The sequence below is a fragment of the Bufo bufo genome, chromosome 6 (assembly GCF_905171765.1).
Source record: "Bufo bufo chromosome 6, aBufBuf1.1, whole genome shotgun sequence".
Classification (NCBI taxonomy): Eukaryota; Metazoa; Chordata; class Amphibia; order Anura; family Bufonidae; genus Bufo; species Bufo bufo.
In genome coordinates this window covers 299,923,280-299,995,368 of record NC_053394.1, presented here as the reverse complement: position 1 = coordinate 299,995,368, position 72,089 = coordinate 299,923,280, and the positions used below count along the sequence as shown (strand labels likewise).

The 72,089-nt window shown below is 46.5% G+C and overlaps 2 protein-coding genes across 2 annotated transcripts in view; one reads left to right on the top strand and one right to left on the bottom strand.

Moving 5' to 3' along the window:
• The window catches only part of NR1D1 (nuclear receptor subfamily 1 group D member 1), an 8,833-nt gene extending 5,579 nt beyond the window's left edge, over nt 1–3,254 (bottom strand). The window contains exon 1 of the mRNA XM_040434584.1: nt 3,224–3,254. Coding sequence (XP_040290518.1) covers nt 3,224–3,254 — 31 coding nt within the window. The remainder of the gene's footprint in view (nt 1–3,223) is intronic.
• A 30,254-nt stretch (nt 3,255–33,508) lies between these two features.
• Nucleotides 33,509–52,074, top strand: MSL1 (MSL complex subunit 1). The gene is made up of 8 exons (XM_040434583.1): nt 33,509–34,106; nt 37,751–37,980; nt 39,677–40,059; nt 49,036–49,100; nt 49,981–50,048; nt 50,127–50,251; nt 50,936–51,008; nt 51,406–52,074. The coding sequence occupies exons 1-8, from the start codon at nt 33,657–33,659 to the stop codon at nt 51,494–51,496; spliced, it is 1,485 nt and encodes a 494-aa protein (XP_040290517.1). The 5' UTR covers nt 33,509–33,656; the 3' UTR covers nt 51,497–52,074.
• Nucleotides 52,075–72,089: the final 20,015 nt, after the last annotated feature.

The window sequence follows — 72,089 nt, the reverse complement described above, 5'->3', positions numbered from 1 at the left end:
GGATCACCAAAACCTCATGTTCTCATACGACAGAAGTAAAAGTACCCAGAAATTAATAACAGAAGCTGTCATGTTTCCAGCCGTTTTCTATAGCGGTCTATGAAGGCTCTCATTAAACCACTGCTGTTACAAAATATTGGCGCACAAAGTCACAAAAAGGGGTCTTGCGAAAAAAGGTTTGCAAATGACCCCCATTCTGTTTTAGAAATGCTACAACGCATCACTATTTACATAGAAGAATGTTATTCCGCAGAGGAACACTGGCTAGGGATTGACACTTCTCAACCCCATAGGGTAATATGGGGGCAGTCTTTAATGCTGCGTATATTCTGGCTTAACGCCGTTTATTTTCTATAGGATTACCAGCACCATGGCTAACAAAGAGTTAAAGTCTGGCACGAGGCGGAGCGTCTGAGACTCTGCACTGCAGGCACCGCTTAGCATTTTGGGTAATGCATGCAGAGAGGAAAACATATGAGAGGAACTCCCTTCTACACCCACTCTCCAAGAACTGGGGCGATGGCGGACATCTCTAAACAGACAATGGTGTCCTCCAGGTTCCTGCACAAGATTACGTCACTTTCCGGTCAATCGTTGGCTCTGGTTATTTTTATTATATTTAGAAATACCTCAAATAAATCACTGATTACCGCTCTGTGGTATAGTCCGCAGGATTTTCTAAATTCAGGACAATTATCCACCCACTTCGAGCCTCATCTATGTAACCTGTGGTCTCTAACTTGTGGCTCTCCAGCTGTTATCAAACTATAACTCCCTTCAGCTGTCAGGGCGTCCTGGGAGTTGTAGTCTCACAACAGACGGAGAGCTGTAAGAAACAGTTCCTGGGGGAGTTCACACGGTGCAGATTTTGCCGCAGTTTGGATAAACTCTTAGCTTTAGCCCTATTTTGTGGGGCTAATCTGTGAGCAGACGGCATCTTCCTTTCTCAGCGTGATCTGGAAATCCGAACTGAAATAAACCGTGGCTGCATGAACTTTGGAAGAAATAAAAATCCAAAGACAAAAAAAATTGAGGCTTAAAGGTTGAAGGGAAACTCTAAAAAAAGCAGGAGTTACAGGCTGAATATGTTTAAGCTGCTGCTTAGCAACAGACACAACAACGAATGGGTGACACAGCCAAGTCTGTTCCCTTGTGTGGACAGCTGGGTCACATGTATTAGTATCAAAGGGCCGTTGGCTGATACTGATCACCACCAGTATTTCCACTCCAGTCCCACCGAGACAGGAATCTCCCACCGCCATGTTGCGTGCACCAGTAAAATATGGAGAACACCTTTTCTGTTACTGAACTTGTTCCCATGGTAACACTGTATGCCATTGTCTATACATAGTTGTCACACGATACTACTGTATTATGTCCTTCAATCTACCACCGTTCATGGGATGGGCATCTCAAGAGCAAGAACTTCCATCCACTTGACAATTGGCACTGAAGAACAGTATGGAGCTCTTCTTGACACCCATTTCTCTGAGGGATTAGCACTACAGTTGCTGTGCTATTGACTGCATTACTGACTTCTACATAACTTCAATGAAGAACACCCTGGTAGATCGCTCCTGACATCTCAGTTCCTATTACTGTCATGTTTTTTTTTTTTATATGTCCTCGAAACATGCCTAGGAATTCTATATGATCTATAGGATATCTACAGGTGTCAGGTGAGAACGAGTGGAACAGTAATGGGATCCTCCACCACGCTGAATGGGAAGACTTTCCATTCTGGAGGATATTGTCAATGTGTACTGATGTACAGGATGAAGCCTTTACAGGAGCACCGGGTATTCGTGGAGGTCATTTTATCAGCTTGCCTCCCGCTCATATTACCCCTATATTTAGCATATCTGTCTGACCTCCCCGAGACACAAAATAGTCCCAAAACTTATATAAACATGTCCTCATTTCTTCTGTCTTCTGATTTTTGTCCCTTCATCGATCACCTGTCCCATCCCGACTCTGCTGCTCCCTAATCCATTACCCCCCCCCCCGCTCTTCTTTCTGCACTTTGTATAAAGTATCGCCCAGCCATATGTAATGAACACTCAGTCACTGACCTTAGGTTACTCATCTGCTCCAGCCTCACGCACACACTCCACGTGTTTCCAATGCACATGGACCCCAGAGTCACGCCCACAAACGTGCCAGCGGCCAATCAGAGCCTCATTAAGTCAACTCCTCCTACACAAAGCATGCCGCCCCACCTCGATTTAACCTATTCACTGCCTGGCCTCACAAGAACGTGAACAGCACACTAGTAATTAACGCTACACGTGCAAGCGTGAGCAATTAGTTTGCGCAACAGTTTGGTTATTGGCCCTTATAATTAGTGAAAGCAGATACAGTAATCTAGGTAAATACATTTAAAACAATGTGGGCAAATACTGGACTCCCGTGTCTATACCACAGCTAGCGCGGCAGGGGATATCCTCCCTTGTCCTGACTTATGGCGCAGATGCTGGGAACCGTCATCTGGCAAAAGCTAAAAACGTACAATCAATGAGATCTCTAACTTTTTCAACTCTACTGATTGCCTTCTGTCAGTCATATTGTTGAGGCTCACTACATATCAACGGTTGGCAGGGCGACAGCTTTCAATGTATCGGGGATAAACTTCCAGGAGCCCAGGATTTAGTCCCAATAGTGGGCGTGCCATGGGAACCTGTTCTGGGGTGGAAAGGCGTGCCCACAGCCGTCCAATCACAGGGCAGGCAGGGGAAGCAGGAATGAAAACACTGTGCACATGGCTAGGGCGGGAGAACACGTGAAGCCACTGGGAGGCTCTGGCTCACACACAGCACGGGTGACCTACTTTACCCATTCCATGTGACTGCAAGCTCTGCAGGCCAGGGTCTCTCCCATTCATGCAGTCTCTAGCAGAAGTACATCTACACAATCAGGAAAATAGCTGACTTTTAATACATTACATTTGTCATTTTATAGGAAAGGCGCAAACAACATCCCAGACCTAATCCAAACATTATATATATATTATTTTTTTAATCCTGTATATTATTTAGATTACACATCATATAAAATGACAACATACTGTACTGATATGGAACAGTAACTTGTGAAAAATACCCCCCCCCCCTCCAATTATTAACTGAAATCATTGGAAAAATCCTCACTTGCCGAAATAGCACATTCTCTAATGAAATCAATCAGTGGACAAGCGGGTGAGGTGGCACAGGGGTGCCAGGCATACCTGTGCTGTTGCTGCATTCCGGGGTGGTCATGGTGGCGGTCCCAGCACTCTACTATGATTACACTGCAGTCCTGTGTCCTTTATATACCCCCTGGCTGCAGAGATCCACTGTAGTAATTCCTTTTACATGGAGAAATGGTAGCCAATGATGCCAGCAGCTGCTGCATTGGTGACAGGAGGCAGCCTCCACTGTGTGTAGAAGATAGGAGTGATGCCCTCTGCAAATTCCTCTGGAGAAGGCTGGTGAGGGGACTGGCACCCTGCAGTGCTGGAGGCAGAATGCCACCAAAGTAAAATGCCAGTGAGCCTGAAAGCTGGCACTGCCCCTTAAAAAAAAAAAAAAAAAAAAATGTCCAATGATGTGCGAAAAATGGAGCTCCTGCTGCCGCACTGTAGCGGAAGGTCTCCTGTCACAGCAGGCAATACAGCTGCAGCCTAAACGTGTGTCTGTAGAAGCGACGGGGATCTGCTCAGAGCACGTCCTACCTCTCTGCCCTACTGCTCCGCACTGCTCTCCCTCACTGCTCCCGCTCTGCTTTACCATAGACCGGTACTGCAGTACTGCGCCTGCGCACTAGAGCTTGTCCTCCCCAGGCCCGGCACGTTGCACTGAAGCAAGAACCACGTGACCTCTGGGAGAGCCTCGTGCCCCAGTGACACACTTTCTTCAGCAGGCTGGTAGTGCGCAGACGCGGTCAGCTCTGCGGTCTGGGGGGGAGGAGGAGGAGGGGTGCGATTAGGGACTGCTGTGTTTTTTTCTTGTTTTTTTCTTCTTTCTTTTTGAAACAGGAAAACTTTCTTAATTTATACAGAAAAGAGGCAGAGTGCGCTGTCATTAGTAATAGGGCCCAGAGTCAGGCTGGAGCTGCATGTACTGTACAGGGACACACCTCTGCTGACTGCTGTAAACACATGACGTAAGCCCGGCCTCAGGGAAATGACTCCATTGTACACATGGTGCATGTACTCTGCATACACAGTTATCTTCAGGGGGGACTCCCCATGATTGTCTAATAACCAGGCATACCAGGATACACATCACTTTGGACTGATGATTTAAAGGGATTTTTATTTTATTTTTTTAAGCCCCAGGAGCGTGCTTTCTACACCCGTGCAACAACATCATGCAACGTGCCACACAAAAAAAGTGCACTAGGCTACGGTCTATCGCAGGCCCTCTCCATAAACCTATCCTAGTTCCTCCGGGCCTATGGCTCCTGTCAAGGGACCGAGGCAAAACAGGCTACTTCCAGCCAAAGCCGGGTTCGCCCAGGCAACACCAAGTCTATGCTCCGGCTTCCACCTAGGCTGCCACCCAAGGTGTCGGCGCGGAGCTTCAACAACAAGGCTGGGCTATCCCCGGAGGGACAGCCCAAGGGGTTTTGCAGAGGGGTGCGGAACCAGGATGGTCACCCCCCCCCCCTACCCCAGACCTCTAGGGGGGTACCCATAAGGGCGCCGTAACCTAAGAAATCCTAGTGTACACACAAACGTGGAAAGTGAACACACAGTGAACAAAAATTAAATAAAGTGAATGTGCGCCATTACGGCCCGGACATTCGGAGGGAATTATAAAAATTCCTCATCTTGTCAAGGGCGAAGCCGAACAAAGAGAGGTGATGATTTAAAGGGATTGTACGGCCATTGTATATATAGGGCCACTATCAGTTTCCAGTCCGCCCCTGCCTTTAGGTCCACCCAGGTGGGCTTTCATGTGTCTTTACCTGAGGAGAGACTTCTTTCAGGCCACTCCAGGGTGGCCAACCGTTCAGAAATTTCTGGACAGGCCGTAAAAATAGACTACTTTTTTCCTGTGTCCGTGAAAAAAAATATATATATAGATGTGTCCGTGATTTTTTTGAGGCGGGTGGTACTTGGCTAGATTATTTTGGTGGTAATTATCATCATTTTACAACACAGAGTAAATACTGGTAATGAGTTCTTATCAGTACATTGAGCTATAGACATGGATTACTTATAATCTTTATCATTCATTATGGTTTTCCAATTTGTGGCCTTCTGGAAGTTTCTCCAGTCTACATACAGGATCTTTGGAGCTCCGTCAGAATGACCATTGGGTTCATGGCCACCACTCCTACCAAGGCCCTTCTCCCACGGTTACGTAGTTTGGTGGGGCGGCCAGCTCTAGGTAAGAATCCTGGTTCTTCAATTTAAGACTTATGGAGGCCACTGTGCTCTTGGGAACTTTCAGTGTAAGGCCTCATGCACACGACCGTATTTTTTTGCGGTCCGCAAAACGGGGTTCCGTTTTCCCGTGATCCGTGACCGTTTTTTCGTCCGTGGGTCTTCCTTGATTTTTGGAGGATCCACGGACATGAAAAAAAAGTCGTTTTGGTGTCCGCCTGGCCGTGCGGAGCCAAACGGATCCGTCCTGAATTACAATGCAAGTCAATGGGGACGGATCCGTTTGACGTTGACACAATATGGTGCCATTTCAAACGGATCCGTCCCCATTGACTTTCAATGTAAAGTCTGGAGTCCCTTTTATACCATCAGATCGGAGTTTTCTCCAATCCGATGGTATATTTTAACTTGAAGCGTCCCCATCACCATGGGAACGCCTCTATGTTAGAATATACTGTCGGATATGAGTGAGATCGTGAAACCTCATTTCCGACAGTATATTCTAACACAGAGGCGTTCCCATGGTGATGGGGACGCTTCTAGTTAGAATATACTACAAACTGTGTACAAGACTGCCCCCTGCTGCCTAGCAGCATCCGATCTCTTACAGGGGGCCGTGATCAGCACAATTAACCCCTTAGGTGCCGCACCTGAAGGGGTTAATTGTACTATCATATCCCCCTGTAAGAGATCAGGGCTGCCAGGCAGCAGGGGGCAGACCCCCCCCCTCCCCAGTTTGAATATCATTGGTGGCCAGTGCGGCCCCCCCCCCCTCCTCCCTCTATTGTAATAATTCGTTGGTGGCACAGTGTGCCCCCCCCCCTTCCTCCCTCTATTGTAATAATTCGTTGGTGGCACAGTGTGCCCCCCTCCCCTTCCTCCCTCTATTGTAATAAATCGTTGGTGGCACAGTGTGCGCCCCCCATTGGCCCCCCCCTCCCTCTATAGCATTAACAACATTGGTGGCCAGTGTGCGGCCTCCCATCTCCCCCCCCCCCCCCCCCCCCGATCATTGGTGGCAGCGGGTTACTAGCAATAGTACAATAGTAAAAGATTCATACTTTACCTGGGAGCTTGGGAGCTGCGAGGTTCGTGTCCGGCCGGGAGCTCCTCCTACTAGTAAGTGACAGTTCATTTAGCAATGCGCCGCACCGACCTGTCACTTACCAGTAGGTGGAGCTCCCGGCCGGACACGAACATCGCAGCAGCAGCCTGGAGCAGGTAAGTATGAATCTACTACTATTGTACTATTGCTAAGTAACCATGGCAACCAGGACTGTAGTAGCGTCCCGGTTGCCATGGTTACCGATCGGAGCCCCAGCGATTAAACTGGGACTCCGATCGGAACTCCGCTGCCACCAATGATGGGGGGGGGGGGGAGATGGGAGGCCGCACACTGGCCACCAATGTTGTTAATGCTATAGAGGGAGGGGGGGCCGATGGGGGGCGCACACTGTGCCACCAACGAATTATTACAATAGCGGGAGGGAGGGGGGGGGGGGCGCACACTGTGCCACCAACGAATTATTACAATAGAGGGAGGGGGGGGGGCCGCACTGGCCACCAATGATATTCAAACTGGGGAGGGGGGGGGAGGGTCTGCCCCCTGCTGCCTGGCAGCCCTGATCTCTTACAGGGGGCTGTGATCTGCACAATTAACCCCTTCAGGTGCCGCACCTGAAGGGGTTAATTGTGCTGATCACGGCCCCCTGTAAGAGATCGGGTGCTGCCAGGCAGCAGGGGGCAGTCTTGTACACAGTTTGTAGTGTATTCTAACTAGAAGCGTCCCCATCACCATGGGAACGCTTCTGTGTTAGAATATACTGTCGGTTCTGAGTTTTCACGAAGTGAAAACTCAGCTTTGAAAAAGCTTATATGCAGACGGATCTTCGGATCCGTCTGTATAAAAACTAACCTACGGCCACGGATCACGGACACGGATGCCAATCTTGTGTGCATCCGTGTTCTTTCACGGACCCATTGACTTGAATGGGTCCGTGAACCGTTGGCCGTGAAAAAAATAGGACAGGTCATATTTTTTTCACGGCCAGGAAACACGGCTCACGGATGCGGCTGCCAAACGGTGCATTTTCCGTTTTTTCCACGGACCCATTGAAAGTCAATGGGTCCGCGAAAAAAAACGGAAAACGGCACAACGGCCACGGATGCACACAACGGTCGTGTGCATGAGGCCTAACAGAAAGTTTTTGAACCCTTCTCCAGATCTGTGCCTCCACACAATCATGTCTGTGGGCTCTACAGGCAGTTCTTTCCTCCTCATGGCTTAATTATTTCAGTAGGAACTGTGTAATGCTCCATGTCTGCTGAGATGGCGCTGCCTGGGAATTTAAAAGTTGCTGCTGGGTTCCCCCACAAATGACAACTGATCCCAACACTGGTCCAGCCAATCAGTGACTTATTGTGAAGGAACCCTTCTAATACAAATGCGTTGTTGAAAGTGAATCACCCACTCATTAATATTCTGAAGGATTTAAGTTGTATTATTCATGAGTTCCATACTGCACGCTACATCCTCAGGATCCTGACTTCTACATATATTCTCCCCCCCCTTCTCTTTTTTTTTGTCAGAACTGGATATCTAGGGATTGTGCCCCAAATTTCAGCCTGTGCTCCTCAAACTATGACAGTGGTTGGTGTATTCATTGTTTCCCCAGTCACTGTCATTACAACAATGGTAGCAGAGACCAGAGTAGGAGAGACGCCCTGCTGGACTCAAAACTAATGGCAGGGGGCATGGTGCTTGTACTGTTATGGGGCAAGAGGCTGACACTGGTATTGGACATTGTCTGCGATGTGGTGCGGAGCAAGACGGATCCGTCATGGCACACAATGTAAGTCAATGGTGGCGGATCCGTTTTGTTTTGGGGGCGGATCCCCCATTGACTTACAATAGTTTTAGAGACAGATACGTCTTGGCTATTTTAGAGATGATACAATCGGATCTGTTCAGAACGGATGCAGGAGGTTGTATTATTATGACGGATCCAGCAAAAACGCATATGTCAAAGTAGCCTTACCTATGCCCCAGGATTCTACATGTATTCCTCATCCATGAATACTCTGCATGGGAGCAAATATATGTGTGGCCACGGATGCCCACTCCTGGGCGCATATTAAGATGAATTATACCGTAGTTCCAGAGAATCCTGCTATCTAGGCTTTGTACTGCAGTGCCAGCATTATACGCCAGGAGCAGTTACCTCATTCCAGCTTGGTAATGCGGCACCTTGTGATGATTTGGGTAGATGGCGAGCTGTATTACAGTCTGAGGCTTCTTGTCAAAAAGAAAGCTCACACATTTTATTTCTCTCCATATTACACAGTGACACAGTGTTCCCAAAGGGGCTGAGTGCAGCTGTCCTAATTTGTATGTGAGGCAGACAGCCCTTGTCTGAGAACATCCTCTGCACGTTTCTGTCTGCGCCAACCCTCATCATTGCTGTACCCACGGTGTGCCCTCCCGTCCTGATTACATCATTTACTGCTTCTCAGCATTCAGTATCTATCTATGTATTATTATCTATCTATATCTCTATCTATCTATCTATCTATCTATATATTTATCTATCTCTTATCTATCTATCTATCTATCTATCTATCTATCTATTTCCTATCTATCTATCTATCTATTTCCTATCTATCTATCTATCTATCTATCTATCTATCTATCTATCTATCTATCTATTTCCTATCTATCTATTATCTATCTCATATCTATCTATTATCTATCTATCTATCTATCTATCTATCTCATATCTATCTATCTATTTATCTATCTCCTATCTATCTATCTATTATCTATCTCATATCTATCTATCTATCTCCTATCTATCTATCTATCTATCTATTTCCTATCTATATATCTATGTCCTATCTATCTATCTATATATGTATGTCCTATCTATCTATCTATCTATCTATCTATCTATCTATCTATCTATCTATCTATCTATCTCCTATCTATCTGTTTCATATCTATATATCTATCTATCTCCTATCTATCTATCTATCTATCTATCTATCTATCATCTATCTATCTATCTATCTATCTATCTATCTATCATCTATCTATCTCATATCTATCTACACAGTCCAGTCACATTATTACGACCACTTCCTACTGTCAAAGTCTACAGCATGTAACTCATGAAGGCAGTCATGCGTCGTGATCTGGCCCGGTGGGTATATAAGGTGTGTGATAGACTGCACACATATCCCTTGTTGTCATGGGTAAAAGGGGCGATTTATCAGAGTTGCAAAAAGAGATGATTATTGGCATTTGGGCCCGGGGTGGCGATATTTCTGAAAATGCAGTTTACCTCCGAAATGAACAAGGGGGCTACCTGAACTGTGTCTAAAACAATAGTTCAGCGAACCCTACTGCGTATGGGTCTCCAAAGCAGATGGGTGGTCACTGCACCTCTATTAATGAAGTTGCATCGGCAGAAAAGGCTCCAATTTTCGCAGCAGTATCGGAATTGAACCTCCGCTGATTGGCAAAGCGTTGTCTTCTCTCATGAGTCACGTTTTCTCCTTCATCGAAAGGTTGGACATTGGCGCGTCAGGCAAGAAACATTAGAGGAAAAACACCCTGCAACCATCGATGGAAGAACACAAGCTGGTGGTGGCAGCGGTCTGGTCTGGGGAATGTTTTCGTGGCATTCTCTGGGCCTATTCATCCACGTGGAAGGCACTCTTAAACTATTTGGGTATGACTCCATTCTTGCAGATCATGTACACTCATACATGCTGATTGTCCTCCCTGGGGCGAATGGGATCTTGCAGCAAGACAATGCAGCGTGTCATAGAATAGGCTAGAAATGTCCAACACTGGATGGAAGAGTATGATCAAGATTTCCAAGTACTACCCTGACCCCCTAATTTCCCAGATTTGAACCCAATTGAGCATCTGTGGGACCATCTCGATCTTCGTGTTCGCTCTATAGATCTCCCCCCACGCAGCTGTGGGATGCACCGCAGTCTGCATGGCTCCAGACACCTGTGACAACCTACCAGGACCTTACTGAGTCACCCCCAGCCCGTCTAGCTGCTGTCCATGCTGCCCATGGTCTTTTACCTTCTATTTATTTTCTATCTATCTAATCGGTGTCACAGTTATACACGTGCATGGCACAGGACAGCAGCTCACTAATCTGTCGCAGTGCCTTACTGATATAGGATGGGTTAAGCCTCCATATAAGAGCTTTGCTGTATGTCCTGCTATTTGACTGCAGCATGGCTCAGCCGGGATTAGCAGAGACAGTCACGCGTGTATTGTGACCGGCAGGCGGCGGGTGTCCTCGGCCATGTAACTGATTCACTGACAGTTCAGCACGTGTTCCCTGCAGTGTTAACGCTTTAGGCACAGCCCTCACATGTACAAATACACAGCTTCATGTGCGCAGAGAAATCTAATGGGCAGATTAAGACTTGTTAAAATCAGAGCATATAGGTGGTAGGAACACACGGTATAGATCACACACATAAAATGGGTGTTATGCACAGACTGCAGTGATGAAGCCTCACACAGGACATAAACAATCCAGTCACGCAGCGGCTCTTCCTCTCCCATGTGCGAGCTGGTTAATCTGTGCCACAGAATCAGACCATGGCTGCATTGCTAATCTCTGGGTAACCAGAGCAGGCAGGATGCCAGTACGGTGCGGTCGGTAGCTGTCTTAGCAGCAGCTGCCTGTACCGCTGCACTCTGCCATGTGACACAAGGCCGTAGAGTATTACCAAATGTTTGCTTGAATGGGTAGGGGTGCATCTAGCCTTTATGCTGCCTGAGGTAAAAACATACAGCGCTACGAAACGTACAGGTGAATATAGCGCTACATACCTCTTATATCATGTATAGTAATTTTGTACAGTCAGGTCCATAAATATTGGGACAGCGACGCAATTCTAACATTTTTGGCTCTATACACCACCACAATAGATTTGAAATTAAACAAACAAGATGTGCTTTACCTGCAGACTGTCAGCTTTAATTTGAGGGTATTTACATCCAAATCAGGTGAACGGTGTAGGAATTACAACAGTTTGCATATGTGTCTCCCACTTGTTCAGGGACCAAAAGTAATGGGACAAATTAATAATCATAAATCAAACTTTCACTTTTTAATACTTGGTTGCAAATCCTTTGCAGTCAATTACAGCCTGAAGTATGGAACGCATAGACATCACCAGACGCTAGGTTTCATCCCTGGTGATGCTCTGCCAGGCCTCTACTGCAACTGTCTTCAGTTCCTGCTTGTTCTTGGGGCATTTTCCCTTCAGTTTTGTCTTCAGCAAGTGAAATGCATGCTCAATCGGATTCAGGTCAGGTGATTAACTTGGCCATTGCATAACATTCCACTTATTTCCCTTTAAAAAACTGTTTGGTAGCTTTTACAGTATGCTTTGGGTCATTGTCCATATGCACTGTGAAGCACCGTCCAATGAGTTCTGAAGCATTTGGCTGAATATGAGCAGATAATATTGCCCGAAACACTTCAGAATTCATCCTGCTTTGTCAGCAGTCACATCATCAATAAATACAAGAGAACTAGTTCCATTGGCAGCCATACATGCCCCACGCCACGACACTACTACCACCATGCTTCAATGATGAGGTGGTATGCTTAGGATCATGAGCAGTTTCTTTCCCTCTCCATATTCTTCTCTTCCCATCACTCTGGTACAAGTTGATCTTGGTCTCATCTGTCCATAGGATGTTGTTCCAGAACTGTGAAGGCTTTTTTAGATGTCGTTTGGCAAACTCTAATCTGGCCTTCCTGTTTTTGAGGCTCACCAATGGTTTACATCTTGTGGTGAACCCTCTGTATTCACTCTGGTAAAGTCTTCTCTTGATTGTTATCTTTGACACACATACACCTACCTCCTGGAGAGTGTTCTTGATCTGGCCAACTGTTGTGAAGGGTGTTTTCTTCACCAGGGTAAGAATTCTTCGGTCATCCACCACAGTTGTTTTCCGTGGTCTTCCGGGTCTTTTGGTGTTACTGAGCTCACCGGTGTGTTCCTTCTTTTTAAGAATGTTCCAAACAGTTGTTTTGGCCACGCCTAATGTTTTTGCTATCTCTCTGATGGGTTTGTTTTATTTTTTCAGCCTAATGATGGCTTTCTTCACTGATAGTGACAGCTCTTTGGATCTCATCTTGAGAGTTGACAGCAACAGATTAAAAATGCAAATAGCACACTTGAAATGAACTCTGGACCTTTTATCTGCTCATTGTATTTGGGATAATGAGAGTATAACACACACCTGGCCATGGAACAGTTGAGAAGCCAATTGTCCCATTACTTTTGGACTCTTAACAAGTGGGAGGCACATATGCAAACTGTTGTAATTCCTACACCGTTCAGCTAATTTGGATGTAAATACCCTCAAATTAAAGCTGACAGTCTGCAGTTAAAGCACATCTTGTTCGTTTAATTTCAAATCTATTGTGGTGGTGTATAGAGCCAAAAATGTTAGAATTGTGTCGATGTCCCAATATTTATGGACCTGACTGTATATAGTGATGTCTCCTCTGATGTAGACGGTCTCTTTTCTCATCTTCTCCATATGGACCAGACCGCCTTGACAACTTCTTTCAGCCGCGTCTTGTCTCTGCAGATTTTGCCATACAGACAATTTAGGTTCCTCACTTTAACATCATCCTCCCCCTCTTGGTACCCCAACATTGTCACCCTGCTGCTACCCCAATACTGTGTTCCCCAATGCCCTAAAAAAACAATACTGCAGGAATAACAGTGCCATACAAGACTCCCTATAGTGTTCACAGTAGTCACAATAACCCCCTATAGTGAGTGGCCCAAGTATTTTTAATGTCCCTTGTAGTAGGCCCAGTATTTATAAAGCCCTGTTGCAGTGCCCCTGTAGTTATAATGACCCTCTGTAGTACCCCCGGTATTATAATGCCCCCTGTACTGCAGGTATGAGTAGTGTCCCTCTGTAGTATAATGCCCCCATGTAGTGTTAGTGTACATAATGCACTCACCCCCCCCCCCCAGTGGTAGTATAAATAATTCTCTCTTTGCCTGTAGTATGATGCCTATAATGCATCCTTGTAATGGTAGTATACCGTATATAATGCTCTCCCTGTAGTGGTAGTATATGTAATAAACCCCGCCAACCCTCATAGCCACCTTAGTGTCCCCCAGTACTGCCAACAGATATACAGTGGATATAAAAGTCTACACACCCCTGAAATAGGTTTCTGTGATGTACAAAAATGAGACAACGATAAATAATTTCAGAACTTTTTCCACCTTTAATGTGACCTATAAACTGTACCACTAAATTGAAAAACAAACTGAAATCTTTTAGGTGAAGGGAAGAAAAAATATAAAAATAAAATAATGTGGTTGCATAAGTGTGCACACCCTTAAACTAATACTTTGTTGAAGCACATTTTGATTTTATTACAACACTCGGTCTTTTTGGGTATGAGTCTATCAGCATGGCACATTTTGACTTGGCAAGATTTGCCCACTCTTCTTTGCAAAAACACTCAAACTGTCAGATTGCGAGGGCATCTCCTGTGCACAGCCCTCTTCAGATCACCCCACAGATTTTCAATGGGATTCAGGTCTGGGCTCTGGCTGGGCCATTCCAAAACTTTAAAGGGGTTGTCCAAGTTATATTTATTGATGACCTATTCTCAAGATAGGTCATTAATATCAGATCGGCTGGGGTCCGACACCTGGCACCCCCGCCGATCAGCTGTTTGAAGAGAAGGCGCGCGCCGTGCCAGCGCTGCCTCCGCTTCATTGTTTACCTGCTCGTCGTTGCATCTGCAGTGGTGAGCAGGTGTAATTACACCCAAGCCATCCAATTGATTTCAATGGTACGGATCGCTCCTATACACTTGTATAGGAGCGATGGGATGGCTCGGGTGTAATTACACCTGCTCACCGCTGCAGATGCAACGGAGAGCAGGTAAACAATGAAGCGGAGGCAGCGCTGGCACGCTTCATTCCTTTGTTGATTTGGATGTATGCTTTGGGTCGTTGTCATGCTGAAAGATGAAGTTCCTCTTCATGTTCAGCTTTCTAGCAGAAGCCTGAAGGTTTTGTGCCAATATTGACTGGTATTTGGAACTGTTCATAATTCCCTCCAGCTTAACTAAGGCCCCAGTTCCAGCTGAAGAAAAACAGCCCCTTGGCATGATGCTGCCACCACCATGCTTCACTGTGGGTATGGTGTTCTTCTGGTAATGTGCAGTGTTGTTTTGGGGCCAAACATATCTTTTGGAATTATGGCCAAAAAGTTCAACCTTGGTTTCATCAGACCATAACACCTTTTCCCACATGCTTTTGGGAGACTTCAGATGTGTTTTTGCAAAATGTAGCCTGGCTTGGATGTTTTTCTTCGTAAGAAAATGCTTTTGCCACTCTACCCCATAGCCCAGACATATGAAGAATCTGGGAGATTGATGTCACATGTACCACACAGCCAGTACTTGCCAGATATTCCTGCAGATCCTTTAATGTTGCTGTAGGCCTCTTGGTAGCCTCCCAGACCAGTTTTCTTCTCGTCTTTTCATCAATTTTGGAGGGACGTCCAGTTCTTGGTAATGTCACTGTTGTGCCATATTTTCTCAACTTAATGATGTTTTCACTGTGTTCCATGGTATATCTAATGCCTTGGAAATTCTTTTGTACCCTTCTCCTGACTGATACCTTTTAACAATGAGATCCCTCTGATGCTTTGGAAGCTCTCTGTGGACCATGGCTTTTGCTGTGGGATGCAACTAAGAAAATCTCAGGAAAGACCAACTAGAGCAGCTGAACTTTATTTGGGGTTAATCAGAGGCACTTTAAATGATGGCAGGTGTATGCTGACTCCTATTTAACATGATTTTGAATGTGATTGCTTTATTCTGGACACAGCTACATCCCCAGTTATAAGAGAGTGTACACACTTATGCAACCATGTTATTTTGTTTTCTTCCCTCCACCTAAAAGATTTCAGTTTGTTTTTCAATTGAGTGGTACAGTTTATAGGTCACATTAAAGGTGGAAAAAGTTCTGAAATGATTTATCTTTGTCTAATTTTTTTTACAGCACAGAAACCTGACATTTTAACAGGGGTGGGTAGACTTTTTATATCCACTCACTGTATATATATATTTTTTAAACTGTCTCGCTCCATGCTACCATCTGCAGTGCAGGCCACACCTTTTCCAGCTGGCAGCCTGAGCCTGTGTATGGAACAAGAATGAGGACCTTCCATTTCTAACCCTGTAAAAGCAAATATAGAGAGTGACTAAAAGCAATCAATACATGACTGCAAAGTCTGCTAGATAAGCTTTTCTGAACATTTTAAGCCATGTACCTCTTACTCAAATAACCCACCCACCAGTGTGAGTACCCCAGGGCACATGGAGCACAGGTTGAGAACCCACCAGTGTGAGTACCCCCAGGGCACATGGAGCACAGGTTGAGAACCCACCAGTGTGAGTACCCCCAGGGCACATGGAGCACAGGTTGAGAATCCGCCAGTGTGAGTACCCCCAGGGCACATGGAGCACAGGTTGAGAATCCGCCAGTGTGAGTACCCCCAGGGCACATGTACTACAGGCTAAGAACCAACCAGTGTGAGTACCCCCAGGGAACATGTACCACAGGCTGAGAACCAACCAGTGTGAGTACCCCCAGGGCACATGGAGCACAGGTTCAGAACCCACCAGTGTGAGTACCAGCAGGGCACATGGAGCACAGGTTGAGAACCCACCAGTGTGAGTACCCCAGGGAACATGTACCACAGGTTGAGAACCCGCCAGTGTGAGCACCCCCAGGGTACATGTACCACAGGTTGAGAACCCACCAGTGTGAGTACCCTCGGGGCACACGGAGCACAGGTTGAAAACCCGCCAGTGTGAGTAGCCCCAGGGCACATGGAGCACAGGTGGAGAACCTAGGTTCTAGATAAATAGACAGTGCTGGAGCTAAGCTTACCTCTTACTCAAATAACCCACCCATCAGGGAACACGGAGCACAGGTTGAGAACTTAGGTTGTAGATAAATAGACAGTGCTGGAGCTAAGCTTACCTCTTACTCAAAACACCCACCCACCAGTGTGAGTACGCCCAAGGCACATGGAGCACAGGTTGAGAACCCACCAGTGTGAGCACACCCAGGGCACATGTACCACAGGTTGAGAACACACAGGTGTGAGTACCCCCAGGGCTCATGGAGCACAGGTTGAGAACCCACTAGTTTGAGTACCCCCAGGGCACATGGAGCACAGGTTGAGAACCTAGGTTCTAGATAAATAGAGAGTTCTGGAGCTCTAGCTTAGCTAGCAGTATAGCACTCAATTGCAAATCTCTATCAAACCCCCAACTAGTAGGAAAACCATAATAAATTATAAACATTATAAGTGATACATGTCGACAGCTCAATTTACTGATAACAACTCATTACCAGCATTTACCGTGAGTTGTAAAATGATAATAATTACCACAAAAATAATTTTCACGGACACAGAAAAAAAGTTGGCTATTTTTAAAGAGGACCTTTCACCTGGAAAAACATTGTGAATGAAGTATGCTGCCATGGAGAGCGACGCCCAGGGATCTCACTGCACTTACTATTATCCCTGGGCGCTGCTCCATTCTCCCGTTATGCCCTCCGGTATCTTCGATCTGTAAGTTATAGTAGGCGGTGTCTTCCCTTGTCCTGTGGGCGTCTCCTTCTCCTAGGCTGCAGCGCTGGCCAATCGCAGCCCACAGCTCACAGCCTGGGAGGTTATTTTCTCCCAGGCTGTGAGCTGTGGGCTGCGATTGGCCAGCGCTGCAGCCTAGGAGAAGGAGACGCCCACAGGACAAGGGAAGACACCGCCTACTATAACTTAGTGAGTAAAGATACCGGAGGGGATAACGGGAGAACGGAGCGGCGCCCAGGGATAATAGTAAGTGCAGTGAGATCCCTGGGCGCCGCTCTCCATGGCAGCATACTTCATTCACAATGTTTTTCCAGGTGAAATTCCTCTTTAAACTGTCCAGAAACTTCTAGGCGGTTGGTAGCCAGTTGCAAGCCTAGAGTGTGTAAGGTGCCTCACTGGCCATAACATATTTGTCAGTGTATCCTGTGAATTTTGATGGGATCAGCCGACAGTGAAATGTGTATATGGGCAGCCTGACTGTACCTGTCAGCAGCTGGCTTTGAACATGCCTGATCTGTTTGTTTACTGAGCAGTCCAGCTCATTAGACCTGCGGTGTATTACCGTCTTTGTTTACTATATCTCATTACTTATAATTGCTGTGTGGAATGATAGGATAATACTATAATTACACCATTGCTAGAAGTACAGTTGGCTCTGTCATAGGAAATGAGTGAATGTACAGTAAATTAGCCATCGGATTCCCTCTGAATCAGCACGATGCAGCCAATACGGCCTCCACATGAGCGCATTTCACCCTTCTTCAGACTGCATAGCAAACCTATCTAGATTTGCAGCCATATAGGTGTATCCAGGCTCGGACTGGCACTACACTACACTACATACATATATTCAATGTACAGCACCTCAACCAGCCGATGTTCATATAAAACTTGTTAAATTATTTATTATATTTGAATGTATCTATACGGTGGGCCCCCAAAATAAATTTACTGGTGGGCCCTAGGTACCCCAGTCCGACACTGGGTGTATCAGTGTATTACCAGGGATATTTGCCATGAAGAGCTGGTTAGTAATCCTAGTGGGTGCTTTGATGGATTGTCACCCAGTTTACTCAAAAACAGTCATCTAATGGTGTCCACGGCAACAGATGCCACCATAATGTCAGAGTATTTCGGCCCTCTACTGGACAGAGGGGGAAGCAATGGTCTGAAGCTACCCCCTGGTACTAATATTAGATATGAGATTCTGCTCTAATAATTCAGCATAAACAACAAAAACAGTCCCATGAGAAAAGAATTTTTGACCAACTTTGGTTGACAGTGATTCACACCACGATCATAGAGTACATGTGCAGCAATTAATAACATATTTGGCACATGGAAACATCATTCTCATGAGTTCATATACGTCTACATGTGTATCTAGTAAGTTGGAATACATCACCCTTTATGTTGCGCTTGTATGGTGCTTTTGTGGCTTCTTATGTGGTTCATTCTGCCCTTCCTAAAAGTAGAAAATTGGGCTCCGGTGTTATTTTCTTTACCAAGGAGACAGCAATACCTTCTCTCGGATTCTGTGATTTGTCAAATATCAGTGCAGAACGTCTTCTATAGCGACATTGCTGCCTAGCTAATATCAGTCACACAACATGTATAATAATGTAGGTCAGTAGACTGCAGGTCTGGTACGTTAGGAGTTTTCATATGCTTGGAAATCTCGGAAATTGTGGGCTTCAGACCAGCTGCTTTCTCCTGATCTTCCCCTTCTTCTTCTAGATGTATAGTCAGTAAGAGGATGATGATGTATAGTTCTGTATAGACATCTGGACTATCCCTTTTATAATAAAGGGAAGCAGCCTGATTCCTGATCATAATAATATAATAATGCTTGGCCCACAAGTATCCGAAAGTGTGGTATTCAAGGCCCAAAAATGTCCAGATGCATGTCACAATATAATATAGTGTATAGCAGGTAAACATTGGTTATAATGCACAGATCTTCTATGACTCTGAAATTGAAGCACTGGCAAACAATACATATAGTTTATGGCCAAAAAGAGCAAGCTGAATTTCGACATCCTTCCCCTTGTTCTCAACAGCGAAATAAACGGCCACCAGATGTGTCAATGGATTACTCCCCTCTGAGAACACATGCATGCTCGGCCGAGCCAAATGTGCATGTATGGGGGAGGGGTCGAGAAGAATAGCTGTCTAACAAACAATAGTTCTGCTACTGAAGGTATATGGGCATATTAAGGGTACATACTAGGAGTAAATTCAAGGGTACAAACTAGGAGTCCTATTTGTCCTTTAGACTTTATCTCCACTTATGATCCACTCCTGATTTTGGCTTTCAAAACTGCATCAGGAAACCTGACTGTATGACTGTACCCTTAGGCCGAATGCACACGGCCGTGTTCAGCGGCCGAGAGCGGTCCGTGGTAAACCGGCCGGGATTCCTGCTGACAGCAGGAGCGCACGGCGTCATTGGTTGCTATGACGCCGTGCGCTTTATGCCGCCGCTGCTGTACAGTGCTACACTGGTATAGATCATACCAGTGTATTACTGTAGTGCAGCGGCGGCATGAAGCGCACGGCGTCATAGCAACCAATGACGCCGTGCGCTCCTGCTGTCAGCAGGAATCCCGGCCGGGTTACCACGGACCGCTCTCGGCCGTGGAACACGGCCGTGTGCATTCGGCCTTAGGGTGCCTTCACACGCGGGAGATCTTGTGGCAGAAAATACCGTGACTGAAAATCAGTTCCATTCATTTTAATGGAGCTTGCAGAAATGTATTTGCTTGCTGCCCCATTCAAATGAATGGAACTGATTTTCAGTCATGGAACTTTCTGCCACAAAATCTGCCGCGTGTGAAGGCACCTTCTGGATTATGGACGCATTCAAGTGAATGGTTCCGCATCCGTGGTGCCCCTATATGGCAGACCCACTGTTTGCCAGGACACGTTCATGTGCATGAGCCCTTATGGTGTGGATTTCTAATCTGCAGCACGTTAACGTTCTGATTTCACATCAGCATCAAATTCCACAGCAGATTTTTTCTGTCACACATGGACGTACAAATCTTCAATCCATTTCCCATTGACATTAATGAGATTTTTCATCTGTGGCTCAATCCTTTCGGAGCTGCATCCAAAGAAAAAGAGAGGAAAAAAAAAACTACCGCTGTCTGCTTCTAAATGTGCGCGGCAGAGCCTAAAATCTGATCCCCCTACAGTAATTCACTATTGTGAATGACCTCACTGTACAGTGTAAGATAAAGCGTCGATCAGTAATAGGATTGAATTGCTCTAGTATTGGTCACCTGTCAGCTGCGTATCACAGGTTGGGAAGGGCTGCAGTGGCGATTGCGCGGATAATGAATGGTTAAACTGTAGCCTCAAGAGAAATCCTGCTTATTATTCAACAGCAGCGTTCTGATTCACAGACACATGTGAGTCAAAGGGAGCGGAAAAAAAAAAAACCTTCCCAGGGCAGCAGAGAAGGGAGAGTGACTAGGAGGAGTCACATGGCGGCTGCATGTGACATGCTGAGACACTACCCCGTCACACAGCAGAGCCTGCTGCAAAGACATGTGCAGGGGGAGGCGTCACGAGGAGGGGACGGTGACTGCTCAAAGTCACTTTGCAGGAAGCAGATCCTCGTCACGTAGGGAGGGGCGTAAGCCCACTGTGATCATTTAAAGACTTAGACAGGGGGGGGGGGTGGAAATAAAAATAACGGGAAGGCAGCATGGAAAATGATGCGGATTTGGAAGCAGCTAAATCACCATAAAAATAGAAAAGAGTGATGCAAGTGAGTCTTCTAAGGGTTAATCACATATACAACAAGATTTGGACACTCGCCGCTCTCGTTGCTTGATCCTGTTCACACCACGCTTCATGGATGGTGCCCGTCATTGTAAACTGCCTCGGCGGCAGAGCTCAATAATTCCCAACGATGTATACAGCACATCGGCCTTAAAACCTTGAAGTCTTTATTTTCCTATTAAAAACAGACACGTCCTTTTTTTGGGGTGTTCTTTTTATTATGACTCAATGAAGACGTCAAGGTTTTAGGCTAGGTCTACACGACGACATTTGTCGCGCGACATTTTGTTGCACCAATGTCGCGCGACAATTTTTATAATGGCAGTCTATGGTGTCGCACTGCAACATGCTGGGACTGCGACCCCACAGTCGCAGAAAATCCATTTGAGATGGATTTTTATGCGACTGTCGCGTCACAGTCATAGCATGTCGCATGTTGCAGTGCGACACCATAGACTGCCATTATAAAAATTGTTGCGCGACATTGGTGCAGCAAAATGTCGTGCAACAAATGTTGCAGTGTAGTTGTGCCCTATGTCGTTGTGTAGACCTAGCCTTAAAGAGGACCTTTCATCTGGCAAAACATTGTACAGTGGCGCCCAGGGATCTCACTGCACTTACTATTATCCCTGGGCGCCGCTCCGTTTTCCTGCTATGCCCTCCGGTATGTTCGGGGAATTGGTTATAGTAGGAGGAGACTGCCCTTGTTCTCCTGGGCGTCTCCTTCTCCCAGGCATTAGCGCTGGCCAATCGCAGCACACAGCTCACAGCCTGGGAGAAAAAAACAAACTCCCAGGCTGTGAGCTCTGCGCTGTGATTGGCCAGTGCTACAGCCTGGGAGAAGGAGACGCCCAGGAGAACAAGGGCAGTCTCCTCCTACTATAACCAAGTCCCCGAACATACCGGAGGGCATAGCAGGAGAACGGAGCGGCGCCCAGGGATAATAGTAAGTGCAGTGAGATCCCTGGGCGCCACTGTACAATGTTTTGCCAGATGAAAGGTCCTCTTTAAGGATGAAGTGCTGAATACATCTTTGAAGAAAGGGATGCAAATGAGCTCTTAACAAGCTCTGCCACCAGATGAAGGCAGCTATCCTACAAGTCAATGTTCGACCCTTTAACTAGGCTTTGAGACATGACTTGGATAATAAATAAGCCAGCACCTCATATACATCTTCAGGAATTCCTAAGAGTTAATATTGATTAGCATCGAAACGATGTCTGACAATTAGCACTTTGATAGAGCAGTAGTAAACTCCACAATTGGCGAACCCGAATGCGGTTTTATGTGCGTTTCTGCAGCATATCTACAATGTCTAATTGCATTTCTTTTTGTGTGGATTAGATGAGGTTTTGCCACAGATCTCATCCTTTCATTGAAAAAGATAAAATCTGCAGCTAAAACCGCAATCATTATTGACATGCACGGAAAAAGTCTGCAAAGTGTACATGAGATTAGTGCAATTTCATATACTTTGCTGGTACTGTAAGACACTGCATTTTTTCTGCACGGGAATCCACGTACAAAAACCGCACGTTTTCCACAACGTGTGCAGGTAGCCAAAGGGATTTTCTGGGAGCATAATACTGATGGCCTAGCCTCAGGGTAGGTCATCAATACTGGATCAGTGAGAGTCTGATCCTTGGCATCCCTGCCGATCAACTGTTTAAATAGGCCACAGGGGAGAGTTGGGAGATCATCAGCTGGTCCTGCCAAAATCAGCGGGTTCAGCCGCCATTTATCTTATGTATATGACAGGCTTTAAACTTCAGAGATTTGCACACGTGCGGCCACATCTCCTCAGTTGGATAGGATCCTGAATGATGGTTTCATAGTTATATAGTTGATAAGGTTGAAAAAAGACATAAGTCCATTAAGTTCAACCAAGGGATAGGTGGGGACGCGAATCCCAGAAGGAAAGGTTTACTTTTAAGACTTCATCTAAATCCTTTTTAAAATTGTCTACTGTTCCTGCTGTGACCACGTCCTGAGGAAGTCTATTCCACAGATTCACAGTTCTTGCAGTAAAGAAGCTTTGACGCTTCTGGAGACTGAACTTTTTCTTCTTTAGTCGGAGGCAGTGCCCCCTTGTCTTTTGAGGGCATTTTACATGGAACAGTTTTTGACCGTATTTTTTGTATGGCCCATTTATATATTTGTATAGGTTAATCATGTTCCCCCTTAGACGTCTCTTCTCAAGACTAAATAATTTCAGTTCTTTAAATCTTTCTTCTTAACTAAGACCCTCCATGCCCCCTATCAGTTTAGTCAATCTCCTCTGTACTTTTTCCAGCTGCAGAGCATCCTTTCTACGGACTGGTGCCCAGAACTGAACTGCATATTCCAGATGAGGCCGCACCAACGCTTTGTAAAGTGGTAATATTACATCCCTGCCCGCGAGTCCATGTCTTGTTTAATGCATGACAATATCCTGGTGGCCTTAGAAGCAGCTGATTGACATTGTATGCTGTAATTTAATCTACCATCCACAAGGACACCCAAATCCTTCTCTATAAGTGACTCTCCCAGTGTTACATCACCTAGGACATATGATGCACCGAGATTAGCAGTGTTCAAGTCAGCTTGTAGTTTATGGACATCTTCCTTAGACTGTACAGTACAACATAGCTTGGTGTCATCTGCAAAAATAGAAATGGTGCTATTAATCCTGTCCTTAATATCATTAATAAATAAATTAAATAATAAAGGGCCCAGTACTGAACCTTGGGGTACACCACTTATAACCTGGGACCATTCTGAATAGGAATCATTGACCACAACTCTCTGGACACGGTACCTATTAAGCGTCTATGAGGGACAGTATCAAAAGCCTTTGCAAAATCCAGAAACAATTAATACACCAAACAGTATATCCAATATAACACAACAAATGTGTGGTCCTAATCAAATACAACACCACGACACCACACCATTATTACATATCAAATAACATCTTTATTTCAAATACATCTGTAAAAATTACATTATGCTAATCATCATCAATAAAATGGATCCCAAATGTGGCAGTGGGCGGCGGACCAAGAGCACTACAGGTCACATAGTCAACGCAGAATGAAAATAAAGAAAAATTCATAAAAGTACAAATACAAAATGAGCATCAATACCTCCCTGCAGTATCACAGCTCCATTATACCGGTACTTGCCATCAAAATGAGTGGGCCCCAAAAGTAATGGGAGATCTTAAAGTAGAACCCCACTGGGTAAACAGGTAGACAAAAGTCAATCCTGTATATAAACACCCATACAATAATTAGATGTCAGGTATATCAAAGTCTTACATAAATCAAGGGAATAAACCACAGCAAAGATGATAATTCAGATGGATACAGACCGCAGTGCCTCTGGACCACCACGCGTGCCGCTGGAGGTCTTATCCAGCCCCATTGACTATAATGGGGGCGGGCCGGAGTTCCAGCGGCAGCTTGGCAAACATGCCGAGAGGCGGCCAGAATAAAACTACGACATTTCCTCAGGTCAGAATCATAAGTGGAGGCAATTAAATGGAATGGCAAAGGATACATGAACAAACGTATGGGCTATGGGGTAATAAACCGGAAACATCTAGAAACTACTTTAAGATGATACCTGCTGTACATGGACGTAAGCAGGAAAGCACTCAAAATACAAAACTGGAAAGTGCATCTGCGCTAAAACTGTAAACCAATGGGTTCATTTATCAAACTGGTGTAAAGTAGAACTGGCTTAGTTGCCCATAGCAACCAATCAGATTCCACCTTTCATTTTTCAAAGGAGACGTCAAAAATGAAAGGTGGAATCTGATTGGTTGCTGTGGGCAACTAGGCCAGTTCTACTTTACACCAGTTTGATGAATGACTCCGCAAGTCTTCTAAAGGTATGTCCCCTATACAGGGTGGCATGCGGCTTTATTGGCAGTCGGACGGTGGTCTCAGATATTGCTTTTGTCAAATCTCTGCCGCTACGATTACGTAAAGAAGCGTCATTTCTCAATAACAAAGTGTTCACATTCCTTTATGACACAACAGAACTTCCCTCATAAAAAAATAAAAGTAAGCTTGTTGTGGCATTACGTTTGTACTGTTCCTTGAATAGTACACCGCTCGTGACTAATTCCATTGTGCCAGCCAGGAAGCTGCTGCCATCCGTGCCCATTTATCCTTATGTAAATATGAACACTGTAATTGTAACATGCCCGAAGGTACAGTACAGTGGGTCCTGTTACTGTATGTTACTGTTTGCCTGCCAGCGGGTTACCTTCCCCTCCCTGTGACTTTCCTGAGATATTTCCACACCTCTTTGAACATAGGAACGCACGTGTCTCGGTACACTGAAAATGTGAGGTCAGGTCAAGGTGCAGCAAATGAACATTTCCAGTAGGTCTGATCTGTAACACGATCCGTCCAGGCATATTCCCGTACAACTGAGCTCTACCATTCCAGCGCATTTGCAATCCGTATACGGCCCCGATTTTATGTACCAGAATCCGCTGCTAATGTTAATGACACACGGCCGTGTAATTTCCGTCAGTATTTGAAATCCACAGCATGTTGGGGTTTTGTGCGTATTTCCAAATATGCACCTATAGTCTATGGGAGTGCATAAAAATGCAGGGAGGAAGGAAAACGCATATAAATCCGGATGAAATACTGATGACATCAGGAATCTATGCGTACTCTGCCTCCATATGTGTGTGTGAAAGTGGTCAGAGGCCCTTTTAGGCCTCCGTTTTTTTTTCCGTTTCCGTTCCGTTTTTGTGTTCCGCATACGGACCGTATACGGAACCATTGATTTCAATGGATCCAGAAAAAAAAACAGAAGGTACTCCGTATGCCTTCCGTTTCCGTATTTCCGTTCAAATATAGAACATGTCCTATTATTGTCCGCATAATGGACAAGGATAGGACTGTTCTATCAGGGGCAAGCTGTTCCGTTCCGCAAAAAAATGATTCTGAAAAATTCTGAAAAAGCCATACGGTTGTGTGCCAGAGGCCTTACACAGGCCAATGATCAGGGCAGTTATTGGGAAGGAGTGTTTCTAGGTACGCTTCTTCCTGATAATTTCCCTGGGTCAGGGGTGCACAACCTTTTTTGGCCTGGGGGCTGCATTGTGACATTGTTCTATTTCAAGAGGTTGAAAAAAATAAATTGTCGATCGGTGTTCGTTTGCATTGGTCTATTATACAGTACAGGCCGATGCAAAGTGAATGGGGAGGGATGATCATGACATGTTTGATTCACAGGAAAGATGCCAATCAGACAACAAACTAGAGTTTGCTCATTTATCAACTGATCGGTGGCACAAATACATGGGTCTGGGAACTTAAATTGGCCCTGGAAAAAACATAAAAGGGGATCCATGTTGTAGGTAGGTCCTAACTGACAGAAGGAAGGGCAACACAAGTAGGCAGGGACAACAGAAGTAGGTGGGGCCAGGAATACTGTAGTGCAGAACAAAATACTGCCCCAGCAGAACCAAAATACCACAGTGCAGCACAAAATATTGCCATCCGTGCCACAGTATGAAACGGTATAATCGCCCTAAGGACAGCAATACAGTTGAATTTAGGAGGGACCTGCGGCCAGTGGCCGGATGCATAAGTGCCTGATGAGCACATCAGAACGTTATGTACTTGGGTGAGGGCGATAAGGAGGGCTTGGGCATCGGCCCACTGGGAAATTTAGGGTAGGGTCTATGGCCAGTCCGCCCCTGGGTCAGTTATTGGGAATGAGTGTTTCTGTGAACATTTGTTCATAATAATTGGCCTGAAAATTGTGCAGTGTAAAATAACTTCAGCAAATTACAAGGCACTTACTAATGTATTGTTATTATCCATGTTCCTTCCTTTACTGGCTTGATTCATTTTTTCCATCACGTTATACACTGCTCGTTTCCATGGTTACAACCACCCTGCAATCCAGCAGTTGTGGCCGTGCTTGCACGCTACAGGAAAAGACGTCAGCCTCTCTGGTGGCTGGGAGTATGCGTAGGCTGTCACCTTCTCCATAGTGTGCAAGCATGGCCACCGCTGCTGGATTGTAAGGTGGTCATAACCCCTGGAAATGAGCAATGTATAATGTGATGGAAAAAAAGAATCAAGCCAGCAAAGGAAGCAATACGGACAATCACAATACATTAGTAAGTGCCTTGTATTAACTTTCTCTACATGATAAATGCAATTAGCTGAAATGACACAACCCCTTTAAGTGGCAACATTTCCTTCCTTGCCACCCTAACTTCTATTGAATTTTATGGTAATACCTTTAACTGGCCATTCCAAAGGCTTTTGTGGTGTGATATCACACTCAAGTATAAAATAGATGAAAACAACAAAGGTAATAGAAAAAAATACACTGCAGCAGAGTGGCAAAGGATTTCCCTAAATCAGTGGTCTCAAATACGTGACCCCTGAGGCTTTAATCTGCGGCCCACAACCCTGCCAGTTTACGGCAGGCCATAGGAGCTTATGGCTTCTGTCCCTGCCTGAAACTTTTGAGGCAGTAGAATAGAGCAGGAGGTTACAATGACATCATCGCAACCTCCTGCGCCGGGTTTTAGATGGCGCATTTGCCTGCAACCTGACGCAGGCGTTCATGATCACATCATCACGCCGACTGAGACCCGGCACAGAAGGTCGCAGTGATGTCATCATGACTGCCTGTGCCAGGACGCTGCAAACTCAGCCTGCAATGCAGACATTGGTGGAGACAGGGGTATTTTATTTATATATTGATAATATGAGTGGTGGGCATTAATACAGGCTGTAACGGTACAAGGGGGGCATTATAATACAGGGGGCACTACAAGGGGAGCATTAATACAGGCCAGAGGACTACAGTGGGACATTTTAATGCAGGGGACACTACAAGGGGGCGTTAATACAGACTGGAGCACTACAGGGGGAATTATACCGTACGTACTGGCAGGGGTATAACTACAGGGGGCACTAGAGGGGGTCTTTATATATAATGGGGCTACTACAGTATACTGGCAGGGCATTATAACTACTGGAGGTACTACAGGAGGCATAATAAATACTTGGGCCACTATGGGGGGCATTGTAACTACTGGGGACAGAGAAGTTTATTATGACTGTGGGATCTATAGGGGTGCCTTATAGAGGGGCCTTGTTACTGCTGGAGACACTGTAGGGGGCCTTTTTTTTTTTTTTTTACTGAGGCACAATATGGAGGGCATTGCTACAAATACGGGTACTCTTGGGGAGCATTATCGCTACTAGGGGTACTGTAGGAGGCATTATTACTATTGAGAGTATTCTGGGAGAACTATCTGTTTGGGGGAACTATCTGTATGGCACTATTTTTGCAGTATAGTATTTGTTAGCAATGGGGACCATGTTGGGGCACCAGAAGGGGGAGGAAGATGTAAAAGTAATGAATCTAAGATGTCTGTGTGCCAAACTCTACAGAGATGAGACACTTCTGAAAGAAGTCATCAAGGCGGTCTGGTCTGATTGCAGATGAGGAAAGAGAATGTCTCCATGAGAGGGGACAGCACTGGATGTAATAGGTGTGCAGTGCTGTATTCTATAACAATAATTTTGTATTGTATCATATTTGAAATGAATGCAGCCCATAGACTGGAAAACAATTTCGGCCCATATATAGTGTCAACCAATAACTTGCTAAATAAATCCTGCATGAGTTCTCACCTTTCTGTCAGACATCGAAGTTACACCTCACTCTGTTCCAGCACCATGGCCTGGCGAGGTTGGCGCTTCATCCTCTGCTGCTCCGATTCCTGTCTTCCGCTTCTTCTGCTGTACAGTGGTGTAAGATTGCTCTCTAAGATGAGGTCAGCCTAGTGGCCTATTTAAAGAATCATTGTCCTGCTATGCTTTCCTGCTGATTTTGGTTTATCCATGTTAACACTGCATATGCTGTTGTTCCTGTTTTGACTCCCTGTTGACCCTGATCCTAACCTTAGCCTTGTCCCTGTGGATTAACTCAGCCTGGCCCCTTGATCACCTGGCACCTGCTGTTCTACTCCTGACTCTGACACTTGGCTTACTACGCTTCTGTCTCCTCCTCTGGTCTGTTGCATTCTGACTGATCATGCTCCATCAGCGCTACCACCAGCAATCTTTGACTAGTCTGGGTACCGCAACCTGGGAATCCTCCTGCAGAAACTCCATATCACCTTGTGGGGTTAAGGGTGAAGACCAGGGGATTCTTTTAGACTCCCATTGAAAACATTTTAAAATGTTGTATGTTAGAGCAGGTCTCATGACAAATGGGACAGATCCTGATGGATTTAATTGACCTATTATGGATACATCAGATTTAAAGGGGTTGTCCCAATTAAAGAACTCATCACCTATTCACAGGATAGGTCATACGTTTCTGATTGGTGGACAGTGATGGTCAGTTCGCAGTGTTCGCCAGCGAACACATGCGGGCGGCCCTCTTTAGTAAGGTAGACTCACCCGTCCGGCGATGCACAGGTAAGCCCTTACCTGTGCCTGTCCCGAAAGTCGGTCTGAAATCAAATGCAGTCACCGGGAGCAGGCAGTTCCAAGAACAGCCGCCGGGGGCCTTCATCGGGCTGTTCTCGGAACTGCCTGCTCCCGGTGACTGCATTTCATTTCAGACCGGCTCCCGTCACAGGCAAGGGCTTACCTGTGCATCGCCGGACGGGTGAGTCTACCTTACTAAAGATGGCAGCCCGCATGTGTTCGCTGGTGAACACTGCGAACTGACCATCACTGTTGGTGGATGTTTGACCATTAGGACCACCACCGATCACAAGGGTTCCAGAGTTCCTGAATGGAGCCATGGTCATGCACATGTTCTACGGCTCTATTCAGTCTCTAAAGGATTGTCAGAGAAAATGGAGTACGGCACTCGGTTATTTTCAGTAGTCCCATACAGAACGAATGGAGCAGTAAGTAGCGTGTGGGCCTGATGAAGGACTCCATTGCCATGACGGTGGGGTCCCAGTGGTCGAATACCAATCAGCTATTTGTCATCTGTCCTGTGGATAGGTGATAGGTTCATATGGTGGGACAACCCTTTTAAAGTTTATTTCTGGTAGGACTGTTCTGAAGGAAAAAACATGAACAAGAAAAACAAGAAACAAACTGTATTTAGCGCCGGATATTGCAGCAATCTGTATTGTAGCAGGAAGGCACACAGCTACTAGTATATAAAAATGTAGCCTTATATTGTGCGCTAAACTTTTTGAACGTCGCCAATACACAATTGTCAGGAATGAACCGTTCGTTCTGCCTGCTCATCAATAATTACGATAGAGTCATTGCTTCAGGACAGCAGATCCCTGTTTATGTAGCACAATCTGCGGCCCAGAAACGATGATTTAGGTGACCACATCAGCAATGCTTTCACTGACTGTTTGCTCATTCATCAGGTCACCTGTGACACCTTTACACAGGGCAATTATTGGGAATGAAACGTTCCTTGAATTGCTCCTTACCAATAATTTCCCAGATTGTTGGCCTGTGTAAATGGGCCTTCAAATGCAGAAAACAATCAAGGTTTTAGACATGTTTAATATGCTAGAAAAGTAGAAGTCAGCACTCCAATTAAAGGGGTTATGCTATATTCAAGTTATCCCCTATCCATAAGGAGCATGAGTGCAGCTGCTACTGTACATTCAGAAGGAATGGAGCAGAAGCATGCATTGTTCAGATAGGGGACTCCATTTCTCTGGATCAGAGGGGGTCCCAGTGGTCCGACTCCCATAATCAGATAAGTATTGGATACAGAGACAAAATAGGACACTCATAGAGGTGTATGGAAACCTACTATACCTCTGACTGGAGAGAGCAGGCTGTATTGTAGAATGTATTACAGAGGTGTGCTTGTTTCTGGGGGGAGAACGACATATGTGTCTCTGCAGCTTCATCTGTGGAGCCTCATGCACATGGCTTTGCTGTGTGTATGAGGTCTTTTACAGACTAATCCTCAGTCAATAGCATGAGGTTACGGTCAGGCCGAAAGCATGTTGACATCAATTTTAATAAGTGGGTTTGGTCATTTCAGCTACACTGAACAGGTGCATAGAAACTCGTTTACAGCTCCGTACCCAAACCTTAAAATAGAATGGGATAGACTGAAGAGCTCGGAGGCAGATGGGCCTGGCTTAATGTGCCACCTTCTGAACAGGTCAATGTCCTACCTGGTAAGTGCTGATGCTCTCATTTTACAAGAAAAACACCAACATAAACCAGTTGGCCACACAAAGACAGAGGAACCGGGCACGTTTGTGTTGAAGAACATGAAAATAACCTGTCCTCAGCTGCAAAATGTACTCTGTGCTAAGTCAGTACAAGGACTGTTCATTGAAAGCCCCATGAGTTAGGATTCAATAGCTGAGCACCTGCACAAAATCTTGGGTTTACCATATTCAACATCAGGAGTTAGCTGAAGATAGTATAAAGCAAGACACCATTGGAGAACCAACATCGCATCTGTATGTACTTATTAAACATCTCCTTCTGAAACCACAGGCATTTATGTAGTGTTGCCTCTACTCTTCTGAGAATTTTGTTACATGTCTGTCGATACTTCACAGGTCACCATGAATGAGATCGATGAAGTTACTATCAAGGCCCTCGGCAGGTCAATCAAGTTCTTCTGCACTCAATGGAGAAAATTATATTGTATGGTCCACTCCTAACTTCTGAAGGCATTGTCGAACAATGATGAACGGGACCTTCCCTAAACTGCTGCCATAAAGTTGAAGGCACATAATTCTCTAGAACATTGTGTAGGCTGTAGTGAAAAGAAGATCTCAGGCCCAAACAATAAAGCCCTTCCCTAAAATACTTTTTTTTACAAGGTAGCAAGGTCCTGACATCCAACAAACCCTGATTTCCTCTGCAGACCTCCAGGTCCTGATGAATCATACAGTGTTTCTAGTGCTTCAGAGTGTACAGGGTGAGTCAAAAGTATCAGGACACCCTTTTATTTCAGAAACGAAAGGGAAAATAAAAATATCTGAATACCCCAGCAGGTAATGGTTGAGGGGGGCCTGTCTTTTAGGCTATGTCCGGAACATGGCCGCCATCTTGAAAGCCGCCATATTGGATCAAGGGAAACATTTTCCAATGGGAATAGGATCATGTAGCTTATCAAAGAAGACCAGCATTTTCTCAGAAATCGATTGCCAGGTTATCAAAACAGAAAGTTCAAAACTTTTGTTTTTCGTTACAGGTAACTGAAGATGGAATCTGTGTTCAGCACCAGGGACAACACATTGAACACGTTAAATAGCTGTGCATCACAGGAAGCGTTCCCGTTTGTTGTTGCAGTGTTGATAACTTTTGAACCACAAAAGATATTGCAAATCTTCTTGCGCCAATCGATTTCTGAGAAAATTCTGGTCTGCTTTGTTATGCTACATGACCCCCTCCCCATTGGAAAATTTTTCACTTGATCCAATATGATGGCTTTCAAGATGGAGGCCATGTTCCGGACATAGTCTAAAAGACACGCCCCCTCACCCATTACTTGCTGGGTTATTCAGATATTTAATTTTCCCTTTCGTTTCTGAAATAAAAGGTTGTCCTGCGACTTTTGACTCACCCTGTATTTAGATATTTAGATATTATGGATGATATGGGGGTTGGCCCCAAGAATAATTTCCTCTGTTGCGCCAAAGAATCCCCAAGCGAACACTGCCAGTAAGAGTGGGTCCATATTCTGTGGATCTATTGCTTGTGTACTGAAATTCGGACACGGGCGTGTGCGCCAGACCTTATTTTAATAACCAAAACATTGACAGACACCCTTAGGCCTCATGCACACCACCGTATGTATTTTGCGGTCCACAAAATACAGTTACCGCCTGTGTTGCGTCCGCATTTTTGCGAACCTATTGACTTCCATGGATCCGTGGTCTGCATTTTGCGTCCAAGTATAGGACAAGTTCTACAGGTCTGTGGAACGGACACACGGATGGGGAAAGCACAAGGATGATCCGCGAAAAGATAGATTATGGGGGTCATTTATCAAAGTGGTGCAAACTAGAACTGGCTTAGTTGCTCATAGCAACCAATCAGATTCTACCTTTTGAAAATGAAAAGGAGAATCTGATTGGTTGCTATGGGCAACTAAGCCAGTTCTAGTTTACACCAGTTTTTATAAATAACCCCATATGTCTGCAGAATGCGGACCACGGACCCATTGAAGTAAATTGATCCGAAAAAAAAAAAAATGCTAGCGGCACACAGACCACAGCCGTATTTTCCGGACCGCAAAATGGATACAGTCGTGTACATAAGGCCTACTGTGGCATTTAGTTAGGGTCAGCTTCGGATTTCTGCGCCATGTGAACATGCCCTTATATCCTGTACCTTTTTGACTGTTTCACATTCGCTTTCTTGTGTCATATTTTATCTGGTTTTAATACTGTTTGATATGAAATAAAGCTGTTTTGGGATTTTGTGGTGTTGTGGACCATTTTTAGTGGTAGGTTACATAACTGCAGTACATTGCTTGATGTCCAGGGGTATAAGTCTAGCAGACATAAACCTGTCGCAGGCAGCATCGTAGGATTGCCTCCCGCCATAGAGGACAGCATGTCACCCCGGCTGTAGCGTGCAGCAGCAGTGCCCCCGGGGTGTACTGTAGGTGTAGGGCAGCCGGCTCTGCCTCCTCTCCTCAGCACAGACACCACACTTCCAGGCTTCCCTCCCTCCCCCCGCCGCCATCTTATCGTGTGCATCCTCCTCCTCGGTTCTGTGTTCAGTGCGCCCTGGGGGCCTCGGCCTCCTCCCCTCACTCGAGGCTGCAGGAGGATGCCGGGCCCGAGGAGGAGTCATGAGCATGAAAGCCAGTGTGTGCCGCCCCAGGCACGACGACCCCTTGTCGGGGGAAGAGCCTCAGGAAAGCTCGGGGCTTGCGGGCCGGAGTAGGCCGCAGCCTGGAGAGCGGGGGCTGAAGAAGGCTCAGGCCGGCCTCAGTGATCCGTGCGGCAAGCTCGCTTGCGAAGCGGGGGCCCTGGCTGATAAAGGAGCTGGGGGAGCTGCCGGGGCGGCGGTGACCGGGGCCGGGGCAGCTACTACGGCCGCCACTGGGCAAGGCCAAGCCCCGGCCTCGAGTTCAACTTCCCCCGGTCCTCGCTGGAGACCGCCGTTGAGAGGGGGCGCCGGAGCCGGGGCCTGCCTCAAGCAGATCGTTATCCTGCAGCTGGACCTGATAGAACAGCAGCAGCACCGGATCCAGGAGCGGGAGCGGCAGATCGGGGAGCTCCGGGCCGAGAAGGACACGGTAAGACGGGGACAGCGCCTGCTGCTAGCGGGGAGCAAGGAAATCGAGCCCGGAGACGGGGCCTGTGCAGAGGAGGGCGGGCGACTTGGTGTATGCAGGAGCTGTGTACATAGAGTAGATGGGTTTATATGGACGTGTGCCCTGCAGCCCGGATCACAGCATAGACAGCGCTGCCAGTATATATACAGGGGCATCATAGACAGCGCTGCCAGTATATATACAGGGGCATCATAGACAGCGCTGCCAGTATATATACAGGGGCATCATAGACAGCGCTGCCAGTATATATATACAGGGGCATCATAGACAGCGCTGCCAGTATATATACAGGGTCATCATAGACGGCGCTGCCAGTATATATATACAGGGTCATCATAGACGGCGCTGCCAGTATATATATATATACAGGGTCATCATAGACGGCGCTGCCAGTATATATATACAGGGTCATCATAGACGGTGCTGCCAGTATATATACAGGGGCATCATAGACAGTGCTGCCAGTATATATACAGGGGCATCATAGACAGTGCTGCCAGTATATATACAGGGGCATCATAGACAGTGCTGCCAGTATATATACAGGGGCATCATAGACAGTGCTGCCAGTATATATACAGGGGCATCATAGACAGCGCTGCCAGTATATATATACAGGGGCATCATAGACAGCGCTGCCAGTATATATACAGGGTCATCATAGACGGCGCTGCCAGTATATATATATACAGGGTCATCATAGACGGCGCTGCCAGTATATATATACAGGGTCATCATAGACGGCGCTGCCAGTATATATATATACAGGGTCATCATAGACGGCGCTGCCAGTATATATATACAGGGTCATCATAGACGGTGCTGCCAGTATATATACAGGGGCATCATAGACAGTGCTGCCAGTATATATACAGGGGCATCATAGACAGTGCTGCCAGTATATATACAGGGGCATCATAGACAGTGCTGTCAGTATATATACAGGGGCATCATAGACAGTGCTGCCAGTATATATACAGGGGCATCATAGACAGTGCTGCCAGTATATATACAGGGGCATCATAGACAGCGCTGCCAGTATATATACAGGGGCATCATAGACAGCGCTGCCAGTATATATATACAGGGGCATCATAGACAGCGCTGCCAGTATATATATACAGGGGCATCATAGACAGCGCTGCCAGTATATATACAGGGTCATCAGAGACGGCGCTGCCAGTATATATATATACAGGGTCATCATAGACGGCGCTGCCAGTATATATATACAGGGTCATCATAGACAGTGCTGCCAGTATATATATACAGGGGCATCATTGACAGCGCTGCCATTATATGTGCGTGTATATATATATACAGGGGCATCATATATAGGGAGACACACTGTATTCTGCTGTATACTCCTACTAGCTCTGCCTAGGGTGGAGGCATAGTATAATATACAGCTATAGGTATATGCGCTGCAGGTGTCTACAGCATTATTCATATACATCCTATTGGGGTCATTTCTCAAACTGGTGTAAAGTAGAACTGGATTGGTTGCTATGGGCAACTAAGGCAGTTCTACTTTACACCAGATTGGTGAATGACCCTTTATGCATATAGTCCTGGCAGTTCTAGTATAGTATATATAGAGGCATTCTATAATATATAGCTATAGGGTGACATATGGATGCCGCAGGCGTCCAAAGCAGTATACAGGTATGTCCTAGGATATGTCTAGAATACTAGCTGTATGGATATATAGAGTATGTATATGTATGTGTGTGTGTATATATATATATATATATATATATATATATATATATATATATATTATTGCAGGCATTATACATAGACTTACTGTGATCATTGGATAATATACAGATGTGTGTATACGGTCTGCTGGAAAGCATAATATTTATTTATTTAATGCACTTATATAGCACTACTATATTCCGCAGCGCTTTACAGACATTAGCATCCAACTGTCCCCAATGGGGCTCACAATCTAAGTTCCCTATCAGTATGTCTGTGAAGTGTGGGAGGAAACCAGAGTCCCGGAGGAAACCCACGCAAACATGGGGAGAACATACAAACTCCATGCAGATGTTGTCCTTGGTCAGATTCAAACCTAGGACCCCAGCGCTGCAAGCCACCGTGCTGCCCATAATATATATATATATACACACACACACAGACAGATATAACAGTATAGGCGTGTATGTAGTCAAACTACCTGGTCTAGCCTCTGCTGCAGGTCCCAAGAGCATGGAGTATTATATATATATATATATATATACCCCTGATGTGTAGTATAGAGGGAAATGCCATATAGCCAGGTAGGTGAATGTACCTGTGCTATATACTGCACACATGCATACAGGGTGGTCATTGCCTCCCCTCCGTCTGCTCGGGGTGGACATGGTGGATGTCTCGGACTATAGAACATGTATAGTGTCTTCCCCTACAAGACAGTCCTGCTATACTGTGTGCATCTTGCGGCTAGACTAGGGGGAGGGAGAGAGGGTTTTTTTTTTTTTGGAAGAGAGAGGGAACTTGTGGAGAGAGGGATGCTTGTGAGGGGGGGAGATGTAGTGTAGCTGGTGCTTCCATGCTGTAATGCTGGGGAATCTGCCTCGCCAGCCCTCCATAGGAAGGACCCATGCAGGCTGAGGTAATGCCACCTCCCTCACCATCTCTTTCCAGCCACCACCCCCCCCCCCCCCCCTTTTTCCCTTTCTCTTTGCCCTCCCCCTTCTCTTACAACCCCCCTCCACCCTATACACATTCATGAGAACCACACAAGACCATCATGGCGTTAGAGGAGGAGGAGGGGGGTGAAGGAAGCGGCGGTTTAAATGGGCTGCCATGGCAACGGGAAGGAGGATGGGATACTATGGATATAAGATTTGCTGGAATCACAGGGAGTCTCCAGATTGATTTATTTTATTAACACCCCCCATATCTTAACCCACTAAATCCTGAGGATGAAGTAGTCAGCAGGCACAGTGATGGTTAATGGAGCCCGCAAGTCTGCAGGAGATTGTATATGCAAGATGAAGGTCTGCCCCCTTAACCCCTGCACTGCCACAGGATCTTGCAGATCAGTCTTCTGTAGGCCCCATTGGCTGTGGATCCCTAGCTCATAGTTAACCCTTGTATGGCCAGTCTTCTGCAGGGACCCGGAATGCAGTCTTGTACAGGGTTAAGCAGCTGCAGTGAGTTTTCTGTGTTCCCCCTCGTCTGCATATCATGGACTAGGGAACCATATTTGCAGGGACTCCCCCCTGTACATGTTGTAGCGCCCCCCAGGCCTGTGGTGTGATTAGCACACATACAGTGATTTGGTGCAATGCAGACTGTATGTGGCCGCTGCTCTGTGTATGTCTGGAGTCTCCCCCCTCCCTATGACTCCCTCTCACTTTCGTACTTTCTCCACCCCCCCATTACAGACCCCCCCCCACCCCTTTTTTTTTTTTTTTTTATTGGTTGTATCTACTCAACTTTAATGTGATTCCTAACTCACTTAACCCTTTCCAGTGTCCATACTTTGTAGACATGCGGCTGTTGAGAAGTCTCTGTGTATGTTCTGCTCTTGCTTCCATCTCTGCTCCTTGGCAATGACTGTTCCAATAAGACACGTTTTTCTCCTTCCCCAGCTCCTGGCCCGCATTGAGCGGATGGAAAGACGTATGCAGTTGGTCAGAAAGGACAGTGAGAAGGATAAACAGCGCACGTCTCAAAGCTGTGAGTCGGCCGTCGACATGCCGGAGGGTCCCCTTCCAGAGAGCGCAGGGGGTGGGGAGTTCCCTCCAGAGGCCTCCCCTCAGTTGCCCGGCCTTACCCCAAAACCCTTCTCCTATGGCAGAAATGCAAAAGGACACAAAAGGTTGGTGGAACTGGATCACCTCACCATTCTGTTCTTCCCAGAAAGCCCATAACCAGTCTGTATTAAAGGATAGATCAGGAATAAAAAGGAATCGGCAATTTATGTCTCATTCACGTGTCCGTGGTAAGATGGTCAGAGATGCCATGAAAATAACAGTTTGGTCCGTGTGTCCGTTTATTGCTCTCCGTGTGTTATCCGTGCTTCACAGACACTGTACAGCTGAAATTATTTTTTTCATAGTATCTCCTCCTAATGGTCCAGGTCCATGAAACACGGGTGGCATCGGTGTCGCATGCATGTTTTTCACAGACCAACAGACTACAACGGGCGTGATGGAATCCGTGAACAGACTGTGCTAAAACACGGATGTGATTGGGTGTGTGTGCTGTCTGTGAACACGTACAGTACACGAGTGTGAATGAGGCATTAGTTAGTAACCTAGTGAAGGTACTGGCACCACTGATGGTTGCCAGCGACACTCTGAATTCAATCTTGCTTAGAGTATGTTCACACTCAGCAGATTTGTTGCAGAAAGTTCAGTGATTTTCCTGGTCATCTGAATGGACCTTGCTGAAACTCATGTGGTTGCAGCTGAAACGGTTTTTAGCTCCAGAAATTTGATCTGCCGCATGAGCATATATTCTTAAAGGAGTTTTCCAGTCTCTTGATATTGATGACCTGTTGTCAGATAGGTGATCACAATGATATTGGTGGACCCAAACCCCCCCCCCCCCCCCCCCCACCAATCAGCTAATGTCATGAGCCAGAAGCACAAAGCTCTGTCAAAGGGCATCTGTCCGAATATTTGTACCTATGACACTGGCATGTGTGCTCTGCAGCTGGAGACATTGGCGTTGGACACATGTTCACATGTGCCTGCAATGCTGAAAAAAATACATAAAAAGGTGCAACCGCTGCTTTCTCTGCACTTTAGGAGAAGTCAAGGCCAGGCATGATCACACTTACACTGCCTGGCCCTGTCGCTCAAAGAGAGCTGAGCCTCTAGGTGTAACGGCAACTCCCCCGTTGCTCCTAGAGGCTTATTTGCATATATTAAAACATAATTTGTCTCAGCCATGTGGGCACATATGAACATGGGACCAACACAGACGCCTTCAGCTGCCAAATGTACATGCAACAGGTCAGCCAGTGTCATAGGTACAAATTTTCTGATAGACGCCCCTTTGACAGAGCTTTGTGCTTCTGGCGGCTAATGACATCAGCTGATTGGTGGGTAGCGGCAGCGTGTGAGCCATATTTTTCAGAACAGCCAGCCCTGTGATAGAAATGCCTATTCTTGTCCATAACTGTGGATAAGAATACGACATGTTCTATCTTTTTTGCGGGGTCAGGGACTGTGTGCTGTCTGCATCTTTTGCAGCCCCATTGAAATGAATGGGCTGGCGTGTGGCAGGTACATGAGCGCAGTGCTGGAGTAAGCAGCTCTGTCCACTCCAGTGCTTATTATCGGTTTTGGAGCAAATGAGCTGATTGGCGGGGGTGTCAGGAGTCAGAACCGCACCAATCTCTTATTGATGACATTATCCTAGGGATGAGCCATCAATATGAAATCTCAGATTTAAATGATGGTATATTGAAAAGTTATTACCGTATATATTCTTCCATGATCAGCGTGTGTTAAAGAAAAGCTTTAAGGCTGTAATGTCCTGAGTTTAACTCAAGTCCTACCTTCTAGGAAATCTGCTTTTGGCAGTACAGAACACAGGACTCCTGTTAAAAGACTGACTTCTGACCTTGCAAAGATGAAGGGCAAGATGTCAAGGTTGCCGGCAGAGGCAGAAGATGCAGAGCCTGGGGGTTCGGTGTCTGAGACAGGCTGTCGGAGAGATCTGCGCAGCAAAGAGACTCCCGAAAAATCTCAATCTCCAGCGGATACTCCCCTGAGCTCCGCATGGACCAGCTCTGCGGCATCCTCATTAAAAGACGGTGAACCAAACCCTGGCGAGGTAGATTCTCTGCCCTACCTTGCCACCACGGACATGTACCTCTGCCGGTGGCATCAGCCGCCACCTTCACCGCTGAGAGAGCCCTCTCCCAAGAAAGAGGAGTGTGTGGCAAGTAAGAAGCAATTCCCTCTTTAATGTGTCTTCCAGTTTCCCAGGGATGGAGATGCGACTCCTTTCTTATGCTGTGCTACTGGAAACAACAGAGTCTATAATCCCTAAAAGAGTTGGGTCATGTTTAGTTTCAGCCACAGTGGGGTTCTGATCATCCCTACTTGTCAGGCCTGTATTACACTGGCTGAGGGTCGGCCAGATCATCTCTAACAAGCATTCGTGGGAATATGTGTAAAAGTACCGGCAATTACCCGATAATCGGGCTTGTTCATCTGGTAATCGCATCTTTTATGGAGGCACCAAAATTGTTTGCCGGCAGTAGATTGTGGTGTCTAATCGCGCTCTGCTACCGGCAAATAATGATTCTGTATGAGGACGAATGATGGCATTATTGATCGTCCCTCCCCATACTGTGGAGGAGATTAGTGCTCTCCTTCACTGATGAGCAGGCGACTGTCAGGAAGGTTCATCTGCCAGTGTAATACAGCCCTTAATCAGTCTGACAGTAAGCAGATCAGAGTGTTCCCCTGCTGACACCTCCCCAGTGATCAGCTGTGATTCGTTGGGAATCTCAGCAGTGAGTGTTTGATTTCCCTGCAGCGCTACCACAGGGGAAATAAAGCATTACACAGATCCCATTCAGGTAAAGAGGTTGTCTGTGCAGAACAGGTCAGGTCTTCCAGAGCTCTCCTTAGCCACGAAATGAGGATCCTGAACAGAGGACCCCTAGCTTCTATTAATTTCCTAATAGTCTATGAAAAGGGGTTTTCTAAACTGGACAACCTTGTTCATTACTGAGGCCTTGACAGGCAGTTTGTGATGAAAGTGCCATAAACTTCTCCCATCTCCTAAGGTCTGAAACTAGTCTTAGGCCTCTTTTACACGGGCGAGTTTTCTGCGCGGGTGCAATGCGTGAGGTGAACGCATTGCACCTGCACTGAATCCGGACCGATCATTTCTATGGGGCTGTGCACATGAGCTTTGATTTTCACGCATGACTTATGCGTTGCATGAAAATCGCAGCATGCTCTATATTGTGCGTTTTCACGCAACGCAGGCCCCATAGAAGTGAATGGGGCTGCGTGAAAATCGCAAGCATCCGCAGGCAAGTGCGGATGCGGTGTGATTTTCACGCATGGTTGCTAGGAGATGATCGGTACGGGGATCCGATCGTTATTATTTTCCCTTATAACATGGTTATAAGGGAAAATAATAGCATTCTTACTACAGAATGCTAAGTAAATTAGGGATGGAGGGGTTAAAAAAATAATAATTATTAAACTCGCCTCATCCACTTGTTCGTGCTGCCTGCCTCGTCTTCTTTCTTCTTCTTTGCTGACCTGGGAGGAAAAGGACCTTTGGTGACGTCACTGCGCTCACCACATGGTCCATCACCAATAATTATTATTTTTTTAACCCCTCCAGCCCTATTTTACTTAGCATTCTGTAGTAAGAATGCTATTATTTTCCCTTATAATCATGTTATAAGGTAAAAATAATAAAATCTACACAACACCTAACCCAAACCCGAACGTCTGTGAAGAAATTGGGGTCTGGGTACCAAATATGCTGATTTTTCTCACGCCCGTGCAAAACGCATTAAAACGCTTTGCACTCGTGCGGAAAAATCGCACATTTTGCCGCGACGCACACGTTGCGGCTTATGCATGTTTCTGTTGCACGGAAAAACCGCAGCGTTATGCAGTACCAGCAAAGTGTAAGAGATTTTAAAAATCTTATGTACACTTTGCTTTTTAGTTCTGTGCATAAACTGACCTGCTGTGTGAATTTTGGAATAAGCAGCAGATCCATTTTTTTTGTGCTGATTTTCACCCTTTTCAATTCAAGGGTGAGATCTGCGGCAAAACTGCTTCAAATCGGTAGGTAAAAAAACAAACAAAAAACAAGGCTTCTTTCACACCTCCGGTGTGAAACTCTAGCATGGCTGTTCCGTCAGACAAGTGGAGAATCGGCCGGACACAAACCGCAGCATGCAGCTATTTGTGTCCAGTCGGTTCTCTGCTTGTCTACCGGAATGTGTGTGGATCTCCGCCCGGACCCAATTATACTTAATGGGGCCGCCCGGCAGTGCTGGATCTGGAGAATTACTGCAGGCTGTTCCAGCAGAGAATTCAACCAGAGGTGTGAAAGTAGCTTAACATGTGGATTTTAGTGTGCAAACGCACAGAAATCCTCATGGAAAGACGTTAGCCTTAAGCCTCATGCACACGGTCGTTGTTTGGGTCCGCATCCGAGCCGCCGTTTTGGCGGCTCGGATGCGGACCCATTCACTTCAATGGAGCCGCAAAAGATGCGTGGCCCCGCTAAAAAAAAATAACATGTCTTATTCTTGTCTGCATTTTGCGGACAAGAATAGGCCTTTATATTGTTGGTGCCCGTTCTTTTCCGCAAATTGCGGAAGGCAACACGGGCGGCTTCCGTTTTCTTGTGGATACGCGGTTTGCGAACCGCAAAAAACGGCACGGCCGTGTGCATGAGGCCACACGTAGCGTATTTAAAAAAAAATAAAAATTTCTATCATTCCGCAGCCGATTCCTCGTGTAAATTTTTGATTTAGCTGCAGATTTCACCACTATATGTTGAAGGGGTGGGATCCACAGTGAAACTCTGGCATTTCCACAACAGAACGAGAGTACCTTGAAGCTGTAAAACCTCAGCACGCTGATATTTCTGCTACACGTCAGTGTTTTTTTTCAGAACATCCTCCACATGTACTGTACTGTAATTTGCTATGGAAGTCTGCAGCACATCTGAATTCGCCTTAAGGGTTTGTTGCACTCGGTTGATTTTTCTTTCTTATTCAGCATCTAGAACGGGGATCAGCAACCTCCGGCACTCCAGCTGTTCTGAAACTACAACTCCCAGAATCCTCCTTTCACTTCATTGGGAGTTAAAAGAACAGCCGAGTAAGGCTACTTTCCCACTAGCGTTCGGGGCTCCGCTTGTGAGTTCCGTTTGAAGGCTCTCACAAGCGGCCCCAAACGGATCCGTCCGGCCCTAATGCATTCTCAGTGGAGGCGGATCCGCTCAGAATGCATCCGCCTGCCAGCGTTCAGCCTCCTCTCCGCTCAGTGAGCGGACACCTGAACGCTGCTTGCAGCGTTCGGGTGTCCGCCTGGCCGTGCGGAGGCGAGCGGATCCGTCCAGACTTATAATGGAAGTCAATGGGGACGGATCCGTTTGAAGATGACACTATATGGCTCAATCTTCAAGCGGATCCGTCCCTTATTGACTTTCAATGTAAAGTCTGAACGGATCCGCTCGGGCTACTTTCCCACTTAAAATTTTTTTTAAGTTATAATGCAGACGGATCCGTTCTGAACGGATGCAAACGTCTGCATTATAGGAGCGGATCCGTCTGATGAAACATCAGACGGACCCGCTCCGAACGCTAGTGTGAAAGTAGCCTAAGTTTGCATGTTGGGAGTTGTAGTTTCACAGCAGCTGGAGTGCCGCTTGCTGATTCCTGGTCTAGAACAACTCTCTTGCAGTAGACATCAAACAGAAGACATATGAAATGAATACATTTAAAGTAAGGGCCACTTTGTAGCCATTTTAAAGGTTGTTAGGGCTCAATGGGCAGTTCTCTGAGATACGGTTATCAGTCACTCCCTTACAAGCCTGGAGTATGCTGACACCGCCTGTAGTCTTGTGTGCACTTCTGATAATGGCAATGAATACAATTCCTCAGCTTCTCCTGTGCCTGAAGAATGTATAATCTATTTCTAGAGTTGTGGGTTAAGCACCGAGCAGTATCTGTGATATATGGTAGACGTGACTTTTTTTTTATTGGTTCACTAATGCTCTGGACACACGTGTATCATGGTCTTTGTTAGAAATAGGATCTGCGACACAGTGCTTGATCCACTGCCTGGCAGGCACCAGAAGTGGGCGACAGACAGAAAATAGCGCTAAGGCTAGGGCTGCGCGACACATAGGGCACAACTACACTGCAACATGTGTTGAGAGACATTTTGTCGCCCCAATGTCGCAAGACAATTTTTATGATAGTCTATGGTAGGGCTGGCCAACCTGCGGCTCTCCAGCTGTTGTAAAACTACAATTCCCACCATGCCCTTCTGTAGGCTGATAGCTGTAGGCTGTCTGGGCATGCTGGTAGTTGTAGTTTTGCAACCGCTAGAGAGCCGCAGGTTGGCCAGCCCTGGTCTATGGTGTCGCACTGCAACGCGACAGTTGCATAAAAATCCATCTTAGGCCTCATGCACACGACCATTGTTGTGTTCCGTGTCCGTTGTTCCGTTTTTCGTGATTTTCTGCGGACCCATTGACTTTCAATGGGTCCGTGGAAAACTCGGCTAATGCACCGTTTGTCATCCGCGTCCGTGGTTCCAGTCCGTCAAAAAAATATAACCTGTCCTATTTTTTTCACGGAAAACGGTTCGCGGACCCATTCAAGTCAATGGGACCGTGAAAAAATGTGGAGGCACACAAGATTGTAGTCAGCGTCCGTTTTTTTCCTATCATTTGCATGGCAAACTTGACAGACTTTTTTTTACTTTGCTTCATGTCTGGTGACAAGACAAACGGATCACGGAACATCGGAACCCCATTTTGCGGAACGGAACACAACAACGGTCGTGTGCATGAGGCCTTAGAGGGATTTTTTGCTACTGTCGCGTCGCAGTGCGACACCATAGACTATCATTACAAAAAATTGTTGAGCAACACATGTCGTCGTGTAGCCCTAGCCTAAATGCAGCACTTTTTTCCCTTTCAAATATGACAGAACCTGCAGCAGGGCCTGCCAATAAGATGTGAGCCTTGTTTTCCAGGTGCCCCAGCTTATTGACATTTTAAGTTGGTACTTAATGATTTTCAGTACTGAAGGTAAGTAGTAAACCTTAAAGGAGTATTTCGGTAGGTAAAAGTTATCCCCTATGCACAGGATGGGGGATAACGATCAGAACGTGGGGGTCTATCCCTGGGACCTCCACAGATCACGAGAACAAGGGCCCTGTACCCCCTTCTGCTTCCCTGAAATGACCTGTGGATAGAGGATAGCTTTTACCTACCGGAATACCCCTTTAAGGTTGGGTTCACAAGTGACTGCTTTAGCTGCAGATTTGCTGTTATGCATTTTCATGTGAAGCAAATCTGCAGCGTTGTACAGTACCAGCAAAGTGAGTGCGCCTTCAGAAATTCTCAGCCACAGCATGTCGGTTTATACCGTGGATTTCATTGTGGAAATAACTGCGTCTAATCGGCATATTTTCTGCAGCAAAATCCACAGCATGTGAGCACCCTTTGGTGCATTTATTTTTCTGCAGCAGATAAGCTGCAGCATTTCTGGTTCTAATCAGTCACTTGTGAATCCATCCTAAGGGCGGATGCCGTGCGTGGCATCCGCTGCGTGAAAGACAGCCAAGCCCCTCTCCGGACAGCAGAGACACGGAGCATTAACACGATTGATAATGCTCCGTGCCTCTCTGTGATCTCTTTACTACAAAATCACAGTGAGATAAAGTTGTCACCGTGATTTTGTAGTAAAGAAATCACAGAGAGGCACAGAGCATTATCAGTCATGTTAATGCTCAGTGTCTCTGCTGTCCGGAGAGGGGCTTGGCTCTCTTTCACGCAGCGGATTACCCACACGGCATCCGCTCATGTGAAAGAGCCCTAAGGGGTTTCTCTGGGGCTTACATAATTGACTTATCTTCAGGATAGATTATCAGTATCTGGTCTTGGCAATTTGACTTGCAGCACCCCTGCTGGTCAGCTATTTGTACAGGACCTGTAGCCCCCTTCAATGAGGCCAACAGGCTGAAGAATACTCTGCAGCCCCTTCCGACAGCTGATTAGTAGGAATACCGGGAGTCACCCATCCTGAAGATAAGCCTTCGATATTTAAAGGGGTTGTCCAACATAATGAAAATCTCACACATGCCCTGCAATAGCCAAAATAAAATAAAAAATAAGTTGTACTCAACTCTTTCTCAGCGCCATTCTTTGCAATGATGGTCTGGTCCTTCAGCTGCTGATTAACAGAGAGCAGTGATGACCTGCAGATGTACAGCATGTGACTGCTACAGCCAATCGGTGTCCTCAGTGGTCTAACGTTGAGGACAGTGATTGGCTTGTAACAGTGATGTGCCGTACACATGCATGTCACTACCACTGTGACGTGCAGGTGCTAGGCCGCTGAGGACAATGATTGGCTGCAGCGGTCATGTGCCATACACCTCTGATTTACTGCTGCAGTTTGTAAACCATCAGTAGGAGGACGACAGGACCAGCACCACAAAGAATTGCGCTGGAGAAAGGGGCGGGTGTAATGTGGTGATTTTTTATTTTTAAGGCTTTTGGAGGGCCTGTCTGAGATTTTTAGTTGTCTCGGACAACCCCTTTAAGTGCTCAAAAACCCCTTTAAAGCAAGCCTGTCACCAGGGAATTCACTGTACCTTTTAAACCATATGCAAATTAGCAGGTAAGTGCACCAAGGGTGGGCTTAAAGGGAACCTGTCACCGGGATTTTGTGTATAGAGCTGAGGACATGGGTTGCTAGATGGCCGCTAGCACATCCGCAATATCCAGTCCCCATAGCTCTGTGTGCTTTTATTGTGTAAAAAAAAACTATTTGATAGATATGCTAATTAACCTGAGATGAGTCCTGTACGTGAGAGGAGTCAGGGACAGGACTCATCTCAGGTTAATTTGCATATGTATCAAATCGTTTTTTTTACACAATAAAAGCACACAGAGCTATGGGGACTGGGTATTGCGGATGTGGTAGCGGCCATCTAGCAACCCATGTCCTCAGCTCTATACACAAAATCCCGGTGACAGGTTCCCTTTAAGTCACTCTGTGCACCCTTGCTCCTCTGCCAACCCCTCCCTCTCCTTTGACACGGCCAGGTTTCTGCATAGTCCTCTCTCGCCTGGACCTGTCAATCAAGAACAAGAGGGAGGGGCTGGCAGGAGGAGCGGGGGTGCACTTATCGACTCATTTGCATATGTATTCAGGTACTTTTTCTCTGGAATGAAGCAGTGGATTGCTAAGTGACAGGTGTCATTACATTTAGCTAAACTAGCCCTACAAGCCATTGAGCCGGGTTACATGATTGTTTCCATCTGCCAGTGATTTGTAGCTTGTCACACGTGTTACGTTAGTTAGTGGTGAGGGTTCCCATATGCGGTGTGGCCCGGCTGTGGGATCCGCATGTGGATTACACCTAATTACCGGGCTGTACCTGTACTTGAGTCGAAACAAAAGCAATTACATGTGCACCCTGGCAATTAGCATCTGGGCCGCACCCTAAAGCTATGGATAGGTCCGTACTGTACAGTATATGCCTATTAGTAATAGTTCACGTTAGATGAAGCTACCAGAATATTTATGGGTGACAACTTGCACCATCTTGTTGCTGCCCTTAGAAAACTGAAGGGCTCAAACAGTGGGGGATGAGAGTTCTGGGGTGCTCAGTGCCGCTTCCAAAGTGAGGTGGGTGACGCTTATTCAGTAGATCCTGCTCTCCACAATCCGTATTGATGATCGTTGCTTTAATTCTTAAATAACGCCATGTCTAACGAGGTCAGTCAAAATGACTCAGCGCAGTGTATGAAATGAAAGCTGGATTCATGTTTGCATGGTCACTGCAGTTTCTGGTTTCCACCCTGTATTATTTCAGTAATTACTTCAGTAAATATTGGGCTCACCGCTCCTGCCGATATGAATTAGATTAGGAGTTGAGCAGCTGAATTTTTTTCATTTTGATCGGCCCAGTCTGGATTGTGACTCCTATTAGGTGCTCGTATCTGTAGACATGTAAGGCCCCTTTCACACGGGCGAGTATTCCGCGCGGATGCGATGCGTGAGGTGAACGCATTGCACCCGCACTGAATACCGACCCATTCATTTCTATGGGGCTGTTCAGATGAGCGGTGATTTTCACGCATCACTTATGCGTTGCGTGAAAATCGCAGCATGCTCTATATTCTGCGTTTTTCACGCAACGCAAGCCCCATAGAAGTGAATGGGGTTGCGTGAAAATCGCAAGCAAGTGCGGATGCGGTGCGATTTTCACGCATGGTTGCTAGGTGACAGTCTATTCACGTTATTATTTTCCCTTATAACATGGTTATAAGGGAAAATAATAGCATTCTGAATACAGAATGCATAGTAGGTGATCAATTGAGGGTTAAAAAAAAATAAAAAAATTAACTCACCTTCTCCTTTTGTTCGCGTAGCTCCGGGTCTCTTCTTTACTTCTCAAAAGATGAACTATCGGATAGGACCTGTGGTGACGTCAGATCACATGGTCCATCACCACGGTGATGTACCATGTGATTGGAGCATGTGATCTGACGTCACCAAAGGTCCTTTAGCCGATAGTTCATCTTTTGAGAAGTAAAGAAGAGACCCGGAGCTACGCGAACAAAAGGAGAAGGTGAGTTTATTATTTATTTATTTTTTTAACCCTCAATTGATCACCTACTATGCATTCTGTATTCAGAATGCTATTATTTTCCCTTATAACCATGTTATAAGGGAAAATAATACAATCTACAGAACACCGATCCCAAGCCCGAACTTCTGTGAAGAAGTTCGGGCTTGGGTACTAAACATGCGTGATTTTTCTTACACGAGTGCAAAACGCATTACAATGTTTTGCACTCGCGCGGAAAAATCGCGGGTGTTCCCGCAACGCACCCGCACATTTTTCCGCAACGCCCGTGTGAAAGAGGCCTTAGGCAGCTGCTATACCGCTTCCTTGGTCTGTTGGTGAGAGATCCCTAGATAGACTGGTGAAACAGCGCCTCTAGTGGCTGAAATAGAAAAAAGCCATCCGTTTGGATATTAGAATAGTTACCGTTGCCTTTTTCAGTGAGCAGCTTTGTCTCATTGTAGGAAATAAATGTAATGTAATGGGTGTAGTAACTGCATGCATGTGGTCTACAGTGCACTGATGCCTCATGACCTTTGCATTATTATTCCCAGTTCCTTCATGGAGAGAGCATCCAGTAGAACCTCTTCAGGACTTGAACGCATCAGACGTACCAGAGGTAAGATCTTTATACATATGAGTCAGTCACATACATTGTACAGGCTTAAGATGATAGGACTCATTAAAAATCCCATTCATTGCTGTGTATAAAAAAAACTGATAGTCACAGGTGTCTTTAAAGGGGTTATCCAGGCCCTTTATTGACCCCCAGAATGCCTGGGCCCTTCCTCTAGAGCAGGCATGCTCAACCTGTGGCCCTCCAGCTGTTGCAAAACTACAACTCCCAGCATGCCTGAACAGCCTACAGCAGGGCATGGTGGGAGTTGTAGTTTTAGAACAGCTGGAGGGCCGCAGGTTGAGCACCCCTGCTCTACAGCATACTTACCTGCTCCCCGGGAACCCGCAATGCTAGGGGGCTGGTCACCATCATGGCCTGCTTTTTGAACCACGCGGCGGCCGTGCAGGGATCTAGAGGGACACCTGTGGCGGGGAGCGGGGTAAGTATGCTCTAGAGGAGAGGCCCGGGCATTTTGGGGGCCATTATAGGGTTTGGATAACTCCTACAACTTTCTATTAGATGCTGTAATAAAAACCAGGCAGTAGCTTTTATCTGCACCCACATATGGCTCCTTCTGAACACCCATCCATACTGCCACATCAGAGCTACCCATATGTAAATGGCTGATGCAAAATTGTAGCACCTCATTCATAAAGAAGCCGCGCATTTGCATACAGAGCATGCTCCATGGCAGTAACCCGTATTACCGTTAATGGGGTACTAATCATGGCAAACTGGTTGAATACACTTTTGCTACCAATTACTTTTTAGAAAGCATGATGAACAGTAAACAGGTTTACCTCACAGAAGAAAATGGGATTGCTGGGATTTAGATGACATTTGGGAAACCTCCTCCACATCCTGTGCTCTCTCGTTCTAGAATCTGGACGATGCAGTGTTTGCAAAGAGACATGCCAAGTTAGAGCTAGATGAAAAGAGGAGAAAAAGGTGAGGACTGTAGATTTCTCACTCATGCCATAGGCATCTTGGGGGCCTCCTGTAAATTCTTTCATACGCTTCCATTAGGTGGGACATTCAGAGGATTCGTGAGCAGCGAATCTTGCAGCGACTGCAGCTGAGGATGTACAAGAAAAAGGGGAATCAAGAGAGTGAGCCTGAGGTCACCTCCTTCTTTCCAGAACCTGATGATGGTAGGTCTGGCTTGGTCTGTGCTTTCATTGCCCTGAATAGGTAGAATTGTGGCCTGGCTTACTTTAGAATGGCTTTTACGGTTTTGTGGGTGATACTGCTGCTTACCCATATAAGCACACAGCCATTGGTGGTCAGTTTGATAGCCACATGTCTGTGTAGATTCTGGCTATTTCACAGCTGCGTGTGAACCCAGCCTGATTCATACAATTGTTTCCTATGGTTTGATCCCCCCCATGGTTGTGCTCACCCGTGGGCTCCCACTGTAGTGGATTTTCAGTGGCTGTATTCTTTGACTTGACGCTATCATGCTGCATAGAAAAAAACCTAGCTCATCTACACTTTAGTCCTGCTTATTCTGTGATGCCCGGGTCCCACTCCAACCTTGTGTCCTCAGTATGAAAAAAAAATGTAGTCTCGTTTCAGCATAGAATCATAATCAAGGATGCCAGAAGCCTCTGAAACATGTCCGCATTTCCATGTAGTTGTGGGTTGGAAAGTTCAGTCCCCCAAATGGAGCTTGAAGTTGAGCATGCACATTGCCGCGCTGTTCATCCCCAATCGACTGCTGAAAATAGCTGAGCGCCGTACTTGGCTATTTCTGGCAGTCCCTAGAGAGTGACTGGATCGGCCACGTGCAAGAGCGATTTCTCCACCCTGAATTAACTACTTTTTCTTCTTTACAGTGGAGTCTGTAATGATCACCCCCTACCTCCCCGTTGTGGCATTTGGACGGTCCTTGCCGAAAATTACCCCACAGTAAGTATATAATTTAATATGGAACGAAACACATTTTATTTTTGGATATGTGCAGCTGCAGTCAGAGATCAGCGCTCAGGACTGAGGCTTTCCAGACATGTTAAGTTAGTTTCCGGGACATACTCGGGTGCATCTATAAGGTGGCCTCCTGCAGCTAGGACTGCAGTGCAAGGTAGGGTCCCTCTACGCTGTCTGGCCAGAATGCATTTTCTGCCAGGCCTTTATTACAAAAGTAATGATCTGTATGAGGTGCTGCTTGCAGTTAAGGGGGAGATTCCCAAAAACATGTCACCGTACACAGATCATACCAGTGCATTTGATGATACAATATAACGAAAGGTTCTCAGTTCTGTCTTTGTTGCAGGTTTGCTTACCTTGGCTTTACTTTTCCCTACAGGAGTTTTGAGCTCCCCTGGCTAGATGATCGGAGTCGATGTCGTATTGAAATGCAGAAAAAGCAGACTCCACATAGGACACCTCGTAAATAGGCTGGGAACACTTGTCTTGTGACAACCTATAAATACAGAGTAAAATGCACTGCAGGTTGATGTATACGAAATCCAAGGGGTTTATGCTGCCTTTCTCTTTAACCTCAAGTGTGGCCTCCAATGTATATCGGACCCCACTGGCTTTGAAGTTGTTCACTTTCAAAGAATCAGATCGCTTTTTTTTTTTTTTTTTTTGTGGTCTTGATCAAGTTCCAAACTGGACATTTATTGTAAATGGAGCAGACCTGCTGTCACCGTCTTGTTTGACTTCATAAACGCCATGGCTTATCTGTACAATGTGCTGCATGATCTCTGCAGAGCATCAGATTTCCCGCCCATTTCAATGTCAAGCTTCACTTACCGTGCATTTCCATACAGGCTTCATCTTTAAACTGACAATGGGAATTCTGTAGACAGAAGAGGTACTTCATGTGCTGGAATAATCAATCCATTAAAAGCTCCAATTGATTTTACATGATGCCAGATTAATACGTTGTGTGTTCCCATTAAAGGGCATCCAGGACTTTAAAGGGAACCTGTCACTGGGATTTTGTGTATAGCGCTGAGGACATGGGCTACTAGATGGCCACTAGCACATCTGCAATACCCAGTCCCCATAGCTCTGTGTGCTTTTATTGTGTAAAAAACCACACTATTTGATACATATGTAAATTAACCTGAGATGAGTCCAGTGTGAAGGAGCCCAGCACAGCCCCGCATCCTCCGAATCTCCTCCTTGCTCCCCGACGTCAGAAAGCTAGAGCGCCGTAATCTCGCGATGCACGAGCTAGCACATGCGCAGTGTCCTCATAGTGTTCCTTCCCTGTGCTGGCATCAGCCTCAGGGAAGGAACTGCACATGCGCGAACTCGCGCACCGCAAGATTACGGCGCTCTAGCTTTCTGACGTCGGGGAGCAAGGAGGAGATTCTTAGGATGTGGGCGGTGCTGGGCTCCTTCACGCTGGACTCATCTTGGGTTAATTTGCATATGTATCAAATAGTTTTTTTTTACACAATAAAAGCACACAGAGCTATGGGGACTGGGTATTGCAGATGTGCTAGTGGCCATCTAGCAACCCATGTCCTCAGCTCTATACACAAAATCCCGGTGACAGGTTCCCTTTAATATTTATGACCTATCCTCAAATAGGCCATCAATATCTGATCAAAGTCCGTCTGACACCCCCAATAATCAGCTTTTTCAGTGTAGCTCGGGCGCTGGGACTACACAGCTCTATCTGTTGTGTAGAGTATGTATCTTGTTACTGCAACACTATTGACTTCAATGGGAGCAGTTCTGCAGTTACTAGCTCTGCCCACTACATGGATTGATGGGTGGAGCTGTGTAGTTTCCATTTCCAGCAGCTAATATGTGGGGGGGTTGGATCTCCACCGATTTAGATATTGATTGTCTATCGTTTGGAAAGGCCATCTGTATTAAAATCCTGGAATACCCCTTTAACCGTATGAGTTGTGGCTGGTATCCTGCCTCTCCATTAAATTTTCTACAACTGTGTCTCCAAACTTGTCTCACAAACCTGTCACTCGCTCCCACCACATATTAAAAAGCTGCAGTATTAAAGGACATCTGTCAGCAGATTTGTACCTATGTACTGGCTGACCTGTTACATGTGCGCTTGGAAGCTGAAGGCATCTGTGTTTGTCCCATGTTCATTTGTGCCCGCAATGCTGAAAAAAATGGACATTGTCGTTACACCTAGAGACTCTACGTTCTCTTTGATTGACAGGGCCAGGCAGTGAAGACATCATCATGCCTGACTGCCTCAATCACAGTGGAGAGGGGTGTGGCAGTTGCAGAGAGCTGAGCCTTTAGGTGTAATGGAAACTCCCCCATTGCTCCTAGAGGCTTATTTGCATATAATAATACATCATTTTTCTCAGCAATGCGGGCACATATGAACATAAGACCAACACAGATGTCTTCAGCTGCCAAGAGGACATGTAATAGGTCAGCCAGTGTCATAGTTACAAATCTGCTGACAGATGCCCTTTAACAGAGATTTCTGTTATTGTGGACCTCCTGTATGTTACAAAATTGATATGTCTATCATCAAAAACAGATCAGATTGGTATTCCTATTACTGCTACTTCTCCATTTCTCTGCAGTACTCTTCCTCCTGGCCTATTGTCCCCTTATAGAACAGCTCCCTCTACCTGTGATCTGTGGCATATATTTTGAGTACTTATCTCCCCTGCTTTATATGTATAGAATAGTATGAAATGTCTCCCATCTCTTTGTCTTATACAGTCAGTATATTTCCACCTTTGGTTCCCTGCAATTTCAAGTCAAATGAGCAGTGGTCTTTAGCTGTCAGAATTGCTTTTTCATGTTGTGCGCATGCATCTAGTGGGGACAGCCATTTTGTATTTAAAGGGCTGGTATCCAGTCAATCAATTTTTTTTTTTTTTATAAAGTCACATCAGAGTCCCAGCTCGAGGGATCCTTTTTGGAAACCTTTTCTTTAAACCCAAGGGAGAAACCGATAGACGCAAATCGGTTTGATGGCGTTAAACCAGCATGAGTACAAAATGGCTGCTTCTATGCTTGAATGTAGAAAATGATTACTAGCCGAAGAAGGAAGTCCCTTGGCCTACAACAAAGAAGATAAAAACTCCTCTCCAATATGTAATGGGCAAATGATCTGAAGTGGTCTTTACCTAAAAATTGTCCGTTCAAGAAAGCGACAACCATGGCTGCTTCCCACCTGCACGACAGGAGCACTGTGAAAGGAACCGTCGCCTGCCGTTCTCTGCCAGCGGGGCCTGCATTGCATTGATCTCAAGAGATCGAGGTGTTGCCTGAACTCTGTCCTCACAGTGCAAAAACAGTTTACATTTTCACAAACTCTTCACCTTTCTCACAGTTCAATTTTTTTTTTCTAATGTGTAAAATATTTTGTTTCTGTGTAAATATTTTAAAATGAGTAATGTCTTGGGAGAAATTGTCCTTTTTTTTTTTTTTTTTGTCTTTGTAAATAAAGCTTGGGGCGATTTAAATTTCAGTATTTTCCAGGTTAGATCACAGTGTTTAAGGGAGGGTTGTGGGATAAGTTACAGGCTTGTTATGTTTTGAGCATTGAGAACCTTAATTTCCTTCAAATTTTTTTCTTTTGTAACAATAAAACTGGAAAACTTGTTTTGGGGAATATTTCCCTCGTAACAGTTTTGTCTTGTATTATAGTTTATAGCCACAATTTTTATTTCACTCCCTGCAGGTGTTAAAGGTCCCTGCAGGTTATGAAGGAAAAGATATTGGTGACCTACCATGAGTAGGGCTGAGCGAATCGACTTTGGATGAAACATCCGAAGTCAATTTGCATAAAACTTTGTTCTAATGCTGTACGGAGCACAGTATCAGATTGTGGGGATCCAACTCCTGGCACCCCCACTGATCAGCTGCTAGAAGAGACTGATGCCCTCACCAGTGAGCGCTCTGGCCTCCTCACGGTTTACCGAGCACAGTGCCGTACATTGTATAGTGGCTGTGCTTGGTGTTTCAGCTCAGTCCCATTCACTTGAATGGGACTGAGCTGCCCCTAGGCCACATGACCAATGTACAGTGATGTCTTTTAAACAGCTGATTAGCGGGGGTGCCTGACAGATCTGATACTGATAACCTATCCTGAAAATAGGCTATTAATATCAAATTCCCGGATAAACTCTTTAAAGGGGTATTCCAGCATTTCAATATTGATTGCCTACCCTCAGGACAGGCTATCCATATCTGATCAGTTGTTCCTGAGTACCTTCAGAACTACAGAGCTCTGTCCACTGAGTAGTGGGATGGTGCTGGTTAGTACAGCGCTGCTTCCATTTACTTCAGGAGAAGCAGTAGCCACCAACGTCCTCTACAAAATAGACGAAGCTGTGTAAAGACAACACCAACCTCCGGCACTGGAGCTACTGACGATCAGCTGTGGTGACCGGTCTCAGACCCCCGCCAATCTGATATCAATGACCATCAATTTTAAAATCTTTGAATACCCCTTTTCAGGCTTGGTACTAAGGTGTTAAATAAGGTGCCCAATGCCCATTAAAAGATATGACCTTTACTAGATAGGGGGGGGGGGGGGGGGGGGGGATTCTTACTTGGGACCACTCCATCACATCAGGCAGAGCAGAGACCGTATAATGATTAATTCACACACGTCAGATTTTGTGGCAGAAATGTATCAGTTCCACCCATCTGAATGGGGATGTTTTGGTGGGAAGTGCATGGATTTCGGCAACCCTCATTCAGATTTTTGGTCACATGTGAAAGTGCAGAAAGTAAGAATGGATGGAGTCAATATCACCACGGCCTGCAGCCACATGTATCCTTAGGCCTCTTTCACACAGGCGAGATTTCTGCGCGAGTGCAATGCGTGAGGGGAACGCATTGCACCCGCACTGAATCCGGACCCATTCATTTCTATGGGGCTGTGCACATGAGCGGTGATTTTCACGCATCACTTGTGCGTTGCGTGAAAATCGCAGTATGCTCTATTTTGTGTGTTTTTCACGTTCAACGCAGGCCCCATAGAAGTGAATGGGGCTGCGTGAAAATCTCAAGCAAGTGCGGATGTGGTGCGATTTTCACGCATGGTTGCTAGGAGATTATCGGGATGAAGACCCGATCATTATTATTTTCTCTTATAACATGGTTATAAGGGAAAATAATAGCATTCTTAATACAGAATGCTTAGTAAAATAGGGATTTTTTTTTTAACTCTCCTTAATTAACTTGTTCCAGCAGCCCGGATTCTCTTCTGTCTTCTTTGAGGAAAAGGACCTGTGGTAACGTCACTGCGCTCATCACATGATCCATCACCATGGTGATGGATCATGTGCTGAGCGCAGTGACGTCACCACAGGTCCTTTTCCTCAAAGAAGAAGAAAGTAGAGAAGCCGGGAAGTGGATTAAGGTGAGTAAAAAAAAAAAAATTTAACCCCTCAATCCCTATTTTACTAAGCATTCTGTATTAAGAATGCTATTACTTTCCCTTATAACCATGTTATAAGGGAAAATAATAAAATCTACACAACACCTAACCCAACCCAAACATGCTGATTTTTCTCACGCGCGTGCAAAAAGCATTAAAATGTTTTGCACTCGCGCGGAAAAATCACGCATTGTCCCGCGACGCACCCGCATCTTATCCGGTCCAAATCCATGACGCCCCATGTGAAAGAGGCCCTAGACTTAATGGAGATCTGGATGACTTTTAAAGGCGTGAATGAGGTCTATGGAAAAAGTTGTCAAGTTGTCAATCAGCGGCATGGGGGAGGGTGGAGTCTGCAACTCGTGAATAAATTGGATTCCTAGTTCACAGCGCTCCCATTGATACCCTGCTGTTTCTGTGGATGTGCCAATACCTACCTTCTGTTCACATCACTATTGGCCGATGAGCGCTTCTGATTATCAGCCTAATTACTGGATGAAACAGACATATTAACCTGGAAGCCCAGCTTAACTTTCAGATAGAATTAGGAGAGACACAACCGAGCGAGTTCAATGCGTCACATTTCACTTCAATGGGGCCACAAAAACGGAAATGACTCCATGTGTAATCCGTGTCCGTATATGCTGAACATGTCCTATTTTTGTCCGCAATCCCCATTCATTCTGTTTAGCTAAAACCCCCTATGTTTACGTCAGTAAAAAGGCGTATTAGTGGTCACTAAGGGGGTTAAAGGCCGGCAGTGTGTTTGCAGATCAGCAAATTTGTGGCCCACAAAAACACCCAACGGTTGTGTGCATGAGCTCTTATACTGATTTATAATGCTGTGTAAATCCTGAAATCTATTGTATAAGGACTCATGTCCACAAAACATGGATACCGGCTGTGTGCATTCTGCATTTTCAAAGCGCCGGCCCCTAATAAAACAGTGCTATCTCTACCGACAATCATCTGCCTGATCTTTTAATGTAATACAGCCCTTACACAGCATTATAAATCAGGTTGTACTGTTTTTTTTGCGGCCCACGAAACATGGATACCGGCCCTGTGCTCTCCACCTCTTGTGGAAAGAAAGGTTTGGTCCTCAATAGACCAGTCCTATCCTTGTCTGTGATATAGACAAGAATAGAACATGTTCTATTTTTTTTGCGGCCCGAGGAACGGAGGAGGACAGCACACGGTGTGCTGTCTGCATCTTTTGCGGCCCTATTGAAGCGAATGGGTCTGCATCCGAGCCGCAAAAAATGCAGCTCGGATGCGAACCCAAACAACGTTTGTGTGCATGAGGCCTAATGCTGTGCGATCCTGTCGAGAGGAGCTAGGTCAGGACAGGACCTCTTAAGCCTCATTCACACATCAGTGTTCAGTCAGTGATTTCCATCAGAGATTTTCAGCCTAAACCAGGTGCCGCTCTAAACACAGAACAGGTGCAGATCTTATCCTTATACTTTGTCTGTGGAGGCTCCAATCCTGGTTTTGGCTCACAATTACTGATGGGAAAACACTGACGTGTGAATGAGGCCTTACTGACACACACGCTGCAAGTTCATCACATTGAACTCACTCGTGCGTCTCTGGTGTAAAAATCTGTCTCCAAGTAGGCCAACCAATAATTGTATAGAGTCAGTCAGTTCCTGCACCACATTTACCGGTCCTGGGCCCCTGTGATAAATCTGGTGCAGATTAGTAAATCTGGGCCACACAGAAATATATGGTGCAGAATAAGGGTCTATACTGTACAGCATAACATAGGCCAAAATATATGCAGCCGTCTGAATGAGGCCTTATTTGTAAGGCTAAGGCCTCATGCACACGACTATATTTTGTTTCCGTGTCCGACCCGTTTCTTTTGCGGATAGGATGCGGGCCCATTCATTTCAATCGGTCCGCAAAAAACGCGGACAGCACACCGCGTGCTGTCCGCAAAAAAATAGTGCATGTCCTATTTTTTACTAGTTTGCGGTCAAGGATAGGCATTATTACAATGGATCCGCAAAAAAAAGGGATCAGCAAAAAAAAAAACGGATGCCATACGGAACGTCATCTGTCTTTTTTGCGGATCCGCAATTTGCGGACCGCAAAACACATACGGTCGTGTGCATGTAGCCTAAGGCTAGACCTAATTAACGAGATCAATTTTATTGCAATTTTATTGGCAAAGTCCCCACCCATCAACTTCTACAAGGTCACATATATGCCACTGCAGCAAATGACTGGCCTCAGCGGTGACATGTCTCCAAGCGGCATGTGACCCAGTACTGATGCAGGGCCGGACTGGCCTGCCGGGATACCGGGAAATTTCCCGGTAGGCCGGCAGGCCTGAGTGCCGCAAGGCCGCGGCCCTGGTGGCAAGTGGGGGCGGCCGGCGGCAGGGCACAGCAGCAGGAGATGAGCACTTCCATTGTGGAAGCGCTCATCTCCATAGTCATCTGTATCGCCGTCCTCAGGACAATACAGATGCCTGTGCTGCGGCAGGGGAGGGAGAGGTGTGCCCCCTCCTGTTCCTCTGATAGGCTGCCGGCCTAGTGCTGGCAGCCTATCAGAGGCTGGTGCAGGCGGCACGATGATGTCATCGCGCTGCCTGAGCCGTATAGCGAAGGACACAGGCCGGAAAAGGCCTGCATCGCATCGCTGGAGGTAAGTATAAGTGTTTTTTGTTTTTTTTATATAGGTACAATACTGGCACATGATAAGGGGGGACTACTGGGCTGGCACATAATAAGGGGGGACTACTGGGCTGGCACATGATAAGGGGGGGACTACTGGGCTGGCACATGATAAGGGGGGGACTACTGGGCTGGCACATGATAAGGGGGGACTACTGGGCTGGCACATAATAAGGGGGGACTACTGGGCTGGCACATGATAAGGGAGGGACTACTGGGCTGGCACATGATAAGGGGGGGACTACTGGGCTGGCACATGATAAGGGGGGACTACTGGGCTGGCACATGATAAGGGGGGGACTACTGGGCTGGCACATAAGGGGGGGACTACTGGGCTGGCACATGATAAGGGGGGACTACTGGGCTGGCACATGATAAGGGGGGACTACTGGGCTGGCACATGATAAGGGGGGGACTACTGGGCTGGCACATAAGGGGGGGACTACTGGGCTGGCACATGATAAGGGGGGACTACTGGGCTGGCACATGATAAGGGGGGACTACTGGGCTGGCACATGATAAGGGGGGACTACTGGGCTGGCACATGATAAGGGGGGGACTACTGGGCTGGCACATGATAAGGGAGGGACTACTGGGCTGGCACATGATAAGGGGGGACTACTGGGCTGGCACATGATAAGTGGGGGACTACTAGGCTGGCACATGATAAGGGGGGACTACTGGGCTGGCACATGATAAGGGGGGACTACTGGGCTGGCACATGATAAGGGGGGACTACTGGGCTGGCACATTATAAGGGGGGACTACTGTGCTGGCACATAAGGGGGAACTACTGGGCTGGCACATGATAAGGGGGGGACTACTGGGCTGGCACATGATAAGGGGGACTACTGGGCTGGCACATGATAAGGGGGGCTACTGGCACATAAGGGGGACTACTGAGCTGGCACATGATAAGGGGGGCTACTGGCACATGAAAGGGGGGGGCTACTGGCACATGATAAGGGGGGCTACTGGCACATGATGGGGGGACACTCTGGCTACTGGCACAAGATTGGGGGGGCTCTGGCTACTGGCACATGATTGGGGGCATCTATGGGGGCACATCTTACTGGCACATGATTGGGGGCATATATTGGGGCACTTATTACTGGCAGATTATTGGGTGGCACTATAGGGGCATCTACTGAGGCTAAAAAGGGGTATTTTATATGGGGGCTCTGTATAGGGGCATTTTATACTGGGACACATTATGGTGGGTACTATGGGGAAGGGGGGAGAGGAGCACTATGGGGTCATCTACGGGGCACTGAGAAGGGGTATTTTATACTGGCACATTATGGGAACATTAGCTCAACTGGGGGCATTACAAAGGGGTATGTTTTGCACATTATAAGGAGAATTATTTCTACTGGGGAGGGGGGCATTATGGTGGGCTTTATTACTTCCCCATGGTATGACCCCCTAGTAGCAGTACAGCCTCTCCCTGCTCTGCTATTCCTCTGCCCCTTCTCCAAATCCTTATTATGAAATCTTTCTCATTAGGATAAAGCACAACATCAGCTCCGCCGAGCCCCCCAGCCAAAGTGTTGAAGTGGCGTCCGAGATCCCCAAGGGCCAAGTAACTGTAAGTTTTTATGTGAAATATGTTTGTTTGTAGTTGATCTTTATTATCGATTTTACATTGCAGATTTATTTTTTATTTTTTTGCAGGGGTGAGATTTTATAAATATTTTTATTATTTGTTCGAAAGGCTCATTGGGGGGCATTGTAACAGGACTGCCGTAGAATATCTAAAATAGCTGGTCAAGTAAAATGTTGCATGCAACAATCATTAAATTGGTGGCCAACAAAAAAGGGGCGGGTTAAAGGGCGTGGTAAAACACTGTCTGAGCATGCTGAGAGTTGTAGTTTTGCAACAGTTGGAGGCATCCTGGTTGGGAAAACACTGTGATAATATGAACAATGGGGGTTCTACAAAAGAGCTATCGTGGGGCAAAGTTCATATTCGTGTTTACACACGTGTTTTAAAATTAATGCTTTCCCCTATTATAAACAAGTAAATAATGACGCAAAGCTGTGGGGCTGGTATGCAACTTTTTCCAGGGCTGGTTTTTATCCCCAGTCCGGCCCTGTACTGATGATGTTGAGCTTGGGTTCATGTCATGGTCTGCAACCAGGGGCAGACTGGGAACTTAAAGTGGTCCTGGAAATAAAACTAAGTGGACCCATGTTGTAGGCAGGTCCAGAATGACAGAAAGCGGCAACACAAGTAGGTAGGGTCAGCAATACCATAGTGCAAAATACCGTCCCATCAGAACCATATACCACAGTGCAGCACAATATACTGCCCCAAAAGCTGTCCCTCCGTGGTGGCCATCAATAGCTGCCATTGTTCTGTCTTCCTCCTCCAGTTGTCTCTGATTAATATATCGAGCAGGGGGCTTAGGATGTGGGCCACAGCAGTTAAATTCAGGAGGGAATGTGCGGCCGCTGGCCGGGTACATGAGTACCTGATTCTCACAGCATTTATTATGTACCTGGTCAGCTGCAGAGAGGAGGGCTTGGGTGGCCCCCTGTGTATCGGCCCACCTTGAAATTTCCCTGTAAGGTCTTTGGCCAATCCACCTCTGGCTGCAGCTCACATGTGGCCCCATTTGTACAGAGATTGAGGACTGGAAGTCCAGTGAAGAGAGCCCAGGAACAAGAGAACCATAAAGGAGCATCGGGGAGCAGGTAAGTATAGCTGCCTTCACAGGTACCGCTAGGTGTGGGGGAAATTGGAAAAAAAGAAAAACCTGGACAACCCGATTCAAGGGCCCGGGTTGTCTCACTTCAGCAAATGGCATTTGTCATGTAGAGAAAGTTACTACAAGGCACTTACTAATGTATTGTGATTGTCCATATTGTTTCCTTGACTCATTTTTCCATCACATTTATACACTGCTCGTTTCCAGGGGTTACTACGACCACCCTGTAATCCAGCGGCGGTGGTCGTGCACACACTATAGGAAAAAGGGTCTTTTCTTATAGTGTGTGCACGACTGCTGATGGATTACAAGGTGGTCGTAGTAACCATGGAAACGAGCAGTGTATAAATGTGATGGAAAAATGAGTCAAGGAAGCAATATAGATAATCAAAATACATTAGTAAGTGCCTTGTATTAACTTTCTCTACATGACAAATGCCATTTGCTGAACTGAGACAACTTCTTTAAGCGAGGTTCACATCTCCGTTTAATTTTCCATTCTTCTGATCCGCCAGAAGAACAGGAAAAAAAAATGCATCCTGTGCATCCGTTATGCACATTTATCATCCATTTGAGCCATTTCCATCTGAGATCCATTTTTTTAAACTAAAAAAATTTCCTCCATGCAGGACTTTTTTTTTCCATCTGAGGAAATGGATCTCAGATGGAAATAGCTAAAACAGATGCAAAGGATCCGTTTATTTTTATTATTTTTTTTCCTCTGACGGATCAGAAGAAAGGAAAATGAAATGGAGATGTGAACCCTCCCTTAGGCCTCATGCACACGAACGTTGTTTGTTTCCGTGTCCGTTCCGTTTCTTTTACAGATATGATGCAGACCAATTTCAATGGGTCCGCAAAAAATCCGGATCCACATCAGTATGTCTATTCCGTAGCCCCTCAAAAAAAAATAGAACATGTCCTATTCTTGTCCGTTTTAGGCATTGTTACAATGGATTTGCAAAAAAATAATTATGGATGGCTTACGGTCGTGTGCATGTAGCCTTAGTCCTGTAAATTGCCAGGTGTGGCCTCCATGGATCTGACTTGTTTTTCCAGCACATCCCAGAGATGCCCAGACATGCACTACTTTTTTGCAGTGTGGTGCGGACCGTCGGATGTGGATCGTGGACCCCATTCAACTGAATGGGTTCACGCCTGCAGATGGTGGACCACAATTTGCAATCTGCAGGACAAGCATGGCTGGCACACGATCGTGTGCATGAGGCCTTAAAATCATCATGCTGGTACAGCGCTGGCTTGTCAGTACTGTACTGGTGTGCGGATTTAGCTGGCTGCCGTGGAGAACGCTGCACAGGACGGAGCACACATCGCTGCTCCTGCCTGTGCCCACTCCTTGCAGTTGCGGGCTTCTGTACTGATGTGCTATAGAGAGCCTTGAGCTGCGAGGAGTGGGCACAAGCAGGAGCCTGCTCAGCTTAATCCTGGGTACTGATGTTCTGTGCCAGAATGAAGCCATGCTTGAGGGGCATGTGCAGCGTTCTCCACGGCAGCCACACCAGTACAGTACTGACAAGCCTGACTGTACCAGAAGAAAGCGGTAAAATCCAGGACTTTGGGTACTTTTTTATGATGGCAAACAGCATACTGTAATTAATTAATAAAGTATATTACAAAGATGACTTTTGGGCTATTCAGAACAGCTTAGAAGAAAATGGTAAAAAACAAGTTTAGTTACTCTCTAATGAAGGTAACACTTTTACGGTTTGCAGAGAAGCCAACTCTCTCTACGTCTTCCATACAATGCAGTTATATCACTGGCAAGAGGCCAAACTGTACTGCGGACAATTATTGATCAGTAGCACTGCGCAGTCGCAGATAACTCTCCTGGCTCGGTGCACTTATTCTGTATGTGTCATCCCGCCTCTTGCTGTCACAGCATTGGGATGAGGTCAGCTTTGGCAATGCTGCAGGGTTAACGCTATTAGACTGCCAGCTCCTGGACGCGCTGAACCATCCCAGCAGACAATCCATCACATAAAATGACTTTTCCGCTGCTGCACAATGTCTGGGGATGTGTGACTCCTGAGGGAGGGGCTCCATGACCCACACTGTAAGGACACAGTAATGCAAAGCATGCTGGGAGTTGAAGTTCTGCTCTCAGCGTCCATAACTAGACAGCTGGGAAGCATGTTCTATGTACTGGCTCTTACACATTAGGCTACTTTCACACCAGCGTTTTTGCTGGATCCGTCAGGGTTCAACAAAAACGCTTTCGTCATGATATTACAACCGTCTGCATCCGTTTTGAACCGATCCAGTTGTATTATCTTTAAAATAGCCAAGACGGATCCATTTTCTATTGTGCCAGATTGTGTCCGAGAAAACGGATCCGTTCCCATTGACTTACATTGTGAGTCATGTTGGATCCGTCTTGCTCCGCACCACATCACGGACAGAAAAACGTTGCTTGCAGAGTTATTCTGTCCTCGATGGGGACACAACCAAACAGAAAGGAATGTATTCTGCGGCACTATGTTTAATTCAGTTCAGTTTTGCCCCCATTGACAATGAATGGGGACAAAACGGAAGCGTTTTCCCCGGTATTGAGATCCTATGACGGATCTCAATAGTGGGAAGGGAAAGCGCAGATGTGAAAGTAGCCTAATGTAGATAACCATATGTGCCCATCTAGCTTCCTCACTGCTGTCTGCTTCGTCTCATTGTGCCAGGACATACTGTACTACACATAGGGGGAGACCTATCAAAACTGGTGCAAAGAAAAACCGGCTTAGTTGCCCCAGCATCAGATTGCACATTTCATTTTTCACAGTCCCTTTGGAAAATTAAAGGAGGAATCTGATTGGTTGCTATGGGCGACTGAGACAGTTTTCCTTTGCACCAGTTCTGCTAAATCTCTCCCATAGCGCCTAATGTATGACATGATTCTAGGCGGCACAGATGGTGGTATCTGCTGTGCCGGACACTGAACCCCGGCAGTCTGTTCCTACATGCATAATGATGTAGCTGTACGTGATTTGCCCGAAGAGGCTGGATGGAGGGGCTCCGCAGGACATGAATTCCTGTCTGTCTGTTCTTTATTCTGGCATATAGGCAAATCAGGAGCATCCGACCTGCTGGAGCTCTCTGGGATCTACTGTTATATATAGTCACACTAAAGAAAAGATGGATTAGCCAACAGAAGCTCCCAGGTCCTCCATTCTTAGGCCTCATGCACACGACAGTATATTTTCATGGTCCGCAAAATGGGGTTCCGTTGGTCCGTGATCCGTAACCGTTTTTTCGTCTGTGGGTCTTCCTTGATTTTTGCCAAACGGATCCGTCCTAACTTATTACAATGCAAGTCAATGTGAACGGATCCGTTTGACGTTGACACAATATGGTGCAATTTCAAACGGATCCGTCCCCCATTGACTTTCAATGTAAAGTCAGGAGTTAATATACCATAGGATCTGAGTTTTCTCCAATCCGATGGTATATTTTAACTTGAAGCGTCCCCATCACCATGGGAACGCCTCTATGTTAGAATATACCATCGGATTTGAGTTAGATCGTGAAACTCATATCCGACAGTATATTCTAACACAGAGGCGTTCCCATGGTGATGGGGACGCTTCAAGTTAGAATATACTACGAACTGTGTACATGACTGCCCCCTGCTGCCTGGCAGCACCCGATCTCTTACAGGGGGCTGTGATCAGCACAATTAACCCCTCAGGTGCCGCACCTGAAGGGGTTAATTGTGTGTATCATAGCCCCCTGTAAGAGATCAGGGGCTGCCAGGCAGCAGGGGGCAGACCCCCCTCCCTCCCCAGTTAGAATATCATTGGTGGCCAGTGTGCGGCCCCCCCCCCTCCCTCCCTCTATTGTATTATCATTGGTGGCCAGTGTGCGCCCCCCCTCCCTCCCTCTATTGTATTATCATTGGTGGCCAGTGTGCGGCCCCCCCCGGCCCCCCCTCCCTCTATTGTATTATCATTGGTGGCCAGTGTGCGCCCCCCCCCTCTATTGTATTAATATCATTGGTGGCCAGTGTGCGACCTGCCCTCGACCCCCCCCCCCCCTCCCCCGATCATTGGTGGCAGAGGAGAGTTCCGATCGGAATCCCAGTTTAATCGCTGGGGCTCCGATCGGTAACCATGGCAACCATGACGCTACTGCAGTCCTGGTTGCCATGGTTACTTAGCAATATTAGAAGCATCATACTTACCTGCTGCGCTGTCTGTGACCGGCTGGGAGCTCCTCCTACTGGTAAGTGACAGTCTGTGCGGCGCATTGCTTAATGATCTGTCACTTACCAGTAGGAGGAGCTCCCGGCCGGTCACAGACAGGCAAGCAGGTAAGTATGATGCTTCTAATAGGGGGGGAGAGGGGAGGCCGCACACTGGCCACCAATGATATTAAAACAATAGAGGAGGGGCCGGGGCGCACACTGGCCACCAATGATAAATACAATAGAGGGAGGGGGGGGCCGCACACTGGCCACCAATGATATTAATACAATAGAGGGAGGGGGGGCCGGGGGGGGGGGCGCACACTGTCTACCAATGATAATACAATAAAGGGAGGGAAGGGGGGGCCGCACTGGCCACTAATGATATTAATACAATAGAGGGGGGGGGGGGCCGCACACTGGCCACCAATTAAATTAAAACTGGGGAGGGAGGGGGGTCTGCCCCCTGCTGCCTGGCAGCCCCTGATCTCTTACAGGGGGCTATGATACGCACAATTAACCCCTTCAGGTGCAGCACCTGAGGGGTTAATTGTGCGGATCACAGCCCCCTGTAAGAGATCGGGTGCTGCCAGGCAGCAGGGGGCAGTCATGTACACAGTTCGTAGTATATTCTAACTGGAAGCGTCCCCATCACTATGGGAACGGCTCTGTGTTAGAATATACTGTCGGATTTGAGTTTTCACGAAGTGACAACTCAGCTCTGAAAAAGCTTTTATACAGACAGATCTTCGGATCCGTCTGTATGAAAGTAGCCTACGGACACGGATCACCGACACGGATGCCAATCTTGTGTGCATCCGTGTTTTTTCACGGACCCATTGACTTGAATGGGTCAGTGAACCGTTGTCCGTCCAAAAAATAGGACAGGTCATATTTTTTTGACGGACAGGATACACGGATCACGGCCGCGGATGACAAACGGTGCATTTTCCGAGTTTTCAACGGACCCATTGAAAGTCAATGGGTCCGCAGAAAATCACGGAAAACGGAACAACGGCCACGGGTGCACACAACGGTCGTGTGCATGAGGCCTTACCCTCACTGTCATACACAGTTTTAAGTCACTGCTATGGGGCTCTGTGGATGTCACTGTTATGGGGGCGCTGTGGATGTCACTGTTATGGGGGCTCTGTGGATGTCACTGTTATGGGGGCGCTGTGGATGTCACTGTTATGGGGGCGCTGTGGATGTCACTGTTGTGGGGGCGCTGTGGATGTCACTGTTGTGGGGGCGCTGTGGATGTCACTGTTATGGGGGCACTGTGGATGTCACTGTTATGGGGACACTGTGGTCCCCTACACAAAAACTGAATAAAAAGTGAGCAAAAAGTCATAAATACCCTGAAATAATAACAGTAAAGACTACAGCATGCCCTCACACAGCACTGCAGTTCGAAAAATAAAATAAATTATGGCCGTCTGAGTATAGGCAGAAGAAAAAAATGTAAAGGTTGTTATTTCTTTGCTCTCTCTGCAACTTCTATGCTGTACTTTCATAGACATTCCCAGGGAGATGTGATCACAATTTCGCTGCCTTGTTCTGTCAAAGTGGAGAGGGCGCAGCAGTTACAGAGAGAGCGGAGCCTCTAGGTGTAATGGCAACGCCCCCGTTGCTCCTAGAAGCTCATTTGCATATATTAAAACATTGTTTTTCTCAGCATTGCAGGCACAGATGCCCTTTAATCAGGTGAACCACAGCTATGTGTCTATGCAAACAGTATGATAGGGGGTCGCTGGTGACAGATTCCCTTTAAGATGTTAAAAGGGTTGGGGGGCGGAGCCTGGACGCCGAGGTGGATGGCAGCGTGAAGCTTCAGCTCCTCCACACTTAGGCGATAGAAAGCCAGAAAAGAAGAATTACCCTATCAAAAAATGGTCAAATACGGCAGAGAAAGAGGCAGCACGCCAAGATCGCATAAGGGGCAGCAGGAAATGCAGCGCTTCTTCAAAAATAAAGCAGCACACTCAACAGGCTTAAATGCCAAGATGGCGGCGGCAGCAGCGCGGCAGAAGAGGAGGAGGACTCGGAGGCAGACAGCGCAAGAGGAGAAGAGATAGAGACCCAGGACTGCTCTCCCGTCTCCAAAGCCTTCCTCACCAAGGTACTGGGCCAAGCGCTTGAGCGAGCTATTATACCCGTTCTCACTGAACTGTCTGACATTAAGACTTAAGGCCAAAGAGTGGAGGCCCTTGAAACAACGGCTCAGGAAGAAGTGGCGCACTCTGCAGGAATAGCTGAGCATGAGGAGCTTCATACAGCAGAGCTTAACAGGGTCATGATAATGATTGAAGACCAAGAAAATCGCAGCAGGAGGAGAAATGTGCGTATAAAGGGGTTGCCAGAGACCTGGGCGAATGAATCGCTGCACAAGGTAACAATAGAAAGGTTCACAAACCTGGTTGGCCATGAAGCAGCCTCGACCATTACAACTGAACGAGTACAGAGGGCCCTGAAGCCGGCACCAAAGCCATCAGAGAGGCCCAGAGATGTGGTGTGCGGCATTTTATCATACGTCGACACAGCCCACATTTTATCTGCAGCAAGAGAAAAAGATCATATCTCATATGAAGGTGCAGAAATAGCCATTTACCAAGATATAGCGCCCTCCACACTGGCAAAACGCCGTATTATGAAACCGCTGCTAGAAGTTCTGAGGAACCAGAGAATCCCTTACACCTGGATGTACCCTTTTGGACTCTCTATCCTCAAGAACGGGAAAAGAATAGTAATTCACACACCGGAGGACTTGAACAAAGCGTTGCCAGTGTTAGGTCTCCAACCAGGGCTGGGCCGACACAGAGGCTGCGGAGGCTCCAGCCTCAGGGCGCAGGCCAGCTCCCCAGCCTCTGGGCGGCAGGCAGGCCACTGACCACGTCGCTGCTGCTGCCGCGCCTGCCGGCCGCGCTGGAGGATGGAGGGAGTAGTGAGCACTTGGCACTGACTTACGTGCTCCCTCCCCGCTCCGCTGCTCTGGTCTCTGCTCAGTCGCTTGCCTGACTGGCTGCGTACAGAGCGCACTTTGACCTGACGCGCTGTACGCAGTCAGGTCACATGTGCGCCCTCTGGAGACCAGGAGCAGCGCGGGCAGCAGCACAGCACTGTGTCACGACCCAGCCCAGGCCCCAGCAGGGATAGAACGTGAGAGTCTGCCCTGAAGTGAAGTAAGATAGTTCTTAAATAAAGATAATATTATTTTCCGTCTAATCTGAGGTCTGATGGGGTTCTGGATGGGGTAAAATTACAAGGGGGGAGGGGGGGAATAGGGGTCGGGTGGGTTGGGGTGGATGTCTCATTAATAACAAACATACATATCTAAATGGCGGGGGGGGGGCTTGACTTGAGTCATCTACTGATCAGTGATCATCAGAGCATTAGAGCTGCAGGAATTAATAACATCTAAATGAATGTCTGGTGGGGTAGATGGGGGGGGGGTCGAAGGCTGGTGGGGGGAGGTTAGATGATCTAACCCAGCCCCCCTTCCCCCATCAGCCCTTGTCCTACCACCCCATCTACCCGTAACCCCCCCATCTACCCCACCAGACATTTAGATGTTATTTATTCCTGCAATTCTAATGCTCTGATCAGTAGATGACTCAAGTCAAGCCCTCAACCCCCCCAGCCATTTAGATATGTTATCAATCATCATCCACCACCCCCCACCGCTGCCTTCCTTGTAATTTGCTGGCCCCCAATATTTATTGTGAATCACAATCCATAACAGTGTCATCCACAGATCCCCCCATAAGAGTGTCATCCACAGATCCCCCCATAACACTGTCATCCACAGATCCCCTCATAACATTGTCATCCATAGATCCCCCCATAAGTGTCCTCCACAGATCCCCCATAACAGTGTCATCCACAGATCCCCCCATAACAGTGTTATCCACAGATCCCCCCATAACAGTGTGTCATCCACAGATTCCCTCATAACAGTGTGTCATCCACAGGTCCCCCATAAGTGTGTCATCCACAGATCCCCCATAAGTGTGTCATCCACAGATCCCCCATAACAGTGTGTGTCATCCACAGATCCCCCATAACAGTGTGTGTCATCCACAGATCCCTAATAACAGTGTCATCCACAGATCCCCCCATAAGAGTGTCATCCACAGATCCCCCCATAAGAGTGTCATCCACAGATCCCCCATAACAGTGTCATCCACAGATCCCCCATAACAGTGTCATCCACAGATCCCCCCATAACAGTGTGTCATCCACAGATCCCCCCATAACAGTGTGTCATCCACAGGTCCCCCATAAGTGTGTCATCCACAGATCCTCCATAACAGTGTTCTCCACAGATCCCCCATAACAGTGTCACCCACAGATCCCCCATAACAGTGTCTCATTCACAGACCCCCCATAACAGTGTCATCCACAGATCCCCCATAACAGTGTCTCATTCACAGACCCCCCCATTGAATGAAGGCAAGAAAAATTGCACTGTAATTTACAACCGTATCTGTTTTGCACTTGGAATTTTGCTCTCACTCCTTTGGAGATAAATGACCACAAAAATATACAGTTTTTGATGCAAAACTTGCTAGTTTTTATTCTGTCTTGTTGACAGGATTATGTTTATTTATACTAAGATTATGTGGTTATTGTCTTATATGACTTGTTTTTGCACTTTATTTCTATCTTTATATGGAACTAAAGAGGTTGTGCATTTGTTTACAGCTATAGTTAATTGGTACATTAAACTGTGCATATTTATGTGTGATTACAACAGTAAGTATTTAGTAAAGACTCCACAAGTTGGGGGGGGGGGGGGGAAGGCGCACTTGGGCAGCTCAGCCTCTGTTGGTGGTGGACCTTGTCCCAGCCCTGTCTCCAACCAGTAGAAAATACCCACTTGGATGCCGGTTGTACAACCAACATCATTACCGCACCTCCCGATAATTGAGCCCTGGAAGACGATACCCACGAATAAAGCAACTAAAACAACGAAAAACGCGGGTGGACCAGCATCACCTCCGCCGTGACTGACCAAAGAAACAGAGGAGGTTCAGTTCTTACGTTAGAGGTGGACGCCTCGCTATACTTTTCCAGCCAATCTGACTAAGACGGGAGATGGAGGTGACGGGTCGGGGGATTAACAGGGCAATATGAGACACAAGAAAATGTTGGGCAATAGCCCAGAGTTAATAAAGAACCATTAACGCTTTTAAAAGTTTTTCTTTAAGAGAATATGTTATGTGTGGAATCAGTCATAGTCTGAAACTACATTGCAGTTCCATATTCACTCCTGGAATACCGCACCAGATCCAGGCACTGACCCTTCCCCCCTGACTGACTGTTCTATGATGGGCCGGACATCAGTAAAACGCAGAATGCACATAGCCGCTATCCATGTTTTGCAGATCACCAATTTGCGGACCGCAAAAAGTCGTGTGCATGAGCCAATACAAAGGGGGACATTTGCAACATAAATTGACATGATGTAGATTTTCTTGTGGAAAGTGTCTGCAGAGAGTGGATGAGATTTATTAAAAGTTAAGCAAACTTTCCTAAAATCCCGTAGATGGCGTGAATTTAGACCGGCGGCCCAGACCTGCACCAGATCTATCACAGGGGTCAGGCTGGAGGATAAATCTGGTGCAGGGACAGACCCTTAAGGGTCCATTCACATGTCCGTAAGTGTATTGTGGATCCGCAAAACTGTGTGCGTTCCGCATTTTGCGGAGCGCAAATGGCTATTCTTGTCTGTGATTGCGGACAAGAAAAGGACATGCTCTACCTTTTTTGCAGGGTCGCGGAACGGAGCAACAGATGCGGACAGTACACAGTGCATCTTTTGCAGCCCCACTGAAATGAAAGGGTCAGCCCGTTGTGCAGAATTGCGGAACAGATACAGACCCAGAACTACAGACGTGTGAACGGACCATTAGGCCTCATGCACACGACCGTGCCGTTTTTTGCGGTCTGCAAACCGTGGATCCGCAAAAAACGGAAGGCGCCCGTGTTGCATTCCGCAATTTGCGGAACGGAACGGGCGCCGGCAATATAAATGCCTATTCTTGTCCGCAAAGCACG

Excerpts from the sequence above, each read along its gene's own strand:
- MSL1 (XM_040434583.1), top strand. The coding sequence starts at position 33,657 with ATGAGCATGAAAGCCAGTGTGTGCCGCCCCAGGCACGACGACCCCTTG. Across the intron at positions 40,060-49,035 it reads GAAAGAGGAGTGTGTGGCAA|TTCCTTCATGGAGAGAGCAT; the intron begins GTAAGAAGCAAT and ends TATTATTCCCAG. Across the intron at positions 50,049-50,126 it reads GATGAAAAGAGGAGAAAAAG|GTGGGACATTCAGAGGATTC; the intron begins GTGAGGACTGTA and ends CGCTTCCATTAG.